At 40.0% G+C, this 72,089-nt stretch overlaps 3 protein-coding genes across 4 annotated transcripts in view; 2 read left to right on the top strand and 1 right to left on the bottom strand.

Annotated features, from left to right (window-relative positions):
* LOC132129636 (sterile alpha motif domain-containing protein 10-like) overlaps positions 1–8,642 on the bottom strand; it is a 94,483-nt gene extending 85,841 nt beyond the window's left edge. The window contains exon 1 of the mRNA XM_059541279.1: positions 8,418–8,642. Coding sequence (XP_059397262.1) covers positions 8,418–8,430 — 13 coding nt within the window. The 5' untranslated portion in view covers positions 8,431–8,642. The remainder of the gene's footprint in view (positions 1–8,417) is intronic.
* A 34,337-nt stretch (positions 8,643–42,979) lies between these two features.
* Positions 42,980–58,648, top strand: LOC132128895 (pre-mRNA-processing factor 6-like). The gene is made up of 21 exons (XM_059540282.1): positions 42,980–43,217; positions 43,928–44,090; positions 44,221–44,339; positions 44,423–44,501; positions 48,287–48,463; positions 48,621–48,761; positions 48,846–48,940; positions 49,022–49,178; positions 50,999–51,161; positions 52,173–52,291; positions 52,388–52,606; positions 52,833–52,955; positions 53,751–53,872; positions 54,149–54,287; positions 55,313–55,432; positions 56,223–56,399; positions 56,592–56,725; positions 57,519–57,610; positions 57,697–57,811; positions 57,943–58,069; positions 58,227–58,648. The coding sequence occupies exons 1-21, from the start codon at positions 43,027–43,029 to the stop codon at positions 58,377–58,379; spliced, it is 2,925 nt and encodes a 974-aa protein (XP_059396265.1). The 5' UTR covers positions 42,980–43,026; the 3' UTR covers positions 58,380–58,648.
* A 5,769-nt stretch (positions 58,649–64,417) lies between these two features.
* Positions 64,418–70,904, top strand: LOC132128949 (ER degradation-enhancing alpha-mannosidase-like protein 2). 2 transcript variants are annotated; one of them, XM_059540362.1, is made up of 11 exons: positions 64,418–64,654; positions 64,990–65,061; positions 65,314–65,353; positions 65,426–65,531; positions 65,754–65,879; positions 66,413–66,624; positions 69,130–69,271; positions 69,434–69,558; positions 69,705–69,849; positions 70,133–70,254; positions 70,338–70,904. In XM_059540362.1, the coding sequence occupies exons 1-11, from the start codon at positions 64,548–64,550 to the stop codon at positions 70,773–70,775; spliced, it is 1,635 nt and encodes a 544-aa protein (XP_059396345.1). In that variant the 5' UTR covers positions 64,418–64,547; the 3' UTR covers positions 70,776–70,904. The 2 variants fall into 2 exon arrangements, with proteins under 2 accessions (XP_059396345.1, XP_059396344.1); XM_059540361.1 differs by having other exon boundaries at positions 64,951–65,061.
* The last annotated feature ends 1,185 nt before the right edge of the window (positions 70,905–72,089 follow it).

The raw sequence follows: 72,089 nt of genomic DNA, 5'->3' as shown, positions 1-72,089 counted from the left end.
ATGAAAATCCGCCATCTTGTTTGGAAGCTATGTAGCTAAGCTAACAAGCGCTTATGGAGTCAGATTTAAGAGAACGGCTGGAGGAACAACTCATGATATGGAAGAAGAGGATTTTCAAAGTCTGTTGCTCGAAACAGATGTTCGTGGCTATCTATACGATCCACAATATAGCGCAGAGCAGCTGAGGCTGATGGAGGAACAGGAGGCGGCGGCTGCAGCCGAGGCCGGAGACCTGCCTGTCGCGTCCGAGGAGCCCGGGCGTGCTCGAGCTGGTGCGGACTGGTGGTGCCTGTGCTCTCGTTGTGCGCCTACGGACACAGAGCTAGAGTCCTCTGCTGCCAAGAATTTCCAAGATGCCAATTTCTCCTCAAAGAAATGTCCGAGGCAGACAAGGACACGGATGTTTGCGTTGTGAACCATCCTAGTTTCGCCCCGCATATGGACAGAGGCGTCCTGGAGACATATTTCAGAATTGATTTCACGAAATGATTCCCGGTTAATAAGTTACGTAACGTCAACTGTAAAATGTTTGTGCAGTACCTTTTTTAATGCACAAAAAGCTTACTGTGGCATTGTTTACTACTGTGGCACGTAAATACCATACATCGCTAACTGTGTCCTCAATGTCTTGGGAGTGGGAGTGGCTTGTGGAGCTGTGCAAATGTGTTGCATTGTGGGAGTTGTGGTTTTCCATACAAATGAGCCCTAAAGTTACTTTCTGTAATAACTCGGTCAAAAAGGCACCAAATTTCGAAAATTTTAATAGATTTCGACTACATATATGACCCACTTTCAATGAAGATCAATGTTCCCACGGGTGAAATGCTCCTTTAAATGGACCTTTCTTCTCAATTCTTCAGCCATTTCTCTGCCTCCTTTCTACTCTCAGTCCATTTTCACAAAGATGCTTGTTGATTTAAGCCAAATTGATCACTCCCGGGTTTGAACGCATGATCAATCTGTTTAAAGTCCACAGGGATTGATGAGTGAATGTTTATTAGACACCTCTAATAAACCCCATCCCCCTCAATCCCACTTTTATTCATAGGGAATCTCAGAAGTGTAGCACTGACCCGTAATTAGGCAGCATGTGGATGAAGCATGTGATATTGTAGGATCTATACAGTCTTACTGATTAGAATGTGAATGGCATCAGCAAGCTGTAAACTGGATCTTGAGGTTTCACTATAACTGTATCATTTTAAACAGATCAAACAGAGGTTTCAGTACAATTAATTTATATTTATAATTGCTGTCTGTTAAGGATTATTTATAGCATAAATTATTTGTAGGGATTGGAACAAATTTCCAACTTAAAAGTATTAAATCCGACCTGTTCTGTTTGTGCTACTACATTTCTTTGGTTTTCTAAGCAACCAGACTTACATTTTGAGAATGGAAGGAGATGTTTAAAAAACATTTTTACATAGAAGATAGAAACGCACTTTAATTTAATAGAGACCTGAAAGGCTCCTTTAACTTGAACCAGTAAGCAACCTCCCATCCCATCAACTTCCTGCCTGCAATCCCCTAACAACCCCTGAACATAGCACCTAACAACACCCTAGAGCACCACAAGGCAACTCCCAAACAATCACCCAGAACACCCTATCAACCACATAGCACTGCATACATTTTTCATAAAGTCATTCCTAAAAGATTCCTATGTGACTCCATGAGATTCTGGTTCCAAATTGTTATAGAAATTCTGTCAATCCTGTACAAATTCCTTTGTTATTTTTGACTAGAGTGGGTGCGAATGCACCTGATGGCGAACTAACCAGATCAAAGTCAGACACAAAACTATCCATCTACACTGATGCATGGACAGAACGTCTTTTCATTTAAGAACGGAATCACTGCAAGAAAAAAAGCAGGCAAATCTTATTTACTTTCTCTTCCCCTGATGTCAGCACAGATGCTGTGTGAACCACAGTGACACTGTAAGAGGATATTAAGACCAACAACAGGCCAACGGAACGAGACTTGAAATCCAAACATGAATACAACAGCACAAAAACATAATGAAAACTCACACACACAGATCAAAAATCCACAAAAATACAAACACACACAAAATTCATTTTAGCTAAAACCTTTGTCTGCTGCTAAAAGATATGATACAAAAGGATTGGGGGATAAAGGGATGGATGGTTTAAGGTAGTTACAATGCCTGTGTGGACACAAGTGACACACTCCACACCATTTGAGGCAGGATCCCATTTCAAAACCTCTCCAGAGCCAACTTTAGGGCAGGACACCAAATAGCTGTTAAGAGCCCCTCCTAAACAAACATGAGAAAAAGCTAATAAAGACCATGTTTATGTGGCTAAAGAAAACATTAGCTTCCTTTTCTTTCACCTCCTTTTCTTCTTTTTTTTCATTTGCTCATGTTAGAATCAGTTCAAAGGGACGTAACTTCAGTCATGTGCTCACTGAGTACAAACAAGATCAAGAGGCTTTAGGAAAAAAGCTCTTAAAGGAACAGATTTAGGAGCACTGTTAAAGGAATGTTCCGGGTTCAGTTCTAGTTAAGCTCTTTCATCAAGCAACTGTGACATACTGTCGATTAACACAGACAATAATTAGACTTACTTAAACAGAAATTGTGCATTTCACTTACAAGCAAAGTATGGAGGAGGGCCATAATAATTTGACTTAATTCTGAATAAAGAAAAAAAGAAAAAGAAAGAGAGGTAGTTAAATTAAATTTTGGTAACTGGGTAACTGAAATTTTTAGAATTGTGAGATATAAAATCTGAATTAAAAACAAAAATTCTTGTAATTATGGGTTTATGTCTCACAATTCTGAGTTTCCATGTTGCAGTTCTGGTTCTGTGTGGTTTTTTTCTCCACTGAGTAAAAAATCAAAAGGTAATTGCTTTTTTTTTCAAAAGGTAAACTTTTTATCTCAAAATTATTCTCAGAAAAAATATTACATCTTGCAATTCTGACTTTATATTCTGCAACTCTAAATTTTTTTAAATTAAAATAAATTTCAAGAAAAAAGTTTAACAACTGTGAAGTAAAAGATTTTGTTAAATGAAAATGTCTAAGGTTACGTATGTAACCCTGGTTCCTTGAAGGAATGAGACGCTGCGTCGATGACGCTTTGGGAATGCCTCCAGCGTGACGTCTCTGAATAACGTGTGTAATCAGTCCAATGGATGGGCGAGACGTCATAGGCGGGTGACATCAGAGACCAGGAAGCATAAAAGCACGAGCGGCGTAGCCAGCAGCCAGCCTCAAAGGATGAAGCAAGCGCTGGCCAGAGATGCCGGAAGTGTGGCACTGCGACGCAGCGTCTCGTTCCTTCGAGGAACCAGGGTTACATACATAACCTTAGACGTTCCTCTTCAGGAACTCAAGCTGCGTCGATGACGCTTTGGGGAACGAGAATGCCCACGCCCTCAGACTTTCAAATCTCTGCCTAGTGTGGAAGAGCACAGCTAAAGCAAGAGAATGAGACAGGAGCCTGAGAGTAATCGGGAACAACCCGTCCAATGGCCAACTTCAGAAGGAGTGGGTCTTGACCCCCAAGAGAGGGGAGATCAGAGGACTCGAGGCTTAGGATAGCATCCTGATCACCGCTTAGCATAAGCCTCTTCTGGCCGGAGGCCTCAAATTCAGCGCACCATGGAGGAAACATGTAACCAGAGGGTTTCTGCCCACTGACTGGCCAACGAGAGGGGCGCGGTAGGCCACCATGGTCACCAAGTAGACCTTCAAGGTGGAGTAGGTCAACCCTGTGGAGAGCCTGCAAGAACTCCAGCACTGTACCAACCGGGCAGTTAACTGGGTCGAGCTGGCGGTCTCCACAGTGTCTAGCTTCCACTTCAAGGCATACAGTTTCCTCATTGAGGGAGTTCTGGAGTGGAGAATGGTCTCAACAACCTTGGTTGAGAGACCAGAAGCTTAGAGTTGTGCCTCCTCAGAGACCACACCTGCAGCCTCTAAGCTCCATGCAGGGGCGCACCCTCTGCCTGGGAGAGGAGATCTCTCCTGATGGGAACTTCCCATGGAGTGCCGTCAAAAAGAGAAATCAGGCCCAGGAACCATACCCGGCTCGGCCAGAATGAGGCTACTCACAGCAGCCAGACTCCGTCCCGGCGCACTCTCTCCAGAACTCCTAGGAGCAGAGCAATCGGGGGAAAAACGTACGGACGAAGACTTGGCCACATCTGTATTATGACGTCCAGTCCCAGTGGAGCTGGATGAGTCACAGGAAGCCAGAGGGGACAGTGCAATGCCTCTCGAGTCGCAGATCCACCCGAGTCTGGCCAACCTCTCCAACTCTGCTTAATCAGCTCGGTGTGAAGCTGCCATTCCCCGGGCCTCGGCCCCTGCCTCAACAGGATGTCTGCTCCCATATTAAGATGCCCAGGAATGTGGACTGCTCTCCACGAGAGGAGTTCACCCTGGGACCACAGAAGGATCTGGTATGCTAGATTGTATAAACGGCGTGAGCGCAGAACTCCTTGGTGGTTGATGTAAGAGACCACTGCTGTGTTGTTGGTGCGCAGCAACACATGGTGACCTCTTAGGTCTGGGAGAAAGTAATGTAGCGCTCGAAGCACAGCTAGCATCCTCGTGCAGATGATATGCCATGTCGCATTGCGGCCACTCCCCAGAGCACAGGAAGGGTGACCACTCATGACCGCACCCCAGCCGGTGAGGGATGCATTCGTCGCTAGCATACGTGGGGACAAGAAGCTCCCAGCACCAGGCCCTGAGACAAGAACCAAGGTTTTCTCCACATGTCTAAGGCACATAGACACCACCGCGTGACCTTTAGCATGCGGAGTGGGTTTCCCCTCAGGGAGAACCCCTTAGTCTTGAGCCACCACTGTAGGGGTCTCATGTACAGCAGGCCAATAGCATTCACGTTGGACGCAGCTGCCATCAGACCCAGCAATTTCCGAGACTGCTTGACAGTGAGTGACCGGCCTTCTCTCACTCTCATGACTGCAGTGAGGATCGACTCGATCCAAGCATGTGCATTGAGCAAATATCAACCAATCGTCAATGTGGTTGAGTCGTGAAAGTGTGGGGTAAGAGTGCAAGGCCAGAGGAAGATCCGTATTGGTAGGCTTTTGCCCCCAAAAGCAAATCTCAGGAACTGCCGAGGAAGAAGGATGGAGATAAGTGCATCTTTTTGATAGATAGTGTCACACCAGTCCTTGGACTTGGCCTGTGCAATCGTGCTGAACTTCAGTCCCCTGATTGAACGGTTCAAAAAGCGCAGATCTTAAAAAGGACACAACACCTCATCCTTCCTCGGAACAGTGAAGTACCGGCTGTAGGAACTGATGCTTGTGCAACTGGTGAGCTCATCGACGCCTTCCACATCAAACTCCTCAGAGAAAGACAGGCAGCGCGTCGCGCCCTCTCACCGGGGAGAAAGTCCCACAAACGCTGGCTTCCGAACCCCCGAGAGCGGGCACCGGATCTGGTGGTTAAGGAAGAAGAAAGGGACTTGCCCGTCTACATTCCTTCCAGCGGATCCGAAAGCGAAACCCGCGAGCACAACCACCACTCCGCCTCAGCGAAAGCAGGGCTGGCACCGCAAAAAATGCCAATGAAGGCTCCCTCCTCAAAGAGAGCCTTCCGAGAGTGAAGCAAAACTCTCACATCGCAGCTGTCAACTCCCTCAAGAGCTGACACTGCACGCTTCACTCTCAAGCAGACAACACACGAGCTGTGTGTGTCCCTACCTTTTTGTTTTGTTTTTGTTTTTTGCTGGCAGGGAAAACACATAGCCTAAACACTGCCTGCTCTCGCCCAGAACCTCTCTTGATTGAAGCTATGACAATGGAGTTTATCAGTGGACAAACGACACTAAATAAGACTCACAAACATATAGCGACTGACACACACACAGAGCGCTTGCTGAGAACAGAAGGTTGGCTACCGGCTACGCTGCTCATGCTTTTATGCTTCCTGGTCTCTGACGTCACCCGCCTATGATGTCTCACACATCCATTGGACTGATTACACACATTATTCAGAGATGTCACGCTGGAGGTGTTCCCCAAAGCTCGCAGATGCAGCTCGAGTTCCTGAAGAGGAACTTTAATTTCAGTTTCAATGTTTTGGTAAAAAAAATATATATATTTTTTTATATAAATATAAATATATTATTTATTTTATTTTTTATCTGCCTTTAAAAAATTGTCCCACTGCTAAAAATGATAAACAACTTTATAGCTTAAATAACAGGAGACGTTATTAAAAAAAGCATTATAAAACAAATATAGCACAAACTTCACATTTCTGCTTTGAGAGCCTTTCCCACAAACCTTCCATTATATATGAATTCAGATGAAGGACAGAGTCAAATGTATTATAAACCAAATGGGAAAGCTGTTCATCTATCAGCAGTTGAGGTAAAAGAAGAAATAACCTGAAAAAATCTAAATGTGAAAGTTATGCTTGCTTTGTTTATTTATTTATTTTTTAATTCTTTATTTCTACGGAGTAAAATATACGGCACACGATTTATTTCCAATAAAAAAGAAGCAAAAATGTCTGCTAGACGACTGAAGCGAAACGGTCAAAATTAATGAAATTCATTTTTGTTCAGACATTGTGTGTGTGGTTAGAATCCGTGAGTTGAGCTTGTGAGTGTATCATTTCTAATCCAACTGTATGCATGAATGAATGAGTGACACACATGCGTCCATGCACTTAATGCATTGGTGGTCCCTTAGGTACCAAGAAAACAACCCAGTCTTGCTGCTGCATGCTGGGATTGGTTCAGGGTTGCCGGGTGTTAAACAGGGCGAGAGAGGGTTAACCCAACATCTGTGCCTCTCCAAATCTGATGAAGCTTTATATGAGCAGTGACACAAACATGCTTTATGTGAATCAGAAACCAGTGCTATTCTGGAAATCTTTTTATTATAGCTTGTATAAAATGAAACCTTGCCAAGCAATAACTGTACTGTAATGTAATAGGAGAATGATATGGCAATATTTGTGCAATAGAACAAATATATGCAAAGCAAACAATTTTTTCCATCTAAGATGTAGATGAGTTAGAGAAACTTGTTCACCATTGGATAATCTGCAGTTAATGGGTGCCGTCAGAATGAGAGTCCAAACAGCTGATGAAAACATCACAATAATACACAACTAATTCACACCACTCAAATAACGATGTGGGAAGCCAATGAATTATTTTATAACATAAAAACGTAGCTTCTGGCTAAAATACAAATCTGCTATCCATAACATTGCCTCCTCCAGTCTCACGTGAATCAGGAAAGAAATATGTTTACAAATGAAAACAGTTCAAAACAAATATGTCAGTGGACTTTTTCACTGGAGGAAGCATTATTAAGGATTATGGGCTCATTTCTTACAAATACTTACTTCACAAGACATTAACTGATGGACTGGAGTGGTGTGGGTTACTTGTGGATTATTGAGATATTTTTTATCAGCTGTTTGGACTCTCATTCTGACGGCACCCATTCACTGCAGAAGATCCACTGGTGAGCAAGTGATGCAAAGCTTTTTCTCCAAATCTGTTCTGATGAAGAAACGTGTACATCTTGAATTGCCTGAGAATGAGTGCATTTTCAGCAAATGTTTGTTTTTATGTCAAATATTCTTTGAAGTTACTGAATCTACACTATCAGACATGTGAAATGAGAAAGAATTAGGAAAAGGACAAAAGAAGAAGTCAGGATAAAGTGAGACAAGATGTTGCTGTCCGTTTCAGCACCACACTGAGCGCTGCAGATATACTATGATTACATATAATTGCCTGGGCCGCAGGGAAAACATATATTTCTTACGGTTACATAAAAGCCCTTGGGATGACTGTAAGCATGTGTGTGTTTTCATTTATCATGTAGGATGTCAGGTAGACTTTATGTTTATGTCCAGCTACAAACCCATGAACTCTAGCTGGTGTTCCCTTCAGCGGGTTGAGCACAAAGTCAACATGATGTGCAAAAATATAAATATAAATAGCATCACAGGATACAGCAAAAAAAAATAATAATTTTATAGTAAAATAATGTTCTTATAGAAGTACAGCATAGTATAGGGTATTAGTAAGCACTACAGTAAAATAATAGTCTAAAGAATAGTAGCTACACTTTATAAAAAATAAATAAAATTGAAGAAAAGTTAAAATTCTGGTAAATGGGATAAAATATCCTTAAATTAGAAATGTTACTGTACATATTGTACTGTAAATATTGTGTAAACAATGTAATGTAAAGAGTAAATTCATAGTAAAGTCTAGTAGGTATTAGTACACCAAAAAGACATTGGTCTTCTTCAGTACAAATCATAAGTATTGTCTGTCTACTGTAACGCATGTCACCGTGGAAATAAACGGGACATAGTTCGCATGAGGCTGCACTATGAATCACATAATAACTGGTTTTACACAGAGAGCTTACCGTCTACAGCCATAGTCGGTACAAACGCGTATCTCTCCGTGATGGCTTTAGTAGGTGTCTGCCATGGTCACGGGTGTCCGGTCCGGTAGAAGAGAGAGCCGGTGCTCCTGAAATACACCTCCGAGCGCACAGATCTGCTGTGGAGCAGGAAAAATCAGCGCACGCGTCCACATATGAACCCGCGAGAGGGATGACAGTCACTCGGCTCTCAAACCCTCGGGCAAGTTTAAACTCCTCCCTCTGCTTTCTCTCCAGTGCTCAACGCTCTCGCTCAGCGCGAGATGAACTGATTACACAAGTGGCCCTGGTGATGAATGACAGTGCTATAAAACCTGTCAATTAAACTACATCTAAACCAGCGTGTGCACGAGGGGAGAGTGGAACATATGGGGCAAACGCAGGAGAGCGCGTGGCAACATAAGTTTGTTGACAAACACACCTTTAAGAAGCTGTATTCTTTACACTTCATAAAAACTTTCATTAGTAGTGTATTAACAAATTTTACTTAAAGCTACACTATGTCGCTTTTGTAAAAAAAAAAAAAAAAAAAAATGAGAGTGCACAAAAAATATCCATCTTCCAAACCATCTTTATGCAAATACACTAAATAATACACTTAAAAAAAAAGAAAGAAATAGCACACTGTGAGTAGCGAAGCTTTCAGTTTGCTGTCAAAAGCAAAGGAGAAAAAATAACAAATTATCTAGATTATAAATTAACAAATTATCCGTTAAATATCATGTTTATAGCATAATATAATATTGTAGTTTATTCAAAAACGCAAATTGTCCTAATTTACTCACCTTTGTGTTGTTCTAATGCTATAGATTTCTTTTGTGGAACACAACAAAAAGAATATCATTCTGTACATTTCCTTGTATACTTCAGTTAACATGTTATTAACAACCAATTGTGCTTTTTTTTAATTCAACCTCTATTCACAACACATTTTTCTATTTATTGTCATTTATTTTAAATATATCAATTTGAACTGTATTTTTTTATGATTTTCATATTTTCATTTGTGTTTGGGGTTTAAGGGAAACAATACAGGAAAAAAGGTCACTTAAACAGTTTAAAACAATAAGAAGTGCTGACTACACTTAAAGCTTTACAACGGGTCCACAATGAGACTTTCTTCATGGGTCACAGCACACTCCTGTTCACTCTGACTCCCCCATTCTTGCAGCTGCACTAGGATAAGTGCCATATCGGTCTTTGGGAAATTAAGAAAAATCCTGTTAAGTGCTGCTGTCATGCTTCAGGGCAATACTCAGTTGTCATGAAGCTGTGGAGGAGGGAGTATCCGAGGTGAGCGTGTAGTAAAGAACATCAGCGCATCAGAGAGCTCTTCAGTGGCCCGTTCTACAACCCGAATTCCGGAAAAGTTGGGACGTTTTTTTAATTTTAATAAAATTAAAACTAAAAGACTTTCAAATCACATGAGCCAATATTTTATTCACAATAGAACATAGATAACATAGCAAATGTTTAAACTGAGAAAGTTTACAATTTTATGCACAAAATGAGCTCATTTCAATTTTGATTTCTGCTACAGGTCTCAAAATAGTTGGGACGGGGCATGTTTACCATGGTGTAGCATCTCCTTTTCTTTTCAAAACAGTTTGAAGACGTCTGGGCATTGAGGCTATGAGTTGCTGGAGTTTTGCTGTTGGAATTTGGTCCCATTCTTGCCTTATATAGATTTCCAGCTGCTGAAGAGTTCGTGGTCGTCTTTGACATATTTTTCGTTTAATGATGCGCCAAATGTTCTCTATAGGTGAAAGATCTGGACTGCAGGCAGGCCAGGTTAGCACCCGGACTCTTCTACGACGAAGCCATGCTGTTGTTATAGCTGCAGTATGTGGTTTTGCATTGTCCTGCTGAAATAAACAAGGCCTTCCCTGAAATAGACGTTGTTTGGAGGGAAGCATATGTTGCTCTAAAACCTTTATATACCTTTCAGCATTCACAGAGCCTTCCAAAACATGCAAGCTGCCCATACCGTATGCACTTATGCACCCCCATACCATCAGAGATGCTGGCTTTTGAACTGAACGCTGATAACATGCTGGAAGGTCTCCCTCCTCTTTAGCCCGGAGGACACGGCGTCCGTGATTTCCAACAAGAATGTCAAATTTGGACTCGTCTGACCATAAAACACTATTCCACTTTGAAATAGTCCATTTTAAATGAGCCTTGGCCCACAGGACACGACGGCGCTTCTGGACCATGTTCACATATGGCTTCCTTTTTGCATGATAGAGCTTTAGTTGGCATCTGCTGATGGCACGGCGGATTGTGTTTACCGACAGTGGTTTCTGAAAGTATTCCTGGGCCCATTTAGTAATGTCATTGAAACAATCATGCCGATGAGTGATGCAGTGTCGTCTGAGAGCCCGAAGACCACGGGCATCCAATAAAGGTCTCCGTCCTTGTCCCTTACACACAGAGATTTCTCCAGTTTCTCTGAATCTTTTGATGATGTTATGCACTGTAGATGATGAGATTTGCAAAGCCTTTGCAATTTGACGTTGAGGAACATTGTTTTTAAAGTTTTCCACAATTTTTTTACGCAGTCTTTCACAGATTGGAGAGCCTCTGCCCATCTTTACTTCTGAGAGACTCTGCTTCTCTAAGACAAAGCTTTTATAGCTAATCATGTTACAGACCTGATATCAATTAACTTAATTAATCACTAGATGTTCTCCCAGCTGAATCTTTTTAAAACTGCTTGCTTTTTTAGCCATTTGTTGCCCCCGTGCCAACTTTTTTGAGACCTGTAGCAGGCATTAAATTTTAAATGAGCTAATTAAATTAAAAGTGTAAAATTTCTCAGTTTAAACATTTGCTACGTTATCTATGTTCTATTGTGAATAAAATATTGGCTCATGTGATTTGAAATTCCTTTAGTTTTCATTTTATTAAAATTTAAAAAACGTCCCAACTTTTCCGGAATTCGGGTTGTACAAAGACAACCTCCTGTGTTTCCCTCCTGTTCTGACGATCAACAGAACGATGTCCTAGAGATGCTACTGCACAAAATCCCACAGAACACGTCTGCTTAAATGAGCTGTTTTCAGCTGCTGTTATAATTAACATTGATTGCCTTTGAAGTATGTGCAGCACCAGAAGAGAGGAGAAGGTGTTTTGTGAAGTGGGTTTCTGAAGTTTAAAGAGGTGTGGGAGAGAGTCTCTGTAGAGTTAACAACACGCAAATGCGCAGCAATAACAAAGCAGCAGCTCAGCAGTAGAGCTGCAGATTCTGTTCACTTCACAAGACTGCTGTTGATGTTACACAGACTAGCATGAAACGAAAAAAAGAATTTTCGCAGATTTTACCAAGAGCCATTTCTTTTTCAGATGCAAAGCATCTGTGTTGAATTGTTGCAAAACCAAGTTTTTGAAATCTGTTTAGTTGTAGAGTATAGCAAACATCTCTATTACTGCTTTATACTTTAACATTAGCCTGTGGATTTGAGAAAAATAACCCTAAATATGACATCATGTGTCTTGGTGTAATATTTTGTAAAATATTACATAAATTGTGTGTGTGTTGGAGGGGGAGCGGATTCAATAGGTCTGCACTGAACAGACCAGAATAATGAAAATGTAACTTTATATGTGTAGCAATATCATGATATATAGCTATCAAACACTTTATCCCAAAGCTTGTAAATCTGAAGAGATGGTTTGTTGTTCTTCTTTTTTTCATGTGTTGAGCATCAACACTGATGGCCTCAAGATCCAAATAGCAATCGTGTCCACTGACCCCTGGCAGAGAGGCTGTGTTTCCAGTGTGCCATTAGTACGTCCATTACTGCATTTCAGACAGGCTGCAAGCTGAGAGAGAGAAGTTTCCAGATCTTGACGATCGATGTCCATGTTTAGACACATATGGAACGACCCGCAGATGGTGGTTTTGTGTCCAAACAGTGATGGACAGTGCTGGTGTAATTAAACGACTGTAGACCAATGCCCCCCTTGTATAGCCACCGGTTTCTCCGAAGCAAGCTGTCAGCCGGCACGGTTCCCCACAAAGCCCCGCCTCAGACAGGAAAACAGAATCGGTCACGGATCTGGTGGTCAGACAGACACACCACAGAGCTCCTTGTCTATTTAACAGAAGAACAGAGTGTGTTCAGACTAGCTGCCAATCCCGGTTCAATATCAGGCTGTGGACTGCATCCCATATTAGACAACTAATTAAAGATGTATTCTACCATGCTCTCTCATATGGTCTTGGTTAGTGTCAGGGCCAGGCGTTGCCTGGGAAATAGGGTACCACAAAAGAATAAAGTTTGTGGGTTGAACATATGGGGCTCTTGATTTTCGTAATATAAATGGTGTCATGGTGTTGGCATTTTGAATGGCTGGCATGGAAATGCAATGACACTCCATGGATGCTCCAAATCCTGAGCTTGTGGCCAAACTCCAAAAGTGCAGAACCTGAAAACATCTTTGCAAAAAGGGCTTGAAACACACGCTGTTGTCCGGCTGCTACATTGGGATTCAATTGGTTTTCTAATGCAAAATGAAGAAAGAAAACATGAAAGATTGTACATTATAGTGGTTTTAACCGTTAGGAAAAAAATCTGTAATTTTGTAAAATCAATGTAATGTACAGTCAAGTTAATTATTAAGTGCATTAATAAATGAAATTAATGCTGCAAACTTTTGCCAAGCACCATAACAACTTCAATTTGACTGACTGCTAACAACATGGCTCATTCAGTTTGGGGCCTTATGCAGATCCTAACAACACCTACCAGTAAGTTTAACAATGAATAATTTTTCAGTAAAACATTTACTTGTCTCATATATTGCAATTTGAATTTGCAAATAAGGAAGTAGATTTAAAATAAAATGAAATTCTAAGTAAAGCAAAGTTGTCTGAAAACAAAGTATCGAAAAAAGTAAAAAAGAAACAAACATAGATAGAACCCGGTCTGTCTCATGTAAACCAGACACTGTTGAAGCAGACTTGTGCATTCAGACTAGATTCTCCATTTATCTGACATGACCATTTAAGAGAAAACAGCAGTTGCACTTTGGGAAAGTCTCTTATTCCGTCTCTCCCTCCCCCTCTTTTGCCACTCATCTCTCTCTCTGATAATCTCTGTACAGTTGCTCTTTATCTCCTCCGGTCTCTGGGGCACAGATCAAGTGATAAAGGATTCATTCATTTTTACCATAAGGCTACCCTGCCTCTGTTTCCCCCAGGCAAGATGAAAATACACCCTACGTATTCTCATGACGAATACAGCTCCACAAGAACAGACATCCTGTTGATGGATATCCCCACGCTCCCAGGCGGAGAGAGTGTTGACTCACTTGGAATTATACTTCGTGAGAGGTTGGATTCTAATCTGGAATGCAAACAGAAATAATGCATTTGCCCATGCACTTTAAAACAAGCTTCAAGATTTGTCTTTATGAAGTTAATGGGCAGAGCGGCTAACACTAAATGAACTTTTTGGAATATATTTGTTTTTATATTATTGTAAAAAGCAATAGACTGTAAAAAGACTGATTGCATCAAGATGCTGCAACACATTTTTAAATACACATTTTAAATATTATTAACTGAAGCATGTTAAAGGGATAGTTCACTCATTCTGACATCATTTACTCACCTTAATGTAGTTTCAAACCTGTATGAATTGCTTCTGTGGAACATAAAAGAAGGTAATTTGTGAAATGTCTCAGTATTTCATTTGTCCATACAATGGAAGTCAATGACAACCAATACAGTTTGGTTAAGAACATTCAGCAATTTATTTATGATCTGCAAATGAAAGCAAGTCAAACAGGTTTGAAAAGACATGACATGAGTGATGACAAGTGATGACAGATATTTCATTTCTATGCCTTTAAGGTCTGCCTTTAAAGTGAAAGTGAAAAAGTGACATGACACAGCCAAGTATAGTGACCAATACTCAGAATTCGTGCTCTGAATTTAACCCATCCAAAGTGCACACACACAGCAGTGAACACAAACACACCGTTAACACACACTCGGAGCAGTGGGCAGCCATTTATGCAGCATGTAATTACATATAATGTTACTTGATTTTTGCATTTTCTTCAGAAAAGTTGGACAAACTACTCAAAAATCTACCTAGAAAAGCTAGAAAATTCTCTACAGAAAAAAAATCAGCTGTAAGTAAGCTAAACTGCAAGTTTCTTCTATTTCAAAGTTACATGGAGAAGTACCTTGCTACATTTACAGTTGTGTCATATATCAAAATAACATTATACACTCTCAGAAAAAGGGCATATTGTGTATCAAAGGCACAATATGTAATTTTTTGCAGCTATAGTGTGCTTATTCAAAATAAATAAACACCAGGTAGCATAGTTTGATGACTCCTGGACTGAGTGTAGAATCATGGGAGTTGTAGTCTCCACAGCCAATGCATTCTGACGGGACTCGGGCAGAAATCATGTTCATGGATGAGCTGATGATTTATTAACATAGTAGAATGAAGCAGAGTGAGTCTGAAAGACGTCGAAGCAAAACGAGGCCACTGAACAAGCATGACACATGGCTCAAAATCAGCAGAGCTTTAATTATGCCACAGTCGACTGCTTCTACTCCTTCCAGTTGTGCATATTTGGGGGAAAAAGCAAAAAGTTTAGGCTACGTTTAAATGTTCTGTTAAAATGCTACTCTGTGCGGTCGTCACCAATCTATTAAAATGCACAACATATTAAAGTGTCTTTGGTATTTCCATGTTTACTACAAAACAAAACAATAGGTTACTTGCGTAACCCTGGTTCTTCTGATAGCATTAAGTGAGGTGTCTCACTATGGGATACGGCCCTTCCCCGTATTCCTCAGAAGCCCAGTTGGCTGGCAGACATGATGTTGCGTCAGGGAGTGACTCCCTCCCCTCGGTATAAAACGAGTGATGCAACGTCATTACGACATTCAAAACAAGCACACCTCTTCCTTGTTTCGCACATCAAGGAGGGTGTTCTGGTGAGACACCTCACTTAATGCTATCGGAGAACCGGGGTTACGAAAGTAACCTATTGTTCTCTTTCAAGCATATGTTTTAGTGTCTCACTATGGGATATTCCAACTCCTGTATTGCCAGATAGTTGGAAGTCTCCTGCCAACCTAACATTTAAGATCCAACACTCAAAACGGCATTTGCAAACGTTTGAGCTGTAACATCCAGTTAACAGAATCTCGCAAATGTGTAGGGTGAGGACCAACTCGCCGCATCAAAGATATCTTGCAACATAAACCCTTTAGAGAGGGCCCATGTCGTTGACATTCCTCTCATTGAATGAGCATGTAAACCAGATGGAGGCGTAAGACCCTTACTGGAATAAGCAAGAGAAATTGCCTCCACTATCCAGTGGGATAAACGCTTTTTAGTAATTGGCTTCCCCATATGTGGCTTCACCCAAGACACAAACAGCTGATCACTCTCTCTGAACCATTTAGTCTTCTGTGTTTAAATGCGTAAAGCATGCACCGGACATAACGTATTCAGCCTTATCTGTTCTGCTGAAGCAAAAGGCGGTGGGTTAAAGGCTCTTGACATGAGAGGAACAATAGAATTGACCACCTTGGGCATAAAAGCAGGATTAGGTTTCAAAAGCACCCCTGCTTCCTCTGGCATAAATTGCATACACACTGAATTCACTGAAAGTGCATTCAATTTCACTTACGCGCTTCACTGAAGCCAAAGCTAACAGCAGCGCCATCTTAAACGACAATAATTTCAGGTCAGCTTTGTCCCGTGGTTCAAATGGAGTCACAGGAAGCGCATCAAGCACCAGATCTAGATCCCATGATGGAGAGATCGGTTTTGAGCCTGGCAAAGCGCGACGCACACCCTTCATAAACCGGCATACCAAAGGGTGCTGCCCCACAGTTTTGTTATCAAAACCTACATGACAGGCAGATATTGCGGTCAGAAACACCTTTATTGTTGAGAATGTCTTACCCTGATCTACCATATCCTGCAGAAATGATAGAACAGCTGCCCCCGAACACTGAAAGGGGATTACGTGTCTACACACCAATGCTCAAACACGCCCCATTTACATTCATAGAGTGAATGAGTGGACAGGGCCCTAGAATTCTGTATAGTTCTGATGACACTGACTGGCAGACCAGCCTCATTCATATTCAGCCACTCACTGGCCAGGCCCACAGTGCCAGATGCTCTGGATAAGGATGAAATACCCCCCACCCCCCACCTGTGACAGCAGATCCCTGCGGAGCTACCAGTATCATTCTTAGACCCTCCTCCCTCACTCTGTGAAGGGCTGGAGATATCAACGCAATCGGTGGGAATGTGTACAGGAGAACGCAAGGCCACTTGTGCGCCAGTGTGTCTATTTCCATAGGCATGCTCTGATCCTTCAGAGAGAAGAACAGAGGGCATTGAGCATTTTCCTGTGACGCAAACAGATCCACTGTTGCTGTGCCGAATATACTCCAAATTTGACTAACCTCTTCTGTATTCAGCTTCCACTCTCCATAAAGGGGATTTCCCCTGGACAGCAGATCTGCACCCCGGTTCATGATGCCTTGTAAGTGTGTCGCTCTCAGGGACAAAAGACTGGCATTGCTCCACAAAATCAGTTTGCATGCCAACATGTGTAAAGGGAGTGATCTGAGACGTCCACTGGATGTAACTTTGCCCAGTGGATTAGGTTGATGTTAAAATACGCAATATAGTAATTTTCACGTAATAGTTCCTTTAAAAACAAACAAAAATGTTAAATACATGTGACTTCATGCCACAAGACTGCTAATGTATTAAGGTATAATTAACACTGGATTTATTTAACATGCATTATGTACCATGTGTTGAATTCAGTGTAAAATGCATGGAGTAAAGAAGTTAATATACAAGACTTGGTATGTCCTTGTGCTTTGGACACAAACTTTCAATAATAAAAAAGTTATTTGACCCGTGTAATGTTCTTTTAGTTATTTTAGTGGCCTAGTGGTTAGAGAGTTTGACTCCTAACCCTAGGGTTGTGGGTTCGAAACTCGGGGCCAGTAATACCACGACTTAGGAGCCCTTGAGCAAGGCACTGAAACCCCATAAATGATGAACACTGCTCAGTGCGTGTATTTTGTTCTTATATTTTTTAGGTTAACATGACTATTTATGTTGTGACAACTTGTGATATTAAGTTATTATTTTAAGTTGGGTGGACTTTAGTCCCCGTTTGTTAAGTTTACTCAAAAAAGTGCTTGCGATAAGTTGCCTTATTTTTTTACGTTGACGCAACTTTTTTTTTTTACAGTGTGCAGTCTGTAACCATACTGTACTGTTCTCAGCACCCAGCGGGAGTGTGTGCATTCTCGCCAATTTTTTGCAATATTTCCAGTGTTCTGGCACCATCGTATGGCCGAGTCGAAAAACGGGTTTGTGGTCTGTACTGCGCATGCGCGAACACTTAGCGTTTGGAAAGAGTTTACATGGTTCACCACCTTCAGTGGAGCGATGACTCCACGAAGTGGTGTTACATTATGTTCTGAAGTGTTTTGCAACATTTTGGGGCATTATGTTTTGCAACATTTGTGGTGGAAACAGTGAAAACTTTATTGAACTTTGAGCATGTAAAGTGCTTGTGACTAGTGGGTGGGTGTACACCACTGCATTGTCTCTCGTTCTCTTCACTGCACTGCATCCCCTGGACCAACTTGGCTCTGGTTTCCCCACAGAACATCTGTAAACATCTGAACTCATTTTCTGCTGGAAGCTGAAAAACTGAGGGTCCGGGACTAGCAAATGGGGGCACTGTGAGCCGTCTGAGCTGACGCTGGCGGATTTTTCCTGGGCCAGGCGGGTTTCTGCTCTGGTGCACCGCTCTGAACTGTTGTTGCATTCAAACGTGGTCTCTGTCACCTAGGAATGCGAAAGCTGGTGGGTGGGCGAGCTGTAGCCTGCGCTAAAGTCTGCCGAGGAGGTGGCCGGGTTGCAGTCTGCGTCTTTCTTGACATGCAGATTCAAGTCAAGTCACCTTTATTTATATAGCGCTTTAAACAAAATACATTGCGTCAAAGCAACTGAACAACATTCATTAGGAAAACATTTTAGTGTCAATAATGCAAAATGATAGTTAAAGGCAGTTCATCATTGAATTCAGTGATGTCATCTCTGTTCAGTTTAAATAGTGTCTGTGCATTAATTTGCAATCAAGTCAACGATATCGTTGTAGATGAAGTGACCCCAACTAAGCAAGCCAGAGGCGACAGCGCCAAGGAACCAATACTCCATCGGTGACAGAATGGAGAAAACAACCTCGGAATAAGAGAGAAACAGACTAATATTAGCGTAGATGCCATTCTTCTGATTATGTAGCAAGTACATCGGGTGTTATGGGAAGTGTTCCCGGTTCCGGTTTATTTAATTAATGCAGCCTAGAAATCCTTTTTGGATATCCTGAAAATCCTCGGATTTGGATATTAGAAGCATATTAGTATGTTATGTGTAAGCCAGGTTAAAGAGATGTGTCTTTCATCTAGATTTAAACTGCAAGAGTGTGTCTGCCTCCCGAACAAAGTTAGGTAGGTTATTCCAAAGTTTAGGTGCCAAATAGGAAAAGTATCTGCCGCCCGCAGTTGATTTTGATATTCTTGGTATTATCAAATTGCCTGAGTTTTGAGAATGCAGCGGACGTGGAGGATTATACTGTAACAGGAGCTCATTCAAATACTGAGGTGCTAAACCATTCAGGGCTTTATAAGTAATAAGCAATATTTTAAAATCTGTTTGATAGGGAGCCAGTGCAGTGTTGACAGGACCAGGCTATTATGGTCATACTTCCTGGTTCTAGTAAGAACTCTTGTTGCTGCATTTTGGACTAGCTGTAGTTTGTTTACTAAGCGTGCAGAACAACCACCCAATAAAGCATTACAATAATCTAACCTTGAGGTCATAAATGCATGGATTAACATTTCTGCATTAGACATTGGGAGCATAGGCCGTAATTTAGATATATTTTTGAGATGGAAAAATGCAGTTTTACAAATGCTAGAAACGTGGCTTTCTAAGGAAAGATTGCTATCAAATAGCACACCTAGGTTCCTAACTGATGACGAAGAATTGACAGAGCAGCCATCGACTATGCATTCCATTAGTTTTTCAAATTGGTGTGTTTCACCGTGCCGCAAAGAAATATAGAACTGAGTATCATCAGCCTAACAGTGAAAGCTAACACCATGTTTCCTGATGATATCTCCCAAGGGTAACATATAAGGCGTGAAGAGTAGCGGCCCTAGTACTGAGCCTTGAGGTACTCCATACTGCACTTGTGATTGATATGATACTTCTTCATTCACTGCTACGAATTGATGGCAATCATATAAGTACGATTTAAACCATGCTAATGCACTTCCATTAATGCCAACAAAGTGTTCAAGTCTATGCAAATGAATGTTGTGGTCAATAGTGTCAAACACAGCACTAAGATCCAATAGAACTAATAGAGAGATACAACCACGATCAGATGATAAGAGCAGGTCATTTGTTACTCTAAGGAGAGCAGTCTCAGTACTATAATATGGTCTAAATCCTGACTGGAAATCCTCACAGATACCATTTTTCTCTAAGAAGGAATATAATTGTGAGGATACTACCATTTCTAGTATCTTTGACAGAAAAGGGAGATTCGAGATCAGTCTATAACTAGTTCTTTGGGGTCAAGTTGTGGTTTTTTGATGAGAGTTGTCTCGCTGCCTGTTTAGCTCTCGGCAGCCTCTTTCCCTCATGGCGCGACTTTGCAGTCTCAGCTATTATGGTCGGCCACGGAATATTGAGTTTCTCTGCAGCGCGTTTGCACCCGCTGTAACGAGGGGTTGTGCCGGTTGTGCAGGGGGGAGAAAAGGGGAATCCTCCAAATCTTCCTCCTCCTTTGAGAGAAGGAAATCCGATTGACTCTCTTCCTCAAATTCAAACGTACATCCAGTTTTTCACCCCACGATAGAGTTGCCATGTTGGGTACCTGAGGGTTCGGAAACCGGAGCGGGACTAGCTGACATGAGAGGATCATGGCCAGACAAGATAGCTTGGCATGGTATCCTGCGACTGAGGCTCTTCATGGTGAAACGCGCACAGGTCTCACAGAGGTTTTTGAATGTCATAATGACGATGTCTGCCAGCCAACTGGGGCTGGCGTAATGGAATTGGGCTTCTGAGGAATACACAGAAGGGGCGTATCCCATAGTGAGACACCGAAACGTATGCTTGAAAGAGAATCGGAAAGCGAGGGGTTATGATGTCACTGGCAGGCGACACAATTACACCATGGCTGCATCTGAAAACTGAAAAATGCTGCCATCGGAGGACACATTCCAAGGTCGGAAGGCATCAAGGGCAAGGCATGTCCGAATTCAGTGTTAGCTTCAGTTATTGTCACTTGATATGCCTGCATTTGGATGATTTTTGAAGGCAGCATAGATGTATCCTTCGCTGCCTTTGACATCCCACAATCCTGTGCATTCCATTCTGTGCTAAAAAATAAAGATGGCCTCTGAAAGTTGTGGTTGGTGGTCAGTTTGTGTTAATGTACATTATTGATAAACGTTTTCCACTTTTGATGTCATTTCTAGGGAGAACTTAATGTTGCAGTAATTAAATATTCACTTAATTATCACCAAAGGTCTCTATATTTTGCTGTAGATTATTAAACCGTTACACTGCCTCAGAAGCCTGTCCAAAATCATTCATTTTCATTAGGTGCCTCTCAGAATACCATCAAAAACGTAAACAAATAAAAAGACACAGCTAAAACAGAGCGTGACAGATATTTGTAAAACTAGTTTAAGTGAGTACAAAGACATTTTATCGCTCATAATCAGTGTTGTGCCAGTCCATACTTAAAAAGAACTAGCTCAAAGTTCAGTTCACACAGATGATAATGAACTAGTTCATGTTCATAGTTCTTTTTTTTTTTTAATGAACTAAGTTCACATATCTAAAAACGAACTAGTTCACGTTCATTTGTTAAATTTATACAAAACGAAATTCACTTTAAAGAAAGGCTTTCTATAACAACTTCAACTTCAACGGTCAAAATCATGTCGGACCCGCTCCATGTCTCATATTGCGCATCCTATCTTACTCGGTCGTGCTGTTCACTTTTCATAAATCAACATAAATGGAAAAAAAAAAAATATAATATTTTAACAAATATGAAAATCGCTTTTTTTAATGGCTACAACAGTATAGTATGCCTACATAGCCTACTCAATATATGTACAAATTTCTGCACATTAATTTAATTCTGAATTTTGCACACACAAGTTGAAAGGCATTTGTTCAAATCAAGTTCACGGATAATTGTGCGTGCATTTATTAGCCTAATCATTATGATACTAAAATCCTAACAAATAGGCTATGCTATGTACAAAAAATCAGATGAGCCCATAATATGAACGGTTAAGCATTTTCCTCCCATAGAAAACCATAGTAAGAACGCTTAATGTGGCTTAATGCAGATTAGAATGTCCCCTTATTATGTCGAAATAACGAGATATCGATAGCCTACTAGGCTACTGTGTCCACCGTGGTCTCCTTTTTGATCAGCGGAAACGATTTTTGCTTGTTTGGGATCTGACAGTCCGGCGTATTTGAAAAAGTTAAGCAAACTTTCCTGTCTTTTTGACATTTTTCCCCTGCGTGAAACGATCGAGGCTAACAGCAATCTCAACTAGTACAACAAGCGCGCAAGTCATGTGTCACAAACATTGAACACTACACAAACAGTAATTTTTTTTTCCTTTAGGCAATTCATTTTAGTGACACAGGAGGTGCCGGGTCCAATGTCGGAGGTGACGGAACATGTTCCGGCTCAAATTAAGCCCTGGTAAAACCTGACTTTTCAAATGAGCGTGAACGTGAACTGCGCGTGCTGCTCATTCCTGCCAGAGTGAGCGCCGCTCTCGTTCACGTTCATTGTATGAAAAGTGATTCGTTCAGTTCAGCGTTCGGCGAAAATATGAACGCGTTCAGTGAACGTCGTTCATTGAACGCGTTCATGCACAACACTGCTCATAATAACTTGAGAAAAATAGCACAGACAGATGAAACTGCTGTGTCTGTGTTCACATGCTGTCAAATTGTTTGAAAAATAGACAACGGCCACATAAACAAGAATGTGGCAACCAACAGCATCACGCTTTGATTTACTGGCAAGATGTGAATCAACGTTTTCTTCACGCGAGCTGTTTAAAAGACACAACTCTCATTTAGCCAATCAACATCGCGAGAGAGACTCTTTTATAATATTAATGAGTTCTAAATTTATCTGTGGCGTCACGCACAGAACTCCTGTTTAATCCATCTCAATTTTATTTAGCTTCTCCTTTTCAAAACGCACTCCCAGAGGATTATTAATAAAGAAATCATTAATACATACAATTAGATTATTAAGAAGTCCCCCGTCCCCCTACTGGAAGACAACAAGAAGATTTGGAGGATCTAAAAAAAAAAATCTAAAATATCAAAAACAGTAATAAAAAGACAACAATTATAATGGAATACAAAATAATAAAGAGAACAAAATAGAATTGTAATTAAATTGAAATAACTAAAGTGCTAGCAATTAATAATTAAATATAATAATGTAAAATAATAATAATAAGGATATGGACATAAGAATAAGGACAAAAAAGACAGTTTTGTATTAATAATAAGTAATAATGATTATCATGATATATATATTGGTTTAATCCAAGTCTTCTAAAAATACATATTTACTTTATATGTTATAAGTTTTTAACATAGGCTTTTATTTACATATATAAATATTATGCCCCCAATTACCATTACAAAAATCTCAATCTTAAACATTTGCTCATTCTGTGTATTTGTGTTGTTAAAATAGGGTAACTTACAGCACGAGGAAGCTTGATTTCAAATTTGACTGAATTGAATTTACAAAAAAAGACAAGTATACAGTTAGTAATACAATTAGTAATACAACAGTAATACAAATAACCTCAATTCAGATTGAGGTATTCGAAATATGACCACACTGAATTTTTACAAGCAAAGATTTAAGAGCCATATACAGTATGTTAGGCCTACTTATGTAAATGGAACATCAGATGGCTTTAACCAGCAATGACAGCAAAAATGATGCAGACAGTAGACAGGATATTTATATGTACAAATCAGACAAATATCCCATTCCAAAACATTTCTAGCATAAATGTACATTGTAAAGAAATTAAAGTTCCATCTTTGTTTAAAGACTTTCTGGTGCATTTCACTTACAACCAATCAAATTTCTAAGGATTTTCATCGGTCAGACTCCATTTGTCCATTCATTATTTCTAAAGAAACACGAAAATGTATAAAAGGCCCCATTACCTTGTATCTTATGTTGTGACCCCGTAGAAGAAGTTTTTGTAAAAATAGGCTAACGATTGCGTCATAACTTGCGACTCTCTGTCGCACAGTAGAGAAATTACCGTATGGACAGGAGGAGAAGCTCGCAGCCAATCTTTTACTGTCTATGAGGCAGTCGGGGGGACGTGGAGACATAAAGTCAAAGGGAGAAGCCCATAGAGAGTCCATAAAAGCAACGGGACAAAATTATTCAACAATGTCTGCAAGATTCGGTGGATGATTCAGATTTCTCTTGGCACAGCAATTAGAAGACTTACAGGTTGCTCACGTGACATTTACGTCATCAAGCTCAATTTGAGTCTGCGCAGTACGCCCGACCTCCAGGAAGTGCGTGCTTCTAATTGACTTCATTTGTCTCCGTTGAATCCAATGGGGTCGCTGTGTCCATTTCTTTTACTGTCTTTGCATCTGCCATGTTGTTACTGTGACACGACCTACAAGCATCAGTTGCATTGCTTCACTTCCATTCATAAATCCTCTCCCGTGGCCTCATGGGATAGTAAAGTGTCCATCGAATGCACTTCAGAATCCAGGCAAAAATAGTATGTCTTCCAGGTTTTCGCCTGATGTTTTTTTATATACTATAAATTCGGACATACTACTCTTTTGGCGTACTGTTTTTTGCTTACTAAATGGTAGGGAAGTATTAAATTTTGGAAGCAGATCCAGACTCTATAATAATAATATAATAATAATCGCAGCTGGAGTAGTCACAGAGCTGGATGAAGCACCTCAGCGGGTGATGGAGGGTCTCTGTGTTCAGCTTCTTGTGGGACAGCTGGACTGGATGGTGTCTGTGATGAGTGCTGTCCCTCCTCACCATACTGTATGGATCAGCATCAGGGGCTTCCCAGACCGCTTGAGCAAGGCCGACACCATCCCGTGCTGTGACAAATCAGATAAACAGTAACAAAACAATGATATTAATAATAACAATAAACATGCAAATAAGAAAGGAAAAGAAGAAATGAAAACAAAATAATGTAGAATAACTTAACTGATAATAACAATAATAAAAATATATTATTAATAATAATAACAACAATAATAATATACATGCAAATAGGAAAGAAAAAGAAGAAATCAAAACAAAATAATATAGAATAACAAAAATAAAAAACAACTAAAATCCTAATAATAAACAATAATAAAAACGTAAAATTAATGATAAATTATTATTGTTATTATTGTCAATATGCACAGATAAAAAAATATTAAAATTAAAGTTGTGTTTGTGTTATTTGATGTTGAGTGTTGATGTTGGTGTGTTTATCATCTTTTATACTAAATGTTCACCAGCACATCTGTGCAATTTTAGCATTGCAAACATCCCCTTCACATCCCCTTCACCCTTAACTCTTAAAATATATTTGTGTTCTTTACATGATCATACTAGATTGTTAGTTATGCTCATATTCTGGAGTCAGTTGCTGGTTTTCACTATAAAACAGTGCAACACTTTGTGAGAAAAGAAATGCAAATACAGTCCAGGGTGCTCTTATAAGAGTATAATCATGATAATGCAGTATTTACTGAAATATGTTTTTGTAACATTTTGTTAAATCCTGGCAATTTTTTACAGTGCACCTTTTGAAAATAAACTTGAACACTTCTCAGACTCACTATTTTTTAAGTCTACTTACAATGTCATTAACATGTCATGAACTTTCTAAGGCCTCTAAATGATCAACATGATCAAACTTTGACCTGTCAATCTACTACATGCCTTCTGTCATTTAATTGATAGTTTATACTTTTTTAGCAAGTAAAAGGCCTTTTATTATAATTGAATATTCGTTCCCCCTCAGGTCAAAAATCAATCATCAATATAAAATGGATCAATTATGAACCAACAGGCTTTTGAGGAACGTTTGTTTGTCAATCATTCACTCTAAAAACGGCTGGGTTATTTTTTAACCCAAAATGCTGGGCTGAGTCTGGGTCATTTTGTTGGGTTATTTTATTTCTTTTTAAACCCTTTTGGGTAGTTTCAATTTACCAGGTGTTGGGTTAAACCTGCTGGGTTGCGTCGCTGGGTTGTTTCAGGCCAGCGCTGGGATATTTAGCGCGCCTTTAGGATGTTTAAATCGCTCCCCAACTGACATTTTGGAAGAACAACGGGGCAAAGCCACGGCTTTCAACTGTTTTAAGGTAAGTTTATTTAATTTTTATTTAATTTTATTTAAATCTTTTTGACAGGATGAAACAGTTCACCAGGCACGTGCAGAGCGGGGGCATTGGGTGCTTGAGCACCTGCCCCTTTGCCCCTTGGTGCCCAAAGTGCCCTTTTGTCAAAGCAGTTTCTTCTAATTGTTTTGTAATAACATGCCCTTTTGTGAATGCCCCATGCCCAATCTAAATATTAGTAAAATTTATGGACAATGATTTAGCCGTAAATAAAACGACCCACATGATGACCTTTCACCTGACGACGACGACCTCATCCGACCGGGACGATTCCTCACGCCGCACGCGCAATTTTTAATTGCCAGAGGATATTTTCAACACAGCGGCAGCTGGTAAGTGGTGTTTCATTCTAGGCAAAGTGATTTTTAGGTTTATTTACAACAACGATGTGATGTGAGAACATGCAGATATGTTGTTTATATCGCTGTGTGTAGCCTGTAGTGTAGAAGTAATACTAGCGTGCTGTTTGAGGGAGAAAAGTTTCACTGGCATCGAGGGGTCTGGTCTTTTATGTTATTTGACTAAACTATTATTATATTACAGTATTTATTTATTTATTTATTTTTAAACGTAGAATGCCTTAAAAATTATCATCACAACACTGGTAAGGCTTATTCAGATTTTCTCATTCTCTGAATTATCATTATAAAAATAAAAACAATTCAGAAATAAATTAAAATATAATTGTATTTTAAATGTGACACAAATATTTTTTTCTACAATAGCAACAGTGTTTACAACAGCAAGACCACTTTAGCCTGTAAACTCAATAATATCTCTCTTTATTATGTAAAAATATCAGTATAAAATGAATAATATACCTGAGCTGACATCAAAGTGCAGTGTGTACCCGCTCAACCCGGTTCTTGACACATACAGCGCTATGATTTCCGCGAAGCAGAAAACGCAGACGGAATCTCAAAATCCAGTCTTGATAATGAAACTTACATTTTAATATGGACAGTCACGGAATTTGTCAAAGTTAGCATAAATTAATCAAATCAAATCTCCGTATGGACCAGTATCTGTAAATGTTAAGCCGCAAAAGTGGGTTGAAATCTGAATCCTGCATGTTCTGCGCGACTCTGTGTGAATGAATGAATGGTTTGTTTACTACATTGACTGAAGCGCGTGACGCTTGCAGTAATTTCAGCATCTGCCGTCTCAATGGGGACTTAAATACATAAACTACATGGAGATAGAGGAAGAAAAAGAGGGAAATGTAGAGGCACAAGTGACAGAAAGAGAGCAGGGAACAGCAAGCCAGGAGACAGAGGCTGGTGAGAAAGAGGGAAATGTAGAGGCATAAGCAACAGAAACATTGCAGAGAGAAGCAAGCATGGAGAAAGAGGCTGGTACATAATCATCCATTCCATATTGATACGCGACTCAGCAAGGAATACATCACAATATATTGTTGTATTGATATTTTGAGCAGCGCTATTTAAAGCCTTGTTCCATGTGCCCCTTTTATACTTTGAGCACCTGCCCCTCCAAAGGTCTCTGCACAGCCCTGCAGTTCAAAGAGCTGATCACGAGCTGCGCATGCACTGCTTCATTGAACAAGAAATTAGTCTTTTACTGTCTATGGTCAGTGGATTACGTAAACGAGAATGATTCGTTCACCTAAAAGATTTGTTCACGAACGAACCATCATAGTGCAATTACGTATAGCCTATATTGATAAGGTTACAATACGAAGGTCTAAGTAGCAACGTAACTTCCATGATGTCCCCGATGCGTGGGGCGGGTGGGGACAGGTCAAAAAATTTTACTTTATTTGCGGGGCGGGCCAAATAATTTCATAAAAGCGGGACCCACGGTTTGGAAAAAACCCCGACCCGCGCATCACTAAACCAGTACCTGCGTGACTTGTCATAGAAATGTCTGTGTGCGCGTATGCAGTGTGATCTCACATATCTGTGCCAGTGACTGTTCATGTGTGTTTGATATAGCCAGCATATTAACATAAAACTGTGATTATACTGACTGGAACATCCTATTGTTTACACACGTTTGAACGCACACCTTTCAGCCAATCATTATAGCATATTCCGCTTTTGTAGACCTACTCATAAGTGAATTTAACAAATAATCATTATGGATTCAATTTCATGATGAACTTCACACAGTTAATTGAACTATTTCACTCTTATTAAAACAATCTGTATTTTGTTTACTTTATTTTATAGGTTGGAACAAACATAGAATTCCTTAACTGAGCAGAGTCCACAAAACCCCATCTCATTGTTATGGCGATTTAAAAATGCCAGCAGATCTCTCAGGCATTGATCATAATCAATGGACAGGTAAGGATATTCTGGACAATTTTCATAAGAAATTGCCAATTGTATATTTAATTGCTTTTTTCCACATGTGGACGCATAAATAGTGACATAGTCCAAACGCAATTGAAAAGCATTTGAATTTCAGATGCCTTACACAGATAGCTGTCAGTTCGTGTCAGGGGTGGGACTATACTATGGGGCGTGTTTGTATTGGGAGATATTTTGTAGTTTTTACCCCAAATCTCTCACTGTTTGCACTCTGATGCACGTCAGCAAAACAACATTGCTGTTCTACTCTTATTTAACTATTTGCATCTTACCCTATATTTTATTCCTCATGTGAAAAGCATTTGGTTAATGGTGAATATTGACCAATAGTACCATGTGGCTCTAACTGTTAGCAGGGGATAGTAGCTGCATTTGGGGTAAAAATGACAGAATTATTTATTGTGTAAGGTGCCAAGAATATAGGGAGATCCGAGTTGCACTGTCTGTTCTTTAACACGCATCTCTCGGAGTGGCAGCTGCCTTCAGTATTGCCATTGCCTCCATTGTTCAAAGCATTTGGTACAATTGTCTTTGAGTGACGTCACCTCCCAGTACAAACACTCTCCATAGTATGGTCCCACCTCTGACAAAAATTGACAGCTTTCCATGTGAGGCATTGGAAATTCAGATGCTAAAGTAATTGCAATTACATTTGAGTTTTGTCAGGTAACATGTGCGACAAATGTGAAAAAACAGACATGGTAATTAATAACACCTCATGTGCTTGTTCTTATGATGCATCTATGCTAACATTAGTCTGTTTCTCTCTTATTCCGAGGTCATGCAAAATTAAACCCGTGTTTTATGCACGTATTAATCCGCCTACTCCGGTTCCCCCGCCGCCGCGTCTCGTAGATGGGGAACCGACTTATTTGGTTAATCGTATTCTGGAGTCGAGACGGAGGGGACAAGGATTCCAGTACTTGGTGGACTCGGAAGGTTACGGTCCAGAGGAGAGGAGTTGGGTACCTGCTAGGGACATATTGGATCACTCCCTTATTGATGATTACAATCAGCAGGTAGGCCCTTCTGGGAACTCCAGGAGGCGTTCTTAGAGGGGGGGGGTACTGTCACGGTTGGTAAACTGTGATCTCTGGGCTTTGCACTTTGTGGGTGAAGTCTGTGTGTTTCGCGTCTGCACTGATTAGTTTGTGGGCATCTCCGTTAATTGTCATCAGCAGCAGCTGTCACTCATTACACACTCCCTATATATTGGCTTGTCTCACGTCTTGTGTTTGTAAGAACGTAGTTTCATGTCTGATCTCTGTCTCTTGCTTCTGTGTTGTTTGCGTTGGATGTCCGTGTCTTCCCCCGGAACCTCATCCACTCTCCGCACTTCCACAAAGCATCACGACTTACCTTCGGCTTGATTCCCCGCAGTTCCTGTGCCATCCTCTCCTGCTGCCTTCTCACCGTCACCATCCGGATTCCTCACCGCCGTCTTGGATTGTCGTCTTCCCAGCATCGTGTTGTACCCTTGTTTGTCTGTTTCATATTCATTAAACTGTTTAACTCGCACTTGTTTCCAGCTCCTCCTTCACCCAGTCGTCACAGGCAGTCACTGTGCATTCATGAAAACGGAAACAGTAATTTTTGTTCAGTGTTTTTGAAACCATGTTTTTGTTCAAGAATTGCAATTGTGTTTGGATTATGTCACAATTTGTCACATGTAGAAAATGCAATTGAAAATATAATTTGTAATTCCTTTTGAAAATTGTCCTTCCATAGACAGGCTCTATAGCAGAGTACACTGCTCTCAGGTGTAGATCTTTGCTTCAAAGCTTAAGTGTTTGAAAATAGTTCACCCAAAAATGAAAATTGTCATTAATTATCCACCCTGGTCTGAAAGCTCTCGGATTTTATCGAAAATATCTTAACTTGGGTTCTGAAGATGAACGAAGGTCTTACGGGTTTGCAACGACATGAAGGTGAACGGGTGAACAATATGCTGAACTACCATAAGCAGTGCACATCTACCTACATAGGAGTCTTTATATATTTGATATAAATTTTAGGACATCTTTAAATGATTTTACTTTTAAATTTAAAAAATTGTAATTGTCAATGTCAATGTATTTAAATAGCATAACATGTCAAAATGCAATATTTAAACAGACACAGGTCATTTAAAAATAATTTTCTTATTTATTGCAACTGTATTTCTGTGATTTTTGCATTTGCTTCTTCATTATTTATTAATCCATGATTGCTTTGTTAAGCAAAAGTGAAATTATGAGAATAACCCACCAAGAATAACCCAGAACCACAAAAAATGCAAACACACAAATGGTAAAAATGACTATATCTTGGGTTTTCTCAGTAACCCAGCATGATGGGTTAAAATGTGTAAACCAGCATGCTGGGTTAATTGAACCCAGCATGTGTTCTGTCCAATATTTACCCAGCGCTGGGTTGCCAATTGGGTTATTTTTAACCCAGCCATTTTTAGAGTGTTATTGTATTGCATTGCATCTGTTTTGAAACTACAGAGCTTTAATCATAAAACTATGTATTTAAAAGTCATCTTATAAGAGACATTACTGGGAGCTACAGAGTGACAACTGATTTTTATATGCAGTTTATGCAAGTTGTCTGTTATACTGTTATAATCTTTAAATATGATACAAGCTATCAGAATTTAAGAATACTTTTTTTCCATATAAAAAGATTTGCAGCATCATGATGCTATCATGTGAATATATAACAAAATGTAAGAATTAAGGCAGTTCTGGAGGCAAAAGGAAGTTTATTATCTAATAAACAGACTGATGAGTGCATATGCTAATATGACAGGCTCTACAGGGTTAAAACTATGTTTGCCTTGATAATAAAATCTAATTACAAATGCTCCAAAGAATGAAAATAAATTCCCAGTAGTTCAAATATTATAGTCAGACATGCTTTCCATGAATTTATCTCGTTGCAATCTTTCTCTTTTCTTTTTTCCTGTGGTCCAGTTGTCTCTAATCTCTGTGTCATTTCCTAGGCCTGGTTACAGCCACTGTTTTAACACATCTGTCAGACACTCCCTGATAAAAGCACAGAACCTCATGGGCTCCATGCATGGCTGAGAAGATCAGTCACTTCAGAAATTACGTTCAGAGGCTCCTCAAGGCATTACTCCCTGACAAATGCATTAGTCAATAGACTCATTTAATAGCCTCAGTGTTTCTCACCCATCAAAATTAGACGACAACTTGATAGAAAACACGTAAGGGATCAGAAAAAAACTCAGTTTCAAAAGTTTCAATATTATTCTGAAGTCTGTTTACTAGAAATTAAAGAAGCCATTAATCTTTGAATTGATGCATTATGTAACCTATCATTCATTCATTTAGTGAATGCTCAGTGGATAATTAGTCTAGTGTCACGTCACATTCAAACACTATCTCACCCACACACAAACCTGCAGGACATGTTTTTTTTTTTACCTGTTTTACTCTTACTCTTACTGTCAGCCCATCTTTATGATGAACTGTGCTTCCATACTATTCTATCATCAGTCTTTTTAGTTTTTGTCTGTGTGCACAAGTGGTTTCAGGATCAGTGCTTGCTGTTGCCCTCTTAAATGTCTCCAGACAATTTTATTTTCCCAGGAGTTCGTGCCAGTAATAAAGACAGCTTGTCATTCGGCTGGCACGGTTGTTGGTTGCCCAAGGCCTTGCCATTATTAGAACAATGTCACCAGTATTTACTGTCGCCTTCAGTACACTCAGCTTTGCCAGACTGACCTCAACACTGTCTTCATAAAATAAAATGTTATTTATAAGCCTTAAAGACGTTATGACCTTTTCCCAATTTGATTTGAAATGATTTGTCTAACTACTTGTGAGAGGCGGTTTAACATGAGATTCTTGAAAATGTTAAATTAAAAAGCAAAATTGAGTAAGACAATGTGTGTGTGTGTGTAGAACTGGAGAAACCACATTACCAATAATGCGCATAAAGAGCTGTTGCAACATGCAGTCACTGCCCAACCATGAAACCATGCAAAAAAAACAATCATAGTATAATTAAAAAAAATTGTTTCAATATTTTGCAATAAACTTCAAATATTAGCTATTTCATAATTACAATGAATGAAAGTCATTAATCGTAAATATGAATAATAGCATTATAAATTATAGAATTTTTATAGTTTGTATACCTAAATATTTGCATATTTCTTGAAGCTGGTTGGTTCAAGACAACGAACAGGACATATTTTTCCAGGGATCAAGGCTGCTGAAAAATGGGCAGTCACTGTTGCAATCTATTGCAATATATCCGGTCTTGGGGAAAAGAAGAAAATAAGAACGTGTCTAGCCAAAGATTTACTCCATGCTAAACTTGCACCCAGCACTAAAATATGGGCCGCTCACAGCAGTGCTACAAGGCTGTCTGCAAGCATGACATGAGAACACCGTAAATGAAGAAGAGCTGGGAAGACGGTTGCTCCAGATAGAGAAATGTCCTGCAGCTACCCATGAAGAGTGGAGGGGAATACTCATTAACCAGGCAGAGGACAAAAAGTCCTGCCATATGGAGTGCTGCCACACTGGCGACTACACAGGTACAGGACTGCCATTCACAGTCATATCAGTCTGATTATTCATGGATGACAACATTTCATAGAGCGCCCAAGGAAATTCAGTTTCTGTACATCATTTATCACAATGTTTTAATGCAACAAGTATAATGGGAATTACACAAAACTGTAAATGAATGTGTCCGGATACAGTAAAAAGAATATGGGGGGAAATGTTCTTAAAGAATAGTACACCCAAAAATTACAATTTGCTTAAAAACATACCCCCAGGCCATCCAAGATGTAGATGTTTCTTCATCAGAACAGATTTGGACAGATTTAGCATTACTTCACTTATTCATCAGTGGCTCCTCTGTAGTATATGGGTGCCGTCAGAATGAGAGTCCAAACAGCTGATAAAAACATCACAATAATCCACAAGTAACCCACCCCACTCCAGTCCATCAGTTAATGTCTTGTGAAGTGAAAAGCTGCATGTTTGTACAGAAAAGACATTTTTAACTTTAAACCGTCTCTTCTGGCCAAAATATGAGGCTATAATACACAATACGTGGATTGAAAAAAATCCATCTTTTGTTGTCCTCTCACAAAATATCAAAATACACTACTATAGAAATGTTTTGGACTGTTTTTGTTTGTGAATGGTGCTTGAAATGTTTATTGCTCTCCTGATTCAGACGAGACGACTTTTTCAAAATGCAAATAATAATAGTATTATTCAATTAATAATAATAAAAACTTTATTTTATTTTATTCCCACATCCCCAGGTCTCTCCACTCCCCCCTCCCACTAACAAATTGTGACCTGCACCAGAAACTTTGTGCAGCATTGGTCTGCTCACTACCTCATTCAACTACCTCTTCAGTCAGTTTAAATAAAGAACTGCTCTCTGAGCTTTTTGTTACTTTAAATCAGACTTAATAAGCTCTTTTCCACTACAGTCATTTTATCTGCACTGCTTGTTTACTTCACTGGTTTGCACTCTATCTGTCATGTGCCTTGTGCTGCTTTATTTAACTTTTTTTTTTACATGCCCTTATTTGTATAGTTGTATTTTATATTTAATCTGTACTTATCTGTATTTTTATGCTCTACTGTGTTATCTGTATGCACCAAGTGTCTGAGGGTAACGCAATTTCAATTATCTGTATGTATGTACTGTACATGTGGAAGAATTGACAATAAAGCATACTTTGAATTTTTTTACTTTGATTTATAATTCTGTCCCTGTTATATTCATTGACAGATAAAACACATTCCAGAAAACAGGAAACAATTTCCATGATGGTCTTATTGATCGAGTCTTTTTATTTTTAATCAGCTTCCCTTTCTTCTTTGTTCTTATCTGTCATAACAAAGGATTCTCTATCGATTACACTTTCTTCACCTCTCTGATGCACTTCTCGGGTCATCTGGGTCAACAAATTGCTAGTCTGTCCTTATTTGAACCTCTGGATATTGGCCAACATTTTGTAAATCAATGAAACTTCAATTGGCTGTTTGTTACCTGGGAAAGATCTCTGCAGCTGTTTTAATGAAGAAGCTGTAATGGCATTGGCCGTCGTCCCCTGCAAGGACAAAACAAATTTTCTGAGAGTACAAATGCAAATCATTTTAGAAAGAACTTTTATGTAGCAATGTTCTGCATACAATTTATTTATTTTTTAATCTAAACTATAATGGATTAGGGGTGCGTCAAAATATCGATATGGCGATATATCGCAATATTTTCTCCCGCGATCGATTCTCGATGCGCTCTTGCCAAGTATTGATCTTAAAAGCCGTTATAAAACGCTCTATTAGTATTCATTATTCCTTGACCCTTCTCCAGAAGTAGATAGGGGGTGCGCGTTGCGAGTTTGGCTGTTGTGTTGTGAGCGTAAAAGAAGACGTACACACACTTGAAATGGCGGAGTCAAGCGAGGAAAGTAGAAGTGAGAGCAAGAAGTTAAAGGATGCTCCAGCAACATTTAAATCCAAAGTCTGGACTTACTTTGGATTTTATAACAGTGCGGACGGGGCAAAGCTAGAAAAGGATTAAGCAAATTATTAAGAACTGATTTGAAAAAGTCCGCTACACGGGAATCATGACCAACATGCACAGCCACCTCACGCGGCATCACCCGGAGCTCTGTGAGAAAGCCGTGGTTGGTGCTGGCTCAAAGCCAACACACCCCCACGTAAACACCCTTTTCCAGGCAAAGCTACCACCTTGTTCTGCTAGGGCAAAGTCAATCACAAATGGGATCGCTGTTTACATGTGTAAAGGGCTCCGTCCGTACAGCGAGGTGGAGAACGAAGGGTTCTGCTTTTTAATGCATATCTTAGAGCCACGCTTTGATATTCCCTCTCGGAAATATTTTGCTGAAAAAATTATTCCTGCACTTTATGACCAGACCAGGGCTAAAGTCTAGTCGGCGGTCGAGTCGGCAGAAAGAGTGGGGCTCACGTGTGACGGATGGACATCGAGAGCCACAGAGTCCTACATAACGGTCACTGTACATTTTATAAACGAAGACTGGGAAATTAAGTCATATGTCCTGCAAACCCGAGCAATGCACGAAACGCACACTGGAACACACATTGCCGATGTACTGATGAATCTTGACGCTAAGAAGACAGTGGTTGTCACCGACAATGCATCAAAAATGCGTGTAGCAATGGACTTAACAGGATACCAACATGTTAGATGTTTTGCTCATGTTTTAAATTTTGCATCCCAACGTGCGCTGAAAATAGCTGCTGTTACTAAGGTACTTGTCAAAGTTAGGAGGATCTCAACATTCTTTCATCGAAGCACAACTGGAGCAGAAGCACTGAAAAGAAACCTGAAACTCCTTGGACTCCCCCTTCACAAGCTCATCACGGACATGCCTGTTCGTTGGAATAGTGCCTATGAAATGATCTCCAGGTTTCTTGAGCAACAGCCAGCTGTCTGTGCTGCCCTCTTATCACCAGAGGTAAGAAAAGTTTGCAATGTAGAAGTTGTAATCTATATGTGTAATAAATGTGAATAAGTTATCGTATACAATTAATACGTTTGTAAATAAATACTAATTCATATGATATAAACTTGCTTGATACAATGAATAAACAATGAATAAATACTTTATACATGTTAAAAGGGTATATACTGTATATATAAACTCCAAATAAAAACATTAGATTACATCATACAGTTCATGCTTTATTTGCTTTAAAATAATGAACAACATTTATATACATTTTATTAATAAATTGTATTTTGCCTTTTTTTTCTTTTTCTTTTTTCTTAAGGTGAGAAAGAATGTGACTGACTGTCAATGCTTGTGGCAACAAATATAATGTGTGAGGAAAATAATCCCACCATTTCAGTGGTTGGTCCTCTTCATGCCCAACTGCTGCGAGACACAACCAGCACTGAAGAAGATTCCCCCTCTGGTTCGAGAGATTAAGGGAGCCATCAATCAAAACCTTTCAAAGAGATATCAATCAGAGGTGGAAAAAGATCTCCTACGCATGTCCTCAGCCCTGGACCCTAGATTTAAATCCCTTTTATTTCTGTCACCTGAAGAAGTGCAAGACACTTATGCAAAACTACAGTAAAAAGCTGCAGCTTTAAAAGAGGAAGATCCAGTGCCTTGTGGTGATGTTCAGGGGGATTTAGAGGAAGAGGAGACCTGCACAGCAAAGAAAAGAAAGTCTGCACTTGTTGATCTTCTTGGTCAGACCTTCAAGAAGACCTCTTATGTCTCTATATCAGCAACCTCAATTGCAGAGAAGGAGATAAAACAATATCAAGATGCTCCTTCTCTGCCTCTCACTGAAGATCCACTGTTGTGGTGGAAATCTCAGCAACATGTGTTCCCTCTCCTTTCCAAGCTGGCCCATATGCATTTGTGTATTCCTGGGACCAGTGTAGCAGCTGAGAGGGTCTTTTCAACTGCAGGAGATATCATCAGTGCCCAAAGAAGTTCACTCACTCTTGAACATGCTGACACACTCCTCTTTCTCAAGAAAAATATGAACATATAAGACATATCACATGAAGCTTTTGTTCTGAAAAATGTTTATTTTTGGATGCACTTTAAGTTAGGTACATTTTAGATGTACTTTATTCCTGATATATTTATTTTATTTTTTATTTGAAAGCAGTAGCCCAAAGTTTTATGTTTCTTGCACTTAATAGTGTCACTGTTCATGTTTATGAAGGACTATAATATAGTATTGTTTACACTGAATCTGTCCTCAGCCTTACAGCTATTTTGCACCCAAATGGTGTCACCATTTGTCGAAGACATAGTATTACTACTGATTGCAGCAATGTTACACTAAAATAGTGTCTGTGACTGTTTTGTTGCAACTAAGTCACAAGTTGTTTTTGTTATTGTTTCATCCAAAAATAAATAAATGGAGACTAATTTTACTAATAAAAAAAAATTGTATTTCTTAAAACATGATATATTGTGAGTTATTACTGATAATATATTGATTATCGCCATATCGTGATATCATCGTATCGTGAGCAATGTATCATGTATCGTATTGTATCGTATCGTGAAGTACCCAGTGATTCCCAGCCCTATAATGGATGGTTAAATTTCAATGTCAGTTTGAAGTACAATGTCCTGGCATGCTCTCCATGTGCTGATGAGCTGGTGGGGATGAGGCCTGTTGTTTGTTTCCTGGTCTTTGCATTCTGGTCATATCAAAAGTAAATGGATATCCAAGTAAAGACAATGAACTTTGAGTGAATCAGGAAGCAAATTACAAGGGTCCACATAAGCTTTGAACAAAAGGTTAGGGGTCTAGAAATACATATATTAGGTTTGGGTAACATTAGCTAACTTCCTTTCAGTGCGTGAGCTGGAATTTAAATTGGAACTAGAGGTCTTCACGGGTCCAAAAATTCATGCCCGAACCCGAAAGAGACCCGTAATGTACTACACCGAACCGACCCGGACCCGTCTAATATTTCAAAAGCTGGACCCGGACCCGTGTAGATCCGAGAAATGCCTACCCGGACCCGACCCAGACCCGTCTATTATTTGAAAGCTGGACCCGAACCCGTCGGGAAGACACAGACCCGACTGAACCCGATTGTTACATATTCCACCTTAAATTGCTATTACAAGTCAACAAACCTGTTGCGAAAAATACAGCTTTTTGTCTTAAATTAATTTAAGGAGCCATAGTCTCTCTACCTGACTGCCTGTGACAATCCTCCGACAAGAAAGTTATCCATGTTATTCCTCTCGTTATTCCAAGTCCAAGCTTAATCCACTCATTATTTCAGCTTCAAAAGTCCTCTTGATGTCAAGGTGACGGATGAAAAATACAACTGTGCACATGTACATTCTGAGTCGAGTTAACTCGCATAATAACCTCAACTGTTTGCCCTTTTGAACTATAATAACGATCGCTCGTGCAATGCCATGGCCGCTGATGTTATTTATTTGCTAACATCTCTGTGCTCTCTGCTCTGCGTCGAGTCTGAATCTGACCAATAAAACTTTAAGATTAAACGGTTCATTTATATTATTATAAAAATGGAAGAAAATGTAAAGCACGGTTTGGCGGTCAAAGTGTCCCTCACTGGTTGCCATAGAAACATGAAACGTGATCGAGACTGCACATGCGTGCTAGCTGTATCAACCTTAAAATATGCTTTAACGCAATTTGAGCATCATAGAAAACATTAATGTGACAGTTCACCTCAGACTGTGTTGCTGATTTGAAATATATTAAATATTAGTGTGTCAAATCTGCAAGCATTATCACCATGCGTGCACTTGCATTAACTCTGAGTCTGCGCGCTCTGATTCTAAGGGCAGAGAGAGAGAGAGAGAGCTTTTTTTGGCTCACTCTTTTCTTTTCCTAATTTTAAAAGTTGCAAGTTACAAAAAACACAAGCAGTGTTTGATCACGGCCGGGTGTTCTCCGAGTCCGATGACTCCGATCGCACGGGTATTGCACACAATGTTAAACAGACCCGGGACCCGAGGTAATAGACTCGAACCCGACCCGGACCCGGCTGATCATTTAAAATATAGACCCGAACCCGTACGGGTCCCGGGTCGGGTCCCGGGTCGACGGGTCTCGGGTGCACTGTGAAGACCTCTAATTGGAACACACCAAAACTCATCAAAACCAATACTCATGATCTCCCACTTAAGGTTTTATCATACCATGGAAATGTGGATTTCACACAATAAACCTCTCTCAGGTATAATCTGCCTTTGACCCTCGTTCACCCATGTTTTTCCATTGCTGTCCTCTCCCTCTTCCTCCCAGGCATTCTTTCTCTTTCTCTTCCTGTTTCATTGTTCAAGGTTATGTGTGGAGGAAAACCAAAGCCAAATGCTCCATTGGAACAGATCAAAGAGAATAATTCCATTCCTTTTCCTCTCCCCTTTACCTCCTCCAGAGGCTCAATCCTTGGGCTCTACACACATCATGTGTTTCAATCCTGGCCTGTGCATTCACAATACAAAGCGATTATAACAGGATTACAGTTTTAGTCCTGATTATCACAGGGTGGCATACAAAGGACACATGTCTGAAAGAATCCCTAGAAGAAATCTTTATGTCTCAGTAATGAAATACACAGACGCAACTCTTCCTCTTCTCCATCGGAGCGCAACAAGACCACGCCCCCTTTTTGTGTATTCACATGTGAGCGGAGGTTAGTCAAAAAACTGTTCTAGTGACGTCATTGCTGCAGGAACTAGAGGGATGTAGTCAAAACAGGTCGTTCGTTGTAGGCGAATTCTGTTAAATAAAATATCTCGCTTGGCATTGAACTTTGAGCTTTAGAATTTTACAGATATTATTTATACTCTAACAAGTATACTCTAACAAGTTGTACTCTAACAACAACATTACACACTAACTAAAGTTTAAAACATGGGATCACGAAGAACGGGATCTTTAATAACCGAAAAAACAAAGTGTGGAATATTGGACACTTCATTCACTCAACTGTCACAGTTTAATTACATAATGAAGGCGGAGGGGCTATCAGACTCCTATTATTTATGACAAAATAACCATATACACTACATGGTTGAGTACAGAGTGCATAAGTACCAACCCGATCTCACGGCAATTCGTACATATTTTACTCGGTGGCTTATTCATACGAATTCGTACGACCACACTCGTACAAATTCATACGATTTTTGCCACAATTCATATGAATTTGTACGAATGACCTAAACCTAACCCCGCCCCTAAACCTAACCGACAATGGGGATTAGACAAATCGTATAAAATCGTACGAGTGGGGTCGTACAAATTCGTAAGAATTAGCCACCTCGTAAAATACGTACGAATTGGTCGTGAGATAGCTTTGCTAAGTACATAGTGTATGAGTGCATTGTGTATAGTGCATCATTTGCATAGACAGTAAAAGAAATGGACACAGCGACCCCATTGGATTCAAAGGCGAAAAATGAAGTCGATTAGAAGCACGCACTTTCTGGGGGTCAAGCGTACTCCGCAGAATCAAACTGAGCTTGATGACGTAGATGACACGTGAGCAACCTGTCTGACAATTGTAAGACTTCTAATCGCTGTGCCAAGAGAAATCTGAATCACCCACCGAATCTTCCAGAGAAGACAAGCGTGAACAGGAGCAAATTTTGGTAAGTATTCTGATTAATTATCTCCCTTGACTTTATGCCTCCACGTCCCCCCGATAGCCTCATAGACAGTAAAAGATTGTCTGCGAGCTTCTCCTCCTGTCCATACGGTAATTTCTCTACTGTGCGACAGAGAGTCGCAGGTTATGACACAATCGTTAGCCTATTTTTACAAAAACTGCTTCTACGGGACCATAACGTAAGATACAAGGTAATGGAGCCTTTTATACATTTTCGTGTTTCTTTAGAAATAATTAATGGACAAATGGAGTCTTTAAACACCTCAGATGTAAAGTTATTCGCTGTCAAAGTGATGCCAAAATGAATGGGAGTCAATGGAATGCTAACAGCAGGTGGGGGTCTGCTAGCCAATGGTAGCGCCCAGGGCTGCTTCAATAAAATATGAAACCCTGCCCCCCTGATTGTTTGGGACACAGCTAAGGTTTATGTGCATGCTCCAAGTCTTCTTCTCCATTTTTACTGTATCTCTGTGGCAGAATTACAGCATTGCATACTGTTCTGGCATGTATTCTACATTGTTCTGAGTCGGATTCAGTGGTTTTGTGTGTACACAAAAAATATTTATTGAGATTAAAGAAAAAAAAAAGATTGGACAGGGAACGCTCTGGCTTTGTTTGGATGTGGCCTTGGTCAGTTCCTTGTCTGGTATTGTTTTTTTATGTTTCAGTAGTTTTTTCATGATTTCTCCTGATTATTCCCATTGGATTTACTAGTTTGTTGACTTCTGCATTTTGTGCTTGTTCCTGCACAACACAACACTAACAGGCTTGTTTTTATTAACTTTTTGGACTCTCATGTTGACGGCACCCATTCAATAAATCAGTGAGCAAATGAAAGTTTTTAAATTAAATTGGGTCATGTGAAGAAGTTCAGTACAGTTATTTAAGTACAGTTTGTGCTAATGGTATAAAATTCTCCCGACTTTTCTTAAATTTTACGTAAATGGAGACTGACAGTTTTGCTTTAGGCAGCCAGTTCTTTTGACATTGACTTCATATCAGTATGGGCAAGAATGAAGAAAACTTCAAATTCATATTCAAGTCTGACTGACAAGTCTTAGCCAATATTATTTAGTTAGGCCACTGAAAGCCAGTGATTTCATATTGCATTTGGGTAATTTGAGTGTTAAACGGTTTTCAAGAACTGTCTTTTCAGCCCAGCTGATTTTTCTGATGTTGTAGGCACATTTATTAAATTGACCTGCCAAGAGCCCTTGAGTCTGATGTGACAGTGTCTGCTTTCATTATCATCTCTACAGAGAAATCCATAGCTGGAGCATCAAGGTAGCACAAAGATAGTTAATAGATCAGAATTGATGAAATATGAACTTTAAATTATCTATTTACTTCCACAAGTATGCACAGAATTAATTTTTTTTTTTACTTTCATAAGCACAGATTGAACATAAAAAATATGAACTGTACTGCTCACCGATAATGACGCTCACCGATAATGGATTCTTAAAGCTCCATTTAAAAATCTGTTAAAAACTATAAAAATGCATCAAAAGTCTTTTTACTCGTTCACAAACTTTTAACATCAAAATTTCTGATTTTTACTTTAAACTCTGCAGGACACCGGCCCTCCAGGACCAAGTTTGGACCCCTGACTTTATGCACCACTAGTGTCCCCAAACAAAATTGCAGGTTTCCAAACACTCCCCTTGTCTCCCATTTGTCAGAATGACAGAAAGTCCCGCCCCAAACTCACACCATTGGTTGAGCCATTGTTGCTACATTGATCAGTAACGGAGAGCCACAGTATTTATACTTTTTTTATGGGAATTAGACTGCAAATAGTTTGCTTTTAATTGTCTCGGCATATTGAGCTGAATCACAAAATATTTTAGTAGTAAAATACAAACTGTTTACCTTCAAGTGGTGTTCTGTCCTAAGGTATCTTAGACCACAGGAATCAAGTCTCTGCTGCCCTCTGTAGATGAAACTCACATTGATGAAGCATGCTGTATCAAATGACCCAAAGCTTTATGAATATTTATCAATTTAGCCCAAAATATACTATTTATTTATTTATTTTTGCTAAAATAACAAATACAATAAAAAAATCCTAAAGGAAGTGTAATTGAATTCCATCATAATTTAAAACCAAAGGGATCTTAGTAGCATCAAATAAAACTCAACAAATCTAACCATATACATTTCAGTTTATCTTGTTTGACTCTTACGTGATTCCTATTCCCATGAATAGTTTTCAAAAGTGAGGATTTGATTCTATAAAATCGTCTACACATGCTTTTAGATAAAAAGGCAGATTTAGGTCCACCAACCTACATAATGTTTTAAGTCTTCTTTGCGTCTCATATCAGCTTACAATATATATATTAAAAAATATGTAATCAACAACAAAAGCACAAAGAGCAGGTGGATTTAGGTCAGGCTGCTTTACACCGCCCGACCTGTGAGGGCGCTCTAGTGGCATTATTTAAAGCAGACTTTTATGTCACAGGAAGTGCGACTGTTGTTGTACCGGAAGTGAAGCGTGTGGTCGGCAGCGCAACGATGGCGAGCGCTACAGCAAAACAACCCGCGAAAACTGCAGGCAAAGCCGCGTCCGGAGGGACCGGAGGGACCGCGGGTGGAGCTCCGGCGATACCGCTCGCGTCTCCGCTCATGGGCGGCTTGAATAAGAAGAAGAAGCCGTTCCTCGGCATGTCTGCGCCGCTGGGTTACGTGCCCGGACTGGGACGAGGGTGAGAGACCAAAACACACACTCGCTGCACACGTTATTAATTACAACAACACTGCGGATATTGAGACTTTATGCTATGAATTGTGATGTCTCGTTGATGTGTAATTTTATGTATTGTGTTGTACTGGGTTATAAGATGTTGTCTTGTAATTTTACACCAATTTAAAACTTTGAAAAAAAGTCTCTTATGGTCACCAAGGCTGCATTTATTTGATCAAAAAATAATAAATTATAAATACAAGTAATACAGAAATACAGTAATATTGTGAAATGTGTTTATTTTTAATGCATATCAATATGTAATGTATTACTGTGATACAAACCTGAATTTTCAGCAGCCATTAATTCAGTGTTCAGTTCAAAATTAACGTCTTTTCAAAAATAAGAAGAAGAACTATTCCTTGATTATCAAATCATCATATCAGAATGATTTCTGAAGGATCATGTGGCACTGAAGACTGGAGGCACTGAATGATGCTGAAAACTCACGGGAATACATTATATTTTAAAGTATATTAAATTAGAAAACCTTTCTTTTAATTCAATGGTAACAATATTTTACAATATTGCTATTTTTATTCTGTATTTTTGGCCAAATAATTGCAGCCTTGGTGAAAGGAAGAGACTTATTTAAATGCATTAAGAATCGTAGTGTTAGATGTTGTCATATTTTGCGTTACATGCTGAGTTGTGATGTGTTGTGCTCCTCAGTGCTACGGGTTTCACCACACGATCAGATATCGGTCCCGCTCGGGATGCCAATGACCCAGTGGACGATCGGCATGCTCCCCCTGGGAAGAGGACGGTGGGCGATCAGATGAAGAAGAACCAAGAGGAGGATGAAGAGGATCTGAATGACACTAACTATGACGAGGTGTTTATTCCTGAGGAGGCTCGTGTCGACCTGGGCCATATGAGATTGCATGCAAAGCAGGCAACAGAATATACAAAACTGTGTTCAATATATCTTAGGATTGATAAATCCCTTCCTCTGTGTGCTGTAGTTCAACGGTTACGCAGGCAGTCTGTTCTCCAGTGGGCCGTATGAGAAAGACGACGAGGAGGCGGACGCCATCTACGCCGCTCTGGATAAACGCATGGATGAGAGACGCAAAGAGAGAAGGTGCGTGGGAACTTTCTTCTCTCATCTGCACTTGTTGGTTGTTCTGTAGTGTCTCTGTGTTTATTTTGTTGATGTATCCTCAGGGAGCTGCTAGAGAAAGAGGAGATCGAGAAATACCGTATGGAGCGACCCAAAATTCAGCAACAGTTCTCAGACCTGAAGGTGTGTGTGTGTTTAAATTAATGGCCAGTGTCCTGCTGAATTATGATTTGTTTGTCGAAATGTTTCCTTAGCTACCCATGGTTTCAAAACCACTAATATTTTCCATTTTACCGTTCCTGCGGTATGCACGGTTTTCCATGTCTCCTCAAAGACTGCGTGCAGTGTGTAGAGTTACACGACCCTCCTCCTCCTGTTCACATCACGTGTGTGTGAACCGGACGTTTTTGTCTTATTGCAACTTGTCTCTGTTGTGAACTTGCACAAACTGCATTGCAATGCTAGAATTTTCCTAAATGTCATTTATGGGAAACTATGAAGTCTGTTAAGGCCAGGCCAGAGACGCTGAAGACAGACACACAGAGAAAATGCTGTAGCAGGCAGATCTCTCACTAGCTGCGTTTACATGGACCCTTCTAATCAGATCGTAATAGGACTAGAAGCACAATCAGAATAAAAATGTCACATGTAAACACGTCAATCGGATTGAATTGGCTCGATCCGACTAAAATTTCGATCGGATTTTAAGGGGTGGTTTATCCCTTTTGTAATCCGAGCGAGAGGACATGAAAACACTTGATCGGATTGAAAACCGAAACTGGAAAGTACTGCGCATGGACAGCGACGTAGAAATAGCGTAATGACGTATGACACGTGGAACGAGCTGTTCTTCCTGGTGGATAAAGTGTCATAAATAAGTGTCCTGTCATTATAAAACTCCCCTTTCGCTCAGCATATGTGAAGTGGAACAGGACCACGTCCCACCAGTCCTCGTTTAAGACTCCCATCAACAGACGACTAGTTTTGAGTGCGGGAAGAGGCACTTTTACTACTTTTATTATTTTAAGTAAAGTTAAGCAGCACAACAGTTCATTTGCTGGTCGTCGCCTAATTAGGAACCGAAGTAAATAAATATAACGAGTGCTTTTTAAAACCGCATCGGGAAACTCTGTATATTCATGCAGTGTGCGCATGTCAAAAGAGTAAATCGGATCAGAAGCCTGTGACATGTAAACGAGAACATCAACCCGATCTCTTTATTTACCATCCATTCAAACACTACGTTCAGATTCGTCAATCAGAATGAATTCATTCCGATGGAAGCAAAAAGTGTCCATGTAAACACGCCTAATGTTCATGATACACAAACTATTGGAAGAAGATCCTCAATGTTGATTTGGGGGTTTACAGGTCCTTCTCAAAAAATTAGCATATTGTGATAAAGTTCATTATTTTCCATAATGTAATGATAAAAATTAAACTTTCATATATTTTAGATTCATTGCACACCAACTGAAATAGTTCAGGTCTTTTATTGTTTTAATACTGATGATTTTGGCATACAGCTCATGAAAACCCAAAATGCCTGCCTCAAAAAATTAGCATAACATGAAAAGGTTCTCTAAACGAGCTATTAACCTAATCATCTGAATCAACTAATTAACTCTAAACACCTGCAAAAGATTCCTGAGGCTTTTAAAAACTCCCAGCCTGGTTCATTACTCAAAACCGCAATCATGGGTAAGACTGCTGTCCAGAAGGCCATCATTGACACCCTCAAGCGAGAGGGTAAGACACAGAAAGAAATTTCTGAACGAACAGGCTGTTCCCAGAGTGCTGTATCAAGGCACCTCAGTGGAAAGTCTGTGGGAAGGAAAAAGTGTGGCAAAAAACGCTGCACAACGAGAAGAGGTGACCGGACCCTGAGGAAGATTGTGGAGAAGGACCGATTCCAGACCTTGGGGGACCTGCGGAAGCAGTGGACTGAGTCTGGAGTAGAAACATCCAGAGCCACCGTGCAGTCAGCCAGGCGTGTGCAGGAAATGGGCTACAGGTGCCGCATTCCCCAGGTCAAGCCACTTTTGAACCAGAAACACCGGCAGAAGCGCCTCACCTGGGCTACAGAGAAGCAGCACTGGACTTTGCATGTCATTCGGAAATCAAGGTGCCAGAGTCTGGAGGAAGACTGGGGAGAAGGAAATGCCAAAATGCCTGAAGTCCAGTGTCAAGTACCCACAGTCAGTGATGGTCTGGGGTGCCATGTCAGCTGCTGGTGTTGGTCCACTGTGTTTTATCAAGGGCAGGGTCAATGCAGCTAGCTATCAGGAGATTTTGGAGCACTTCATGCTTCCATCTGCTGAAAAGCTTTATGGAGATGAAGATTTCGTTTTTCAGCACGACCTGGCACCTGCTCACAGTGCCAAAACCACTGGTAAATGGTTTACTGACCATGGTATTACTGTGCTCAATTGGCCTGCCAACTCTCCTGACCTGAACCCCATAGAGAATCTGTGGGATATTGTGAAGAGAAAGTTAAGAGACGCAAGACCCAACACTCTGGATGAGCTTAAGGCCGCTATCGAAGCATCCTGGGTCTCCATAACACCTAAGCAGTGCCACAGGCTGATTGCCTCCATGCCACGCCGCATTGAAGCAGTCATTTCTGCAAAAGGATTCCCGACCAAGTATTGAGTGCATAACTGAACATAATTATTTGAAGGTTGACTTTTTTTGTATTAAAAATACTTTTTTTTTTTATTGGTTGGATGAAATATGCAAATTTTTTGAGACAGGCATTTTGGATTTTCATGAGCTGTATGCCAAAATCATCAGTATTAAAACAATAAAAGACCTGAAATATTTCAGTTGGTGTGCAATGAATCTAAAATATATGAAAGTTTAATTTTTATCATTACATTATGGAAAATAATGAACTTTATCACAATATGCTAAATTTTTTGAGAAGGACCTGTATATGAATGTGTTTCTGAGGGGAGCTGACTGTCTTCAGAAAAGTTTAGATGGTAACCAAGGAAGCGCCTCCTGCTGTCTGAGAGTGAATCTGCGTCTCATTCAGAGCTTGTGCGGTTTGTTTGGTTCAGGCATGTAGTAGAATTTCACAAAGGTTGTTAGAACATTCTGTTTTAGCTTCAGATTGGGTTATTATTAAATCAAATTATTAAAACCTGCAGGACAGCCCACAATTCAGCAGACTTTTCAGAAACAAATATAAAAACTAATAATAATTACTTCTGTTCCAATTATACTTCGTTGTTGTTTTTGTTTTACCCTGACATTTAAAAATAACATTTTAGAGCTGTGTTATTTCAGAGGTTATCATACTGTCTAAATCTCATACCGGCCCTACAAATAATATTTGGAATTTTTGTTTGAACTGGAAAAAAAAAATCAACATTTGGGGTTTATAATTTGTTTACTCTCAAATACGCTACAGTTCAAAATTTTAGGCTCCATAATATTTCTTATTGAAAGAAAATCTGTTTTTATTCAGCGAAGACATGTTCAGTTGATCAATAGTGACAGTATAGACATTTATAATATAAGAATATTTATATTTCAAATAAATGCTTTCCTTTCGAACTTTTCATTTAAGGAATCCTGAAAAAACCAAACACAATTTCCTCAAAATTATGAAGCAGCACAACTGTTTTCAGCAAAATAACAAATGTTTCTTGAGCAGTAAATCAGCATATCAGAATGATTTCTGAAGGATCATGTGACACTGAAGACTGGAGTCATGATGCTGAAAACTCAGCTTTGCATCACAGGAATAAATTACATTTTAAAATTTCAAATAGAAAATAGTTCTTTTAACTATTGTAATAATATTACACAATATTACCGTTTTACTGTATTTTTTTTATCAAAAACATGTAGTCTCGGTGAGCAGAAGATACTTATTTAAAAAACACTTTAAAAACATACCCACCCCTAACTTTTGAGTGGTGGTGTCAACAATAACCCTGCTGCATTATTTCTCCCCACAGAGGAAGCTGGCTGAGGTCACCGAGGATGAATGGTTGAGTATTCCTGAGGTTGGTGATGCCAGGAACAAACGTCAGAGGAATCCCCGCCATGAGAAGCTCACACCTGTGCCAGACAGCTTCTTTGCCAAGCACCTCAAAACTGGAGAAAACCACACCTCTGTTGACCCTCTGCAGGGGGTGAGTAACATCCCATCACCTTTCACATCATCGTCTTTAAAAAAAATGTGAAAATAATCTGAGCACAACACATTGCTTTGCAGGATCCAGTGCACTTTAAGATTTCATTGCAAAATAGGAAACAATGCAATTTCTAATTGAGCGGTTTTCTTTTCAGCAATTTGCTGGGCTAGAGACACCCTTCCCAGGGGGCTTGAACACACCCTACCCAGGAGGCATGACGCCTGAAGCTGGAGAGCTGGACATGAGGAAGATCGGACAGGCCAGGAACACTCTGATGGACATGAGGCTCAGTCAGGTGATGCACCACAGCATTTAATTGTAAAACTGAATTAATTTAAAGAAAAAAATCATTTGACGGAGTCTTTGTTGGTGTCTCCAGGTGTCTGACTCTGTGAGTGGACAGACAGTAGTTGATCCTAAAGGCTATCTCACTGATCTCAACTCCATGATCCCCACACATGGAGGAGACATCAGGTACCGAGTGTTTTACCCTCATGAGCTTTATATCTGGGCTGTCTGTGTTGCAGTTTCTAAAGTGATTCTGTGTGTGTGCAGTGATATCAAGAAGGCCCGTCTCCTCTTGAAGTCTGTGAGAGAAACAAACCCTCATCACCCTCCGGCCTGGATCGCTTCTGCTCGTCTGGAGGAGGTGACCGGGAAGCTGCAGGTGGCCAGAAACCTGATCATGAAAGGCACTGAGATGTGTCCCAAGGTGAGGCACAAAAAGAGGGAGGAAGTGGCCATGTGTAACTAAATTAAGGTCCATATGTATTTAAGGCAAAGATTTTTTTCACTCTTCACTTAAGGGTGAAATAAGTTTGAAATATCTAAACAGAGGTACACTGTTAGTGAGCACCCCTACACACACTGAGTGCAGCGTTCAGATGAATGTGTCAAAATGTGTTGTGTGCTCTCCTCTCAGTGATAAATTAAGCACAGAACAAAAATAACAGCTGTTAAGAAAACATCTGATGTGGACATGTTATCACCAGCTCTGCAATTCAGCATATTTATAGCAAACAGCTTCACAGAATTAAACATGAAAAAAAAAAAGTGTCGGTTCAATTAGATTTATGACTTCACGTCAGTGTATTCATGCTTTTACTCGCATCTGACCTTGATGGACTGAACAGAAGAAATAAACCAGAGAAGATTTGCATGTGAAAGAAGGCGGAGCCCCAGAGCCACACCTACCTATTACATCATCATCACAGACCAATGGGAGTTCAAAGGTGTTTACCAGCCAGAGCAAAATCTTCTAGAAAGTTCACTTTGGCCTGAAATGGATCCTGAGCAAACTGTTTTGCCTGATGTTTTAAATGAAGGATATGACCCCCTTAAAGAGATGTTTCACCCAGAAATGACTGACTTCTGTGGAGCATTTTTATTTTGAAGATGTCTTGAAGAGAGCAAACTGTTTAACAGTTGACTTTTATATTGACAAGAACAGGCATTTCTCGTCTTTGTTTCATAAAGGATAGAAAGTCCTAGAGGGTTGGTGTGACATAAGGGTGTGAAAATGATGACAGAATTGTAAGTTGTGGTTGAACTGTGTTTAATGTAAAGGAATAGCTGGACTCTGTCCAGTAGAGGGCAGCCTGTGTATGAAACGTACACAAGTTTTACGGCTTTAGGAATGTTGACAGGTTGCTATAGCAGAGCCTTCATGACCTGCAAAACCCCATTCGGAAAAGATTGTTCAAGAACAACATAAAGTCATAGTCCGTGAATTGAGCCTGGTTTATGTCGGCTGTGCCAGTCAGTTTGTCTACAAGTGCTGACTTTGGATTGGAAATGTAAACCGTGTCAGGCTCTTTTGTTCTCAGTGTGTGCACAGCTTCATTAAGTGTTGGGAAATGAATCAAAGCTCAGCAGACCTGGCTGTGTCTCGAAGCCTAGTGAGCTGTCCATTTAGACCGAATGTTTGGGTGCGATCTTTCCTCAAACACGCCTGTGATGAACACAAATGTTGTCTTGGCAGCTGATTCTATAAATCATTCAACATTAATTTTTAATACTTCACCAGTCAATTATTCCATTTATACATGTGAACTATTGAGCAGGGCTCCACGCTAAAATACATGAGAAAGCAAAAATGGTTTACCGTAACTTAAAATGTCTGATTCATGGAAAAATGAAACGGTTCTTTTTGAGTTGGTCAAAAGATTCACCAGACAGCCTCATGGACATGGATTTAGTGTTTCATATAATTTAGGTTTGTGAGGCTTGAAGAGATATTAAAATAAATGAATCAATTATTTATTTTATTTGGTAGCAATTTTATTAAATGATATTGGCAACTGTTCAACATATAAGAAAATGATTTCATAACTTGATGAACAAGCATCTTTATAAATCGATTCTGAAACCACATTCTTTTTATTGGCTTCCTTGTGTTTGTTTTTCTAAAGCCCTGCTGAAGATGTTATCTGTTCTGCGTAATTTTGTCTGAAGATCGTGTTTGTGTTATGTTCGTAGAGTGAGGGGGGGTGTGTGTGTGTGTGTGATCTGTGCTGTGTGTTGTCTGTTCAGAGTGAGGATGTTTGGCTGGAAGCCGCCCGGCTGCAGCCCGGAGACACGGCGAAGGCAGTAGTCGCCCAGGCGGTGCGTCACCTCCCTCAGTCTGTGCGCATCTATATCAGAGCCGCGGAGCTCGAGACGGACATCAGGGCCAAGAAACGAGTGCTCAGGAAAGGTCAGTGACTCTCTGTCTGTCTCTCTTCCTCCAGTCCTCTTTAGGTTTCTCATTCCACTGTCACCTGCTTTCTTCCGCCTGCATACCTGTGTGACAGAGACAGATGAATTGTTAGTTATGTATGAATACTCTATCAGTCTCAGCTTGTTAAAATGTCCTGTATCTCTTTAAAGAGGCTGCTGGTTCTGCTTCATCAGTGTCTCTACCTTGATTAGCTTGTTACCTCTATAAAGTAATGTGGTGTTAGTGAAGTAATCAGTTTGTTGGTAAAATCAGCTGCACTGTTATTTCAGTACCAGTTTATTATTCATGAGGTGATTTGCATACAGTGTTGGCACAGCAGTGGTTTTTTTGTGCTTTCTGGAGAAAGTTTGAGTGCATTCGAGATCTGTGTTGTTTCTGTTGAAATCTGAGGAGTGAATGTGCATCTGAAGGGAACTGAGTTTTTTTCCCTTTTCATCGTACTGCCATATGATACCTTAATATTAGAGTTTATAACGCGTTTTTGACGCGCTGCTTTGTGTGCAGGAGTAACTGTGGACTTGTCCAGAAGTGCCACCTACTGTCAGAGAGTGGATTAGCATTTTCATTAAGCTTATTTCATTTTTTTGTAAAAAACGTTTATTATTCAAACTCTGAAGTTAACATTTTTTACAGTTCAGCATGTCACTCTTGACTTCGGTGGTGTTTTAAAACAGCATTGCTTTTTGTGTTCCACTGTGTAAACATGCACTAGGTGGACGTCTTTCATTACTATTCATTATTTTCATTTTTTCTTTAAGCGCACCTGTCATTTTTGTTTCTATTTCTTGGTGGGTGGGGGGTTGGGAATAAAATGGTTTTGGTGAAAGACAAAAAAGACAAAAGGGTTACTATTTATGGTTCTTATTTAGCGAGAATATTCTAATAAGCCCAAAAACGAGCAGTGTGATGCTTGCTACTTTTTGTTTAATCATTCAATAACTGTTGTCCATACACTGCCTTTTTCCCAATATCTACATGTCTTCACAGCTCTGGAGAATGTGTCGAAGTCGGTGCGTTTGTGGAAAATCGCTGTTGAGCTGGAGGAGCCAGAGGACGCAAGGATCATGTTGAGCAGAGCAGTCGAGTGCTGTCCTACCAGTGTAGAGGTATACACATACACACACACACACAGTCTTAATCTGCCAGGACTCATAAACCTCTTTATGGCCCATAAATCAGACAGTTGTGCTTGTCTTCCGTAGCTCTGGCTGGCTCTGGCCCGATTAGAAACCTATGAGAATGCCCGTCGTGTTCTGAACAAGGCCCGTGAAAACATTCCCACTGACCGCCATATCTGGATCACAGCTGCCAAGCTGGAGGAGGCCAACGGCAACACACAGATGGTGGAGAAGATCATCGACAGAGCCATCACCTCCCTCAGGGCCAACGGCGTGGAGATCAACCGCGAGCAGTGGATTCAGGTCTGACATCTCAGTCTTTAAGAGCTCTGATGGCTCAGTGTGTTTTAACTGGTTTCTACTTTCTTTTATTAAATTAGAGTTTTTAGCCGAGGAAAAACAGTGGAAAAATGCATATGCAAAGACAGATTCCAGTCAGGACAGGCTTAAGTTTCTTAGTAAAGCAGCATTGGCAGATATATGAGTATTATATCCGAATGTGTTAATTCAAAGCTGGTGTCTGTCTCAGGATGCAGAGGAGTGTGATAAGGCTGGCAGCGTGGCCACATGTCAGGCTGTGATCAGAGCTGTGATTGGGATCGGCATTGAAGAGGAGGACTGCAAACACACATGGATGGAGGACTCAGACAGTGTAAACATCCTCTCACCTTCACTCACCCACATCCTGCTTTCATTCAGCACCACCTGACTGTTTACTACTGACATTTCTGATCCTTCAGTCATGAAAATAACACGTTCTAGTAGAAGATTTAAAGGGCTAGTTCTACCAAAAATGAAAATGCATGAATTTCTTTCTTCTGTTAAACACACACGCAGTATTTTGAAGAATGTTAACAACCAGACAGTTGCTGGTAGCCATTGCCCTCCATAGTATTATTTTTCTTTCATACTATGGAAGTCAATGGCTACCAGCAACTGTTTGCTTCCCAACACTCTTCAAAGTATGATCTTTTGTGTTCAGCAGAAGAAAGAAATTCATACAGGTTTGGAACAACATGAGGGTGAGTAAATGATGACAGCATTTTCATTTTTGGGTGAACTTTAATGTCATATCTTTTTACCATTAGTTTGGCTATATAACAGCAATAAACTTAAAATATATCATTTCTATTAATATAATTATAACAACCGTAAGTCAATAGTTTTTATTTTTCCTTTATGTCTCAAAAAGTAATTTGTTTACTTCATTAAAGCCGTCCTTGATTTTCAGATACTTTATTTTGCTTCAAATCAAAGTGTGTAATGTTGTGATTCACCTTGTAGCTGATTGATTTGATTCATGGCTTAGAAATCTTTAATGAAAGCTATTCTAATATTAATGGGGAAAACCCATACTTCCTGAACCAGCTCTGCTGATAAAGTAGCGTCGCACTAGTGCGCTCTATTACGGTGAGATGTGATGCTGATTGTTTGTGTGTTGTTGTAGTGTGTGGCTCATGGCGCTCTGGAGTGTGCGCGGGCCATCTACGCTCATGCGCTCCAGGTCTTCCCCAGCAAGAAGAGCGTCTGGCTGAGAGCCGCTTACTTTGAGAAGAACCACGGTACCCGGTGAGAAATACTAGCTGCCTAGACACGGCTGAACAGAATTTAAATAGGCATTCTTTGGCTCTGTCCAAGAGTTCGCAGGCAATTCATGGAGGCAGGAAGGCAACAAGGCACATTTGAGGTTCCCCACTTGAATTAGTTTTAAATCATTAGACTTTGCATTATTGAAGCCTTTCTGAAACCACTTTTTTTTAGAGGCACCTTCATTTAGACACTGATATATAATCTAATCCCTTGATTATATTCCCCAGCTATTGACATAATCTCTCTTTCTCTCAGGGAGTCGTTGGAGGCTCTGTTACAGAGGGCTGTAGCTCACTGTCCAAAGGCTGAGGTGTTATGGCTAATGGGTGCTAAATCGAAATGGTTGGCGGGAGACGTTCCTGCAGCCAGAAGTATCCTGGCTTTGGCTTTCCAGGTGAGTAGTGCTTCCCATCAGCTCTCCAGCTCCCATGACTGCATTATTAGTGGCAAGCATCATTATTGATAGCATCGTAGCATTGTAATGGTGAAGCAGCGGAACATGATACACTTCTTTGTACTAGATAATTACAAAAGTAATTCCTGATAGACCTGTAAAGCATAGTGGTGAGTAGTGGTAGGTTTCATAACTCACTCTCTTTTATTTATTTTATCTTAAATGCACTTTTAATGGACAATAAAGAGATCTATTCTTGTTTAAATGTTTAGTTTTGGTAAGTCTCTTTTGCTCATCAAGGCTGCATTTATTTGATAAAAAATCTGTAAATACTGTCAAATTGTGAAATAATTTTACGATTAAAAATAACTGCTTTCGTTTTTAATATAATTTAAAATGTAATTTATTCCTGTGATGCAAAGCTGAATTTTCAGCATCATTACTCCAAGTCTTCAGTGTCACATGATCCTTCAGAAACTATTTTAATATGCAGATTTGATGCTCAAGAAACATTTGCGATTATCAATGTTGAAAACGGTTGTGCTGCTTTATATTTTTGTGGAAACCATACATATATTCAGGATGTATTCATATTTATTTGATGAATAGAATGTTCAAAAGAACAGTATTTAATTGAATTTTAAATATTTTGTAACAATATAAATGCTTTTACTTTCACTTTTGTCAATTTTAATGCATCATTACTGAATGAAAGTGTTAATTTGAAATATATGTATATAAATAGATACTATTTAAATTTTGATTCCCTCACACTCATTATGGAAGGCATAACAAAACTATAGATTCAGCGTTGACCGAGTCATAACATGACATGAATAAACACCAAACATGCAAGAATTGTATGCAAAAAAATTCAAATGAAAGATGCAGAACAATAATAAAAAAGATCAATCTAAACTGCATATCCATGCTCATTTCCTGAAGCGAATCAGCTTTTACTGCATCTAAGTGTTCACTGGGACGATGGCCAGTAAAAGCTTATCCCTCCTCTCTTTGTGTGTTAGGCTAACCCCAACAGCGAGGAGATCTGGCTGGCTGCCGTCAAGCTGGAATCGGAGAATAACGAGTACGAGAGAGCGCGCAGGCTGCTAGCCAAGGCCCGCAGCAGCGCCCCCACCGCCAGGGTGAGCTCAGACCAGTTCCTGTCAGACAGATGCAGACGCTGCTGTGTCATGCTGGGGACACAGCTTTCTGCGTGTTAGGATTTCTCTTTAGTTCTGATTGCGAGAGATATGTGATGGGATCAGTGGATGAGGGGTGAGTCACCCTGTAGAAATGCTTGTGCAACAGGGTGCTGAATGTGCCACTAGCGGGAAGACGATTGAAGTCTTTTGAAAGTTTTGAATGAATTTTTTCATTTTTTTTTTTAAGGTTTGTGCATGAAAAACTAGACTATGCACCTGTCAGTAGACATGAGGCTAAGCTCAAGGTTGAACTAGTAATCGTAACACTTCATCCAAACAGTGGCTTTCAGTTCAGGTGCTGGATTTCGCACAGTATTGCTCTTACAAAATGCAGCAGATGTGCTAGCTCTGCACACTATAAAGGACTTTTGGGAGTAAATGGTGCAGATGGAAGGTGTTCGAATGGACTCTTGCCTGGGCTTGTTTAACTCTTGGCTCCAGGAAAGAGTGTCAGCATTTAGACAAATATCACCGGATCAAATGTAACTCAAGCACTTGGCAGGATTCCTCATAAGTGGTAATGTTATCAACAACAAAAAAAACACTTAGGTTTTTCTGCATCGATGGAAACTAGCCGTGTGAGTTTTATACGGGAAATCTCCCTGGCTGTTTCAATGCACTTATGCATTGCACACAGTCTTAATAATCATGTTCAAGATGTCAGAGGCTTTAAAGGCTGTTAAACGCATTATATGAGTTGTCATAAGTGTTTTCTGTGTGCCGCTCGCAGGTGTTTATGAAGTCGGTGAGGCTGGAGTGGGTGCTGGGGAATATTGAGGCGGCACATGAGCTGTGTACCGAGGCCCTGAAGCACTATGAGGATTTCCCCAAGCTCTGGATGATGAGAGGACAGATCGAGGAGCAGTCAGAGAACATCGATAAAGCACGAGAGGCCTACAACCAGGGAGTACGTTTATGGGCTCTGGAGAAGATGCTGTGCTATAATTGAACATTTTACTGTGGATAGATTGTTGGTTGAATTTCTTTTTGTGGAAAATGTAGAACCTCATTCTGTATGATATTAGGAACAATCATTTTTCGGTGGGAATGCGTGATGATGGTGTTCCTCTAATGGCTTCTCTCTGCTGTGTCCGTTCAGCTGAAGAAGTGTCCTCACTCCATGTCATTATGGCTGCTCCTGTCTCGGCTGGAAGAGAGAGTCGGGCAGCTCACGCGCGCTCGAGCCATCTTAGAGAAAGCTCGCCTCAAGAATCCACAAACCCCTGAGATCTGGTACGAAACCATGCCGGATGCTGCGGTGTTATCTACCAAAACAAAAGATTTTTCATTTTAATGTTTTATTATACACTAAACAGCTAACTGAAATGGGTACTAAAATTACTCACTTCAATAAAATAAAGCTACATAGAAATAGTAAAAAAGCTAATAAAAATAACAAAAGCATGTAATAAAACAAACCTACATTTAAATTCAAACTGAACGCCAAAGCAAAATATGAATAAATACTACTATATTATATCAAATCTAGAATAACACTAGTCAGATATCTATGCTAAAATGTGACTAATGGTACTTTTTTTTATGTTTCTTCACGACGTGATTTAATGAATATTAATTAGGTTGTGTTGACAGTATACAGTGCCACAATATATACCAGAAACATTCAGCTCAGTTAATATTCATGAGCAAGGCCTTTTTTTTTTTTTTTTTTTTAATTTCCAGCTTCCTAGCAGCTGAAGTTGGGTTTAACTGTAAGGGGTTTCAGTACTGCTCCCGGAGGTCTTCAGGATCATTAGAAACTCGTTTTAGAGCTAAACTCTCCTGCGAAGTGGCTCTCTATCAGCATGCTACTTAATATTCATGATCCAGCCCTCTTCACAGTAGCACGTGTAACTTTACCGCTGGGTGCTGTCTAATTGATTGCTCAGCATGAACTTGGAACTGGCAGAAAAACTACTTTGCGGTTTAGGCTACATGCAATTACATAAAATGTCTTAATCGTTTTCATGTCATGACAAAATCTCACCAAAATAACGTGTCATTTTATTCTCAATTTCTCTGACAGGCTGGAGTCTGTCCGACTTGAATACAGAGCGGGATTGAAAAACATCTCCAACACGCTCATGGCCAAAGCCCTTCAGGAGTGTCCTAACTCTGGTAAGCCACGCTTTCTTCAGCCCTGAACGGATCCGTCAGGAGCCTCGGCACACTTTCACACCTCAACCTTCGTTTCTTCCTGTCAGGTATCCTGTGGGCTGAAGCCGTGTTCTTGGAGGCCAGGCCTCAGCGCAAGACCAAGAGTGTTGACGCTCTGAAGAAGTGTGAACATGATCCTCATGTACTTCTGGCTGTGGCCAAGTAAGTCTCCTGACCGGGCTCTTGTCAAACTTCTCCCTGCTGTAAATTCCAGTTGTCCTATCCACATTCCTCCACATTTTTATTCCTTGTTTGGTAAGAACAGTCTGAACTTTTAAGTCTGTGCCCTGCAGACTGTTCTGGAGCGAGAGGAAGATAACAAAGGCACGAGAGTGGTTCCTGCGGACGGTGAAGATCGAACCAGACTTGGGCGACACCTGGGCGTTCTTCTACAAGTTTGAGCTTCAGCACGGCACAGAAGTAAGGCGTTTTATTCTCAAGTTAACTAGTTTAGGCACAGACACCTGAGTGCATTTCTAATGCAACAGAAAAAAGGAGATGTTTTGAAGGATGTTCTGCTTGCTGTTTTCCATCCTCTGTGACTCTGGTGTTACTCTGGTGTTGTTCTGTCCCTCAGGAGCAGCAGCAGGAGGTGAAGAAGCGCTGTGAGAACGCAGAGCCACGGCACGGTGAGCTGTGGTGCGCTGAATCCAAACACGTTCTCAACTGGCAGAAGAACATCGGAGAGATCCTGGTCCTCGTGGCATCAAAGATCAAAAACACCTTCTGAACTGTGGGACTGATAGAAGATTCACAAATCCTTTTTTTATGGCTTTCTTCCTCGTTTCGTGTTTGCCCTCTGGAACAGAGCTGATTCAAGGCTGTTATCATTACACATGCTGTTGTGTTCAGAGTGGACTAAAGTCTAGTCACACACAGATACATGAGTCCATTTTGAAGAGTAATTGCCAGAATTATCTCTTGCTCTGCTTCTCATGATGCTAATGTGTAAATGTGCTGCTTTTCAGAAAATAAATGAAAAAAGTCCAGTCTGTTTCATACGTCAGTGCTCATGTAATCATTACAGTGCTGGGGATTTTGGTATTTCTCAATCATACTAGTTTTATGTTGGCTTGATAAATCCTGCATGCTGTGCTAATTTATGTTGGTTTATTTTTCTTTGCTTTTTAAATCATCTCTCTCTAACCCATTTCTAACTACGAATTGTCCTTCAGTCTGTTTTTGGTTGCATAAGAAATACAGAGCCCCTCATATGGCATGCAAAGAAAATAAAAAAACATGATGTGACTAAATTAAAATGAGTCCAAACAGCTGATTAAAACATCACAATAATCCACACCACTCCAGTCCAACATTTAACGTCATGTGAAGCCAATAGAGAAACAAATTCATCAAAAAGTTTTGCCTTTATGGATGAAGAAACTAATTCCTGTAAATCTGGGATGGCCTGAAGTGGAGTACATTTTGAGTTTTGGGTGAACTAAGTTACTCTGATGTAACTGTTCAAACATTTTGTACTTCGTGTTCTCTTTAGGTGTGGTGGCATGGTATTTACTTCTGGTTTAAAAACTTTTATACTTAAGAGATCCATGTTTGAAAATGTTCTGTATGTTTTTATAAGTGTCCGTTATGATAGCATTGCAGTATTTGCATACTACTGTACATCATGATTAGTCTTGTTTGCATTTATTTGCATAATGAATTGTGATCTATTCTTACATCAATTCAATCATCTATACATGTACTCTGCCTTGTTTTCAGTTGACAGTAGCTAATGTAATGCAGCTCTGATGTGAAAGCTGATATATCTAGTAATGAACGTATGATATAATACGTGCAGGGATCATCAAAAGCAGATGGAAGTGAGGACCCGGGATGACCCTGACTAAAACTTCAGCTTACATAAACCTTACACTTTCTTTCCTCTGCGAAAATAAAATCATGTGCGACACATGCGGTATGTAGTGATTTTTATCAGCTGACGGTAAACCACAAGGCCACACTGAACTACTCTACGCAAACTGACACAAATGTCTGGACAAAAGATGAAATGATTTGTTTGTCCACACATAAATCAGGGTAAAGAGATTCGGACCCTTCAGTGCAGCAGGTTTATAAAGTGATCTCCCACCGAAACCGAAACAAAGCACCAAGTTGATTGGTCGCGGAAGTTTTCTCGACTTGATCAGACGCGATCTGGTGAAAGCCAAGCGCGATGCCAGCAGCCCGTGACGGCTGAGACGCGCGAGACTCTCGCCGATGCTGGAGTGCACGCGCCTCTCGCCGGAGCACCAGCTCAAACTACACCTAAAACTAGTGATTAAAGTCCACCATTATTGTTACTATTATTTCCGCGCGGACCGTTGTTGGAGGTTTTCTGTGGGAAACATGTAAGAGGCTTTGGACGCCGCTGGACCATGTCCATCTTCCCAAGCCCTGAGTGCTGCGCGCCTGAGTCCCTCATCACCCCACGGTCGATGGTAAGAGCCCACTGCATCACTGCGCGATATACTGCTTCTGTTCTGTGTCTCAGGCAGCAGACAAACTGCATAATAGCATTACAAACAGAGGAAAGTGTCCTTATCAAACTCTAAATTGACCCATTGAAATCCATTAGTATTAGCAGATAACCGAGAGCACGTGCGTTTAGGTAGCTGAGTGACACAAACAACATGATTTCATTCAAAATGTTTTTTTTTAAGTGCTTACGTATGTATAAAAGTAAGTTTTACTCTTCTATAATATAAATGGAAATCCTCGAAAACATAAAATGGTCCAGTAGCTAAATGCGACCAAATTAACCCAATGTTTGCCAGGCAATATGGAGAAAAACAAGGAATGATATTATGTGCATGTTTCTTTTTTGACTTTAACTTTGTTTGGTTTACTGCCTCAGTACAGCTTTATATTATCTGTTATATATAATATATCTGTTATATAGATTATAATTAATCAGTTTTTTATTCGAAGTGGGACTGTGGGTTTCCCTCTGGTCACAAATGAGACCTGTTTAATATGCTGTGATCAGAATAATAAAATAATCAGACAATAATAATATCAGAACCATTCGATTTGTTATTTATTTGGTATTTATCAGAATAGGATAGAATAATACAACAATATACAACAATAATAAAGCCTGTATAATTGTTAGTTAATAGCTTAATATAGTTTATTTTATTGCAGTTGTAGGCCTAAATGTGTGTAATGATATGTTTTATAAAGTTTTGTCACACATCAGTTCTGGTCATGTGTTTTATAGCAGCCATATAGCAAATGCACTTTGATTTGTAGCTTACAAGTCTGTCTGAAATACTCCAAAAACTCTTATATATACAGGTGCTGGTCATATCATCAAAAAGTTTATTTCACTAATTCCATTCAAAAAGTGAAACTTGTATATTATATGTATTCATTACACACAGACTGATATATTTAAAACGTTTATTTATTTTAATTTTGATGATTATAACTGACAACTAAGGAAAATCCCAAATTATGTATCTCAGAAAATTTGAATATTACTTAAGACCAATTTAAAGAAAGGATTTTTAGAAATCTTGACCAACTGAAAAGTATGCACATGAAAAGTATGAGCACGTACAGCACTCAATACTTAGTTGGGGCTCCTTTTGCCTGAATTACTGCAGCAATGCGGCGTGGCATGGAGTCGATCAGTCTGTGGCACTGCTTAGGTGTTATGAGAACCCAGGTTGCTCTGATAGTGGCCTTCAGCTCTTCTGCATTGTTGGGTCTGACTCTGACATATCGCATCTTCCTCTTCACAATACCCCATAGATTTTCTCAACAGGGATGCCATGGTCCTTAAACCAGGTACTGGTAGCTTTGGCGCTGTGTGCAGGTGCCAAGTCCTGTTGGAAAATGAAATCTGCATCTCCATAAAGTTGGTCAGCAGCAGGAAGCATGAAGTGCTCTAATACTTCCTGGTATATGGCTGTGTTGACCTTGGACCTCAGAAAACACAGTGGACCAACACCAGCAAATGACATGGCACCCCAAACCATCACTGACTGGGGAAACTTTACACTGGACCTCAAGCAACGTGGATTGTGTGCCTCTACTCTCTTTCTCTAGACTATGGGACCTTAATTTTTAAAGGAAATGCAAAATTTACTTTCATCAGAGAACATAACTGTGGACCACTCAGCAGCAGTCCAGTCCTTTTTGAAGCGAGACACTTTTGATGCTGTCTGTTGTTCAAGAGTGGCTTGACACAAGGAATGCGACAGCTGAAACCCATGTCTGTGCGTAGTGGTTATTGAAGCACTGGCTCTAGCTGCAGTCCACTCTTTGTGAATCTCCCCCACATTTTTGAATGGGTTTTGTTTCACAATCCTCTCCAGGGTGCGGTTATCCCTATTGCTTGTACACTTTTGTCTACCACATCTTTTCCTTCCCTTCGCCTCTCTATTAATGTGCTTGGACACAGAGCTCTGTGAACAGCCAGCCTCTTTTGAAATGACCTTTTGTGTCTTGCCCTCCTTGTGCAAGGTGTCAATGGTCGTCTTTTGGACAACTGTAAAATTCAGCAGTCTTCCCCATGATTGTGTAGCCTACAGAACTAGACTGAGAGACCATTTAAAGGCTTTGCAGATGTTTTGAGTTAATTAGCTGATTAGAGATAGTGAATTTGGGATTTTCCTTAGTTGTCAGTTATAATCATCAAACTTACAAGAAGTAAACATTTGAAATATATCAGTCTGTGTGTAATGAATGTATATAATATACAAGTTTCACTTTTTGAATGGAATTAGTGAAATCAACCTCTTGATGATATCCTAATTATATGACCAGCACCTGTTTATATATGTATATATATATATATATATATAAGAATAAGGAATGGATGAGATAGCATGAATAGATGTTGAATGTAGGTGTAAAGTGCAATATTGATGCTGCATATGTGTTGTGTGCAGTGTGTGAACAGACCTGCTGTGTGTGTGACTGTAATGCTGCTGCTCACAGCGGCCCACAGTAAACGTGCCTGTGATTATACTGCCATCATCAGGACCTACAGGGCTCTCATCCTGGTGGAGCTCCAAAGCCTGGTGAGTGCCATCTCATAAATGTTCAAACAGACTGTGTAGTCAACTTCTGGTGAGTCTGACTTGCTCTTTGGTCATCTAATAGATTATATAAGTGTTCTTGTTCCATTTAAAGGATGAAGTTGTCAGGGTGCAGTGAGATTGGTCATGAGTTTATGGTTACTTTCTGCCCTCTTCTGGTGACCTGCAGAAGATAAACTGTATGAGTGCTTTTATATGACAATGCTTTTCTCTCTTGGCCAGAATCTGACTGGTGCAATGGACATATCAAAAGAAAAGGACCACTGTCCGTCTGAGAAGGTACAGCCACCTGTACATGACTACATGTATGTTTCCTCAATACAACATTCGGTCTTTAAAGTTTCCAGAGACAGTTTTCACTGAGCTGTTCTCTGTTTGGTGGTGTCTTGATAATCGACACAGTGTGTTTTGCTGGTAGGTTCACCGTATCCTGCGATATATCTATAATATGACACAGATCTTCAGCTGCTTGAGTGAAAGCAAAAGACAGCAGCATGCAGATCTGATGACGAAGGTGGTGGGACAGATGGAGCAGCTCATCAATCGAAGCTGCCGCAAACCAGAACGACTGGTATAATATTCTTCTCTTTGCTTTTGTTTGTTGACTGAATAATCAAAACTAACTTCATCTTAATACTTATAACCTGTAATGAACTGGATGAAATGATCTAGAAATGTATTTACCGGTATTTGTTTTTGAATTAAATAATCAAACTAGAGTTCCTCTGAATAATTATGATAATCTGAAATAAAGATAGGATTTAACATGATGTAGAAATATGTATTGTTTCTCAGGCAAGTAGACGGAAAAAAGCATCTTGCAAACCAAAGAAGAAAGGAAAAGGAAGACAGCGGCGGAGAATGAAAATGATGGGGATGCTTATAAACTGCTGGCAGAGGCTGCTGAGTGTGACCCCTTATTAAATTACAGCATAGACAGGTCTCAGTTCAGCTCCACTACACTTTATTTAAAACATTATGCACATTAACTTTCCCTTTATCCTTATTTATTCACTTTCACTTTTTAATAAAAAAGAAACACCTAGTGTTTTGTATAATACTCCTTCAGAAAAAGGAGAAGCTGTCGAACACGTAAGAAACTCGACGGTTATATGTTTCTACTTCTTGTTGTATATCTTTTATTTGATAGCACTACATATGTTTTGTGTTGAGCGAGTTTAAAAGCTATTCATGTTAAACAGTTACATGCACCGTTAGATGCACACATGGACACGCACATCTGGTGCTGCACATTGAGACAAAACTACAACTCTAATCATTTAAAGTTGACAACATTATTCATGTTCTCATGTTTCTAAGGCTAATACACATTCAAAACATAATTACTCAAAATAAACGTTCTCAGTAACATATCTCCTACCTTTTCAGTGGATTCAACGTTTAAAACCTGTGTTGCTTATTTGTCTGAATCACTTTGTTTGAAGTTTTATTGTATAGTAATAGATGATATTTTGGAAACTGTCAGACATCAATTTGCTGCTTAAGTGCTGCTGATTTGTCTTGTTTTGTTGATTCCTTCTATACGTCCACTTTTTTCTGTAGGAAGATTAAAACAATAAATTAATAAAAAATTCTGAAAAAGACAAATGTTGAAATGCGTCTTTTTCCATCTTTATTTTATTTTATTTTATTTCCGAGGACTTTTATCTTCTCAACCGGCTTTTATTGTAAACCCGACAGCGCGAGCGACCTGCACGTCAGCACTCACTCACACGCATGCGCAGTACGTGCACTTCCTATTGCCACTGTTTGTAGTATTATTTGTGCATATCCATGTCGCTTGAAATTATTGTATTGTTTAACCTCTGCTCACATCTCGTTACTTCATGCTTACTTTCCTTTTCTCCGCCGTTTTTTGCGCCACATACCTGTCTCCCATCCTCAGTCATGTTGAAGGCACAGATTTTACTGAGCAGGACATGTCCCATTACAGGTGAGATTTATGTATGATATGACAAATTCATCTGTAATAAGTAGGTCAGATGATCAGGGCGCCATATGGAGTTAATTGTATTTTTCAGCTGCTCTAACAAACACAAACAAATGTTTTTACTCCCAGTCAGTCAGCTTTGACATATGCTCATGTGTAAATATATATTAGTGTGTGTTCGATCTACACTAGTCACCTGTAGCTTATAATAATGCCTGACACTGCTTTTGAAGTATATTGCTAATCAGTTCTGTCTAATACTGTTAAGCATTTGATGTTTGTTTTACTTGTCTTAACAGGGAGAGAATAAAGTCCATGTTTTATCATGCATACAACAGCTACTTGGAGAAAGCATATCCCTATGATGAGCTGAGGCCGCTGACGTGTGATGGACAGGACACCTGGGGCAGGTACAGCACAAACACTTCCAGACACTCTTCTCTTCTTTAACTAAAGCACATCTGGTAGTCAAACACGACCGCTTCTGGGTATCTTAACTTGTTCAGTACATGTATATGCATTATTTTCTCCCGTTTCTTACTGTGGAATCGAGCAAAAGCAATTGAACAATTGAGTTCCCCCTGTAATATATTATTTCTCATATACAGTACGATTTAGAAGTCATATTCTCTCATTATGACCTCTCTGTTTGTTTCCTTCAGTTTCTCCCTCACACTCATTGATGCGCTGGACACATTGCTGGTATGAAATTGAATTCAACAAGATGGTTTCATGTCCTGCAGTGTATAGAATATGTTTCCTCTCTGATCGCAGATATTGGGAAACCACACTGAGTTCCAGCGCGTGGCCACTCTGCTCCAGGACACGGTCGATTTCGACACCGATGTAAATGCATCTGTGTTTGAGACGAATATACGAGGTGAAGTTATATATCTGTATATTCTTTTTATTAAATAGTAAATTTTTGCATTACTGCTAATGTGCATTATTGTCATTAATATAAATGCACAATGCAATACAGAATATCTCATATTTTTCTTTTGGTTTTGGGGTGAAACATGACCGGGATGTGTTTTTGGGAAACTCTCTTATCCTGTAATCCTGGCCTGTATGTTCTGATGTTCTGGTCGCTCCTCTGCAGTGGTCGGTGGGCTCCTCTCGGCTCATCTGCTCTCCAAGCGTGCCGGGATGGAGGTGGAGGAGGGCTGGCCCTGCTCCGGACCCCTCCTGCGCATGGCAGAGGACGTGGCCCGCAAACTGCTGCCTGGTGAGGGAGCTAAGATACGCTTCAGAGTTCAGACACATCGCTGTCTGAAACATTTACCATGTGTCTTTTTTTGCAGTTTTCATTTGTGAGTCACTTTGGATAAAAGTGTCTGCAAAAATGATTAAATGTTAGTGCAAAACATTTTGTTATTGCAATGTTGTTTTGTTAAAATGTTGGTAGTGTAAGTAAATTAACACTTTGTATTATATTTCAAGATATGTTTATTTGTCAGCAGAAGGCTGCCAGATGACGTAAAGCACATAATCAGGCAGAGTTTTGACAAATTCAGGGCTTTTGTGAAAACTAACAGATCATGCATCGTTGTGTCCCCACTTACATATTGTCTGTCTGAGCCCAATGCATTATGGGTAGGAAAACATAGAAGACGATAAAAACCTTTATTTTTAAGAGTGTATGGTTAATGATACACTAATCCTAATCGGGCATGCTGTATTTGAAGTAGTCTTTTAAAGATATGTTTTAGTAATTTGATCATCAGTACTGTCAGTTTGATCTAACCTGTCTCCTCTCAGCTTTCCAGACCCCCACGGGGATGCCATATGGGACGGTGAACCTGCTGAGGGGGGTGAACCCCGGCGAGACCCCGGTCACCTGCACTGCTGGAGTGGGCACCTTCATCCTGGAGTTCTCCTCCCTCAGCCGACTGACCGGAGACCCTGTGTTTGAGAACGTGGCTCGCAAAGCTCTCAGGGCCTTATGGAGAACACGCTCTGATCTCGGCCTGGTAAAACCTTCTGATCTGGATCAAGACGTTTGTGGGACAACCATGACGCCATTCTTTGGTTTAAACTCCACAATGTGAAATATTAAATTTGCTGAAATTGTTCTAGCTCTTAAACCATCCAAGATGAGATGTTTCTTCATCAGAACAGATTTGAAGATATGTAGCATTACATCACATGTTCACCAGTGGATCCTCTGCAGTGAATGGGTGCCGTCAGAATGAAAGTCCAAACAGCTGATAATAATAACATAATAATAATAATACATTTTATTTGTAATGCACTTTACATTTGAAACAAATCTCAAAGTGCTACAATTAAGATCAATTAGAAAGGATAAAATACTAAAAGGTTTAATAGTTAAAAGTCATAAGTTCTCCTAAAAAGAAATGTTTTTAGTCCTTTTTTAAAAGTCTCAATAGTTTGAGGTGCCCTCAGATGGTCGGGAAGGGCATTCCGAATCCGAGGAGCGGCAGAGCAGAAAGCCTGATCACCCATAGTGCTGAGCTTTGTCTTGGGGAGAAGGAGGCGGTTTAAATTTGTTGAGCGGAGTGATCAAGAAGTAGTCGAAGGTGTGAGTAGTTCTTTCAGATAGGGGGGTGCATTTCCATAGATGCACTGGTAGGTTAGAGGGAGATCTTGTATTCAATCCTGGCGGAAACAGGAAGCCAGTGAAGTGAATGGAGAAAGGGTGTGATGTGATCATATTTTCGAGCTCTCATCAGGATCCTAGCAGCACTATTCTGAACATACTGCAATCTCTGCAAGCTTTTGTTAGGGATCCCGATGAGAAGTGCGTTACAGTAATCCAGTCTGGAGGAGACAAAGGCGTGGACCAGTTTTTCAGCATCTGCTAAGGTTAATATTGGACGGAGTTTTGCAATATTTCTGAGCTGAGTTGTGGATCAAATCTTACACCAAGATTGGTGACAGTTGTGGAGAGGGAATGACATGATAAGTGATTAGTTATACCAGTAATGGAGGAAGACTGGGTTTGACGTGGTGTGCCAACAAGAATTGCCTCAGTTTTAGAGCTGTTTAGCTGGAAGGAAGTTGTTGGAAGGAAGTTGAGGAAGTTGTGCTTCATCCACACCCTTATCTCCTCCAGACAGGCAGTGAGTGTTGAAGATGAAGATGAGGTTGGTGAAGTTTTCATGTACAGTTGTGTGTCATCAGCATAGCAGTAAAATGAGACTCTATAGCGGCTAATGACATGGCCAAGAGGGATCATGTAAATGATCAAGAGAATGGGGCCAAGGACTGACCCCTGAGGGACCCCGCAGGTAACTGTATGTTGCCGGGACCTTGCACTTCCAAGTGAAATTTACTCTGTTCTGTTAAATGATGATAAAAACATCACAATAATCCACAAACAATCCACATCACTCCAGTCCATCAGTTAATGTCTTGAGAAGTGAAAAGCAGCATGTTTGTAAGAAACAAATCCATCAAGGCATTTTAACTTACTTAAAATATTACCTATAATCCATAATAACACTTCCTCCAGTGGAAAAAGTCCATCCCCTGTTGTCTTCTCACATCAAAATCTACCATCATATTTGTTTAGAACTCTTCTGGTTTGTTTTTGCTTGTGAACCGAACTTGATTTGTGCATATTTCTCACCTGATTCAGACCAGATGACTTTTTCACTGGATAAGGAAATATTACGTTTTGTATATTAGACAGAAGTAATAGTTTTTATCTTCAGACATCTTAATAATGGATTTGTTTCTAACAAGCATACAGCTTTTTGCTTCAGAAGAGTGGTGTGGACTGTGAATTATTGTGATGTTTTCATCAGCTTTTTGGACTCTAATTCTGACGGCACCCATTCACTGTAGATGATCCACTGGTGAACAAGTGATGCAAAGCTAAATTTCTCTAAATCTGTTCTGATGAAGCAACACACTCATCTACATCTTGAATGGCCTGAGAATGAGCACACATTTCTGCAAACTTTCATTTTTTGCAAACTATTCCTTTAACAGAATCCAGTATTAACTTATTCACTGGTACCTTAACATTTTACTTTTTCTGTGATGCACAGTGTGTGAATGTAATTTTTCCTGAATTACCTGCATGTACCCAGCAGTCCTACTGACCGCAGCCAGTCAGTAGTAGTTAATCCACTCTGAAATGTCTCTTCTGAAAAGCTTTGACCAAATGCTCATGATTCAGATTCTGCTTTATACACCCAGTTATCCCTGAGTTCACTGAAAAAAGTTTATTAATTATCCCAACACTGAGTAACAGTGTTCACACACACGTGCCAACATATTTATATGAGTCCAGGTGTCATACACTGTATGGAAGAGCAATTATTAATTAGTAACATGATGACATATATATATATATATATATATATATATATATATATATATTAGTTAACAGTTGGATTTTAAAACAAATTATTAGATGTCAAATATGGGAAAATAAGCTTGGAGATTTGAAATGATGTATCTGGCTCCAGTGTTCATGTTCTCACATAACCTTCTCGTTTCTTCAGGTGGGCAACCATATAGATGTCATAACCTCTAAGTGGGTGGCTCAGGACGCAGGGATCGGGGCGGGAGTGGACTCATACTTCGAGTATCTGGTAAAGGGTGCCATCATGCTGCAAGATGAGGAGCTGCTGGCAATGTTTCACGGTAAACACTGACATATCAGTAAAGCAAACCCTGCAGCTGTGTTACATTATTGATACCCGAGTTGCTATTAGTTTTGATAAGAATAGCTCATCATAATTGCTGTTTATCTTTCTTTATCTTGCCTGCGTGAAAGCATTATCAACTTTCAAATGTGTGTTGCAGAATTTGATAAGTCCATAAAGAACTACACTAAGTTTGATGATTGGTATCTGTGGGTGCAGATGCATAAGGGGACAGTCTCAATGCCTGTGTTTCAGTCCCTGGAGGCGTTCTGGCCTGGACTGCAGGTGAGGAAGCAGATCTGACACCATACACTCGTCCAGTGTGTCACAAGACAAAGGGAAAGCACCAGTTTGACTAGTTTCAAGTCCTCTGTTATATATACATGCATCTGAGAGTAGAGAGTAATGCACACATGTTTATGCAATATCAGAGTTTGATAGGTGATATTTCCAGTGCCACAAAGACCTTCCATAACTACTACAGTGTGTGGCGTCAGTTTGGAGGACTCCCGGAGTTCTACAGCATTCCTCAAGGTTACACCGTGGACAAACGAGAGGGATACCCTCTGCGACCAGGTATCAAAAAAACAGTGATTAGACCCTCATTGCACATTCCTGAACTTTTCTACAACGCACAGATTTAGATGTAGCAAGCTCCACTGTAACTATTGATCATACAATTTAGAACACAGCCTTTAAAACACCACAGTAACCAGAAACAGTGACTATAGCAATACCCTAATAATGAGTTCCGCACGCTCACATTTTCGTAAGACAATCTTGAATGCTGTGAAATGGTGTTATTTATATGACTGAATGAAACTGAAGTAACCCCTCTGTGTGTGTTTGTGCTGTACAGAGTTGATTGAGAGCGCCATGTATCTGTATAAGGCCACCGGTGACCCGACATTCATGCAACTTGGCCGGGATGCAGTCGAGTCGATTGACAGAATCAGCCGGGTGAACTGTGGCTTTGCTACTGTGAGTGTCTCAGGGCTACATTTCATAAAGCATCTGGAAGCTTGATTGACCAGTTTCTAAACGTACTCATCCTTTTGTTTCAGGTGAAGGATGTAAGGGACCACAAGTTGGACAACCGCATGGAGTCCTTCTTCCTGGCCGAGACAATTAAATACCTCTACCTCCTCTTTGATCCTGAAAACTTCCTTCATAACACGGGCACAGAGTTCGAGCTGGGCGGCCTGCAGGGCGACTGCATACTCAGCGCAGGTGGATATGTGTTTAACACGGAGGCTCATCCGCTGGACCCCGCCGCGCTCCACTGCTGCAGCCGATACCAGAGCGAGCGCAGGGAGCTACAGGACACACTCATCAGCCTATCCCAACCACTCAGGCCTGCAGCGGACCAATCAGAGGAGACGCAAGAGAGCATCACCCTGAAGCCGGGAGAGAGGAGGACAGCTCGGAGGCTCTCCTGCCCCACACAGCCCTTCAGTGCCAAACTGGCTGTCATGGGTCAAGTCTTCTCTGACGACTCCTGAACGGACTTCAGCAGCGTGTAAAGATGTAGATTATGTTTGTAATTTAACTTTGCAGAGATTAAATGTTTTCTAAATATGTGTGGATTTTTTTCCACTCTTTTTATTAAAGAACCGTTTTAGATGACGAAAGTGTTGGCATTGGTATGATCATTTTAATATATAATATTTCAGGGTTTTTATAAAAATAAATAATAATAATAATTCATTTGGGATTAAAGGGTTTTTAGCCCCAATCCTCCTTAGAAAAATGCGGTAGATATTTTGGAAACACTGCACATGTCCTCTTATTCATTCTAACAATGAAGGCAATAAATAATAAAAATGACCCGCTTAATGGGCCACACAAGACCAAACACTGCTGCTTAACTGGATTTTAATACTAACGTATTTTCTCTTCAGGTGAGAAAGCAAATGAGAGCCAGAGAAGTTTTTATGAATGTGCCCACAAACTTTTGCCCATGTTCTATGCCAGTATAAAGTGAGAATGGCACGACTGTATCTCTGGACAAATCCTCTGTTCTTTTGGGCTGGGATTAGCAGATTCGTAGCTGCTTTAACTTCCTTTTGAAGCATATAAATTGACCTGGGTTATTAGCAATTTCACTGCATCTTAGCAGCATTAATGCTTCCGGTATTTCTGGATGATTATGGTTATGAGTTATTCATCAGCGTGTTCGACTGCTACGACTCTGGATTCGTGTTACAGATCAAATGATGAAGCTTTGTGCTGCTTGACATGTAAGACCAGATCTGGCTGCACATACACTAGTGTTCAAAGTCTCTTCTGCTGACCGAGGCTGCAATATTGTGATTAAAAACTGTAATATTGTGAAATGTTATTACAATTTTAAAGAACTGTTTTCTTTTTACATATATTGTAAAGTGTAATTTATTTTTGTGATCAAAGCTGTATTTTCAGCATCATTGCTCCAGTCTTCAGTGTCACATGATCTTCAGAAATCATTCTGACATGCTGCCTAAGAAACATTTATTATTATTAATGTTGCATTTACTTTTTGACAATTATCACTGATAAATTGTGCTCTTCAGGACTTTTTGATTAATAAAAAGTTCAAAAGTGCAGCATTTATTTTAAATCGACATCTTTTGTAATATAATAAATGTCTTTACTACGGATGTTTAACATCCATTTAATGCATTCTTGCTTCATTTCATTAAATTTGTTAAAAGTGTTAATGGGTTATATATGGTAATACTTTTCTTTAAAATACATTTTAATTCATTCATTAATATTATTTAAAAGTGCTTATACAGCGTTTCTGATCTAGGTTTATGTTAATGTGTAATATGTAA

This window comes from Carassius carassius, chromosome 46 (genome assembly GCF_963082965.1).
Source record: "Carassius carassius chromosome 46, fCarCar2.1, whole genome shotgun sequence".
NCBI lineage: Eukaryota > Metazoa > Chordata > Actinopteri > Cypriniformes > Cyprinidae > Carassius > Carassius carassius.
This window is presented reverse-complemented; position numbering and strand designations above follow the sequence as displayed.

Coding starts and splice junctions, on each gene's coding strand:
- LOC132128895 (XM_059540282.1), top strand. CDS start 43,027: ATGGCGAGCGCTACAGCAAAACAACCCGCGAAAACTGCAGGCAAAGCC. Junction 44,502..48,286: donor AACAGTTCTCAGACCTGAAG/GTGTGTGTGTGT, acceptor TTCTCCCCACAG/AGGAAGCTGGCTGAGGTCAC. Junction 51,162..52,172: donor GAAACGAGTGCTCAGGAAAG/GTCAGTGACTCT, acceptor ATGTCTTCACAG/CTCTGGAGAATGTGTCGAAG.
- LOC132128949 (XM_059540361.1), top strand. CDS start 64,548: ATGCTTACTTTCCTTTTCTCCGCCGTTTTTTGCGCCACATACCTGTCT. Junction 65,354..65,425: donor ATGCGCTGGACACATTGCTG/GTATGAAATTGA, acceptor CTCTGATCGCAG/ATATTGGGAAACCACACTGA. Junction 69,850..70,132: donor GGGATACCCTCTGCGACCAG/GTATCAAAAAAA, acceptor TGTGCTGTACAG/AGTTGATTGAGAGCGCCATG.